The sequence below is a fragment of the Silene latifolia genome, chromosome 3 (assembly GCF_048544455.1).
Source record: "Silene latifolia isolate original U9 population chromosome 3, ASM4854445v1, whole genome shotgun sequence".
Taxonomy (NCBI): Eukaryota; Viridiplantae; Streptophyta; class Magnoliopsida; order Caryophyllales; family Caryophyllaceae; genus Silene; species Silene latifolia.
This window is the reverse complement of record NC_133528.1, coordinates 135,893,060-135,962,557: the sequence shown is the minus strand read 5'-3', so window position 1 is coordinate 135,962,557 and position 69,498 is coordinate 135,893,060. Positions and strand designations below refer to the sequence as shown.

Below are 69,498 nucleotides of genomic sequence, written 5' to 3'. Positions count from 1 at the left end.
CACGCCGAAGGGATGGATGCCTCCGACGCAGATCATCCTTCAAGACGAGCCGCTTTGCCACGTCGGCCTCATGCCGGCCCTCAGCCAGGGTGAGTGGGGTCGGTGTGTGGCCCACCTTTGCTTTTATGCTTCTGTATTTGAGCCTTGGTTTACTTCCTTTGCTTAACTGTTGACTTTGTTTCTTGCAGATCGATTTGGCCGGGATCTCTCCGTCTCCATTCTAAACAAGTTGGGACTTGACCAGGACGGGAGAGTTGTTGAGCTGCATCCTAAGGTCGCGCCACGTGATCGCAGACCGGCCCCTCACAAACTCATGGAGCAGGCGATGAAGGCAATGGATGTGGCGGCGACTCAAGCGGAGATTGGCGGTAACGTGCCGCGCCGGAGACCAAAAACAACGTCTACGGCGGCTACGACGTCAACCCCCACTCGATCTCCAATCCCCGCAGTCCAAAAGGATGAGGTGGTCGTCAATGTTGATGAGGACGTCACCGTTATGGAGGGTCCTCCTCCCTCTGGTAAGAGGAAAGAAACATCGTCTGCTGCTGCTGTTACCGACGAAGGGAAATAAAAGGGGTCAGCCGGCCCTCTGTCCAAGAAGGCTAAGACTGGTATGGATCTAACCCATGGCTCGGATTTAGCAGGTTCTTTATGCATTCCTGATGACAGGCTTTTTGATATGTCAATGAATGTTGACATGGATGCTTTATCTGGGTTTTTTATAGATCAGCCGTCGCCGGCTGTCGTTCTCACTGAACGGCAATTGGAGAAGCAGCCTGTGCAGACGGGCGATAAAAATGTCACCGCCGACTCCTCATCCGAGAAGGTTTCCCCCGTTCAGCTCAGGGCGGATGGCATAAGGTTGGCCAAGAGGCTGGTGAAGTGGGTTGAACTAGCCGGCACTCATATCGTCGAGCAAGAAAATATCATGGCTCAAACTGCCCTACGCTCGAACGACTTAGGCTTGAGCTTGCCGCTGCTAAGAAGGAGGTCGAGAGGACGAAGAGGGACTTCCTGGCCACCATGAAAGACTTCCTCGCTGAGCGAAAGCTTAAGGAGGAGGCCGAGAAGGTGGTCCTGGCCGAGAGAGCCAAGGTTGAGGCTGCGTTGGCGATCTTTGCTAAGCTGCGGGAGGAGAGAAACAAATTTGAGGGCGGCTATCGAGGCCATGGTTGAGCGAGAGGGAAAGATGGAAGTCCCTGCATTCGGCCGAGGCGAAGGAGCACAAGGGCACAAAGGCTATCCTTGCTCGAGAGGGAGAAGGATATTGAGATGCTTTGAAACCGTCATCATCCCCGACATGTGTGCCGTGCACGGGACCAAGTCAAGATGCTACCAGGGATGCGATTAAAGAGCTCCTTCCTGAAGGCACCTTCCCGTGGCAAGATTTTGACAGGCTTCTGGATGAGAAGGTTGCTGCTGCGGAGGCCAAGGCGGCGAAGGCCGCTCAGGAGGCTGCGGAGAAGGCGGCCCGGGATGCTAAGGGGAAGGAGGCCAGAGAGGAGGTTGAGAGGGCAAAGGCAAGTGAAGCTGCCAAGCCGTCCTCTGGGCCGCCCACCGTTGGTGATGCTGCTACTGCTGCCGGTGGCGAGTAGCAACAAGCATAGGGAGACGGGCGGTCATCACCAGTTTCACCCGGTCCTTCGGACAGTTTCAGCTGTTCGGGGGCCAACTATTGAGCCTTTCCTCCCTGCCATCCTTTTGGCGCTTCAAGTCTTAATGTTGTAACCTTTTGTCGTTCTTCTTTTTTGTTAAACTTTGGTAGGTTGTGTTTAGGCTATCCCTATGGGGACGGCCGTCGACTTTGTTTTGCCTCACTTGTAAACATTTTTAATGAAGTTTGTTTATTTGCCTTCGGCTTGGCCGAGGTTTTCATCTCGTCCTCCATTTAGTTGTCTTCTTACGTTTTTAAACATATTGAGCGCTTTTTCGTTTTTACCTTCGGCTTGGCCGAGGCAGTTAGATTGCGTATCTCAACTGTACTTAAACGTTTTTAGCATATTGGTCGTGCCCTCTGCTGCACCTGAACAGGCCGAGGCAGCAGGGTTTACGTTCCCCAATCTGCTTAGCAACATGTTGGAATGTCGGTCGCTTCCTCCTCCACTCCCGGCTTTGGCCGAGGCGGTCAGATTTGCGCTTCCCAACTGCTATTGTAAACATGTTAGCATATCGGTCGTTTCCCCGTCACTCCCGGCTTTCGCGAGTATCAACTGCATTTGTAGTGACTGCCCGGCTTTGGCCGTGGCGTCTACTTTGGTACGACTACGGAGGGGACAAGCATTTCGATGGAAAACTTGGATCACTCTTCATAAGATATAATCACGCGTTGGGGTGCCCACAACGGTCTCGGACACCTCCGCCGCTATACAAAATACTTCCTAAGGTTGTCTGTGTTCCAGTGGCTCATTAGAGGCACACCCTCCATGTCTGTCAGCCGGTATGTCCCCGGCCTCATTTCTTCAACCACCCTGTAGGGTCCTTCCTAGTTGGCCGTCATTTTACCATGGATGTTTCCTTTGTTTGTTGCGGCCGACTTTCTCAGGACTAGATCTCCTACTTTTAAGTCCTTTTTGTGGACCCTACGGTTGTATGCTCTTCTCATTCGGTTTTGATATACTGCCAAGTTGAGCCGTGCCGTGTCTCGACTTTCTTCGACCAGGTCTAGGGAGGCTCTCAGCCCTTCCTCATTTTCGACTGGGTCAAAAGTTTGCGTTCTGAATGTCGGCACCGCTGTTTCAATTGGCAGGACGGCCTCAGACCCATAGACTAGGTGGAATGGACTGTACCCTGTTGCTTCTTTCTCCGTGGTTCGAAGGGACCACAGGACGCCGGGTAGTTCATCAACCCATCTTCCCTTTAGGTCTTCAACCTTCTTATTCAACCCGTTCAGTATTGTTTTATTAGCTGCCTCCGCCTGCCCGTTGCTCTGAGGGTGGCAGACGGAGGAGTATGCAAATTTGATACCGAGCTCTTCCAACTAATTCATCACCATGTCGCTCCAAAACTCTCGGCCGTGGTCAAATACAATGACTTGGGGCAACCCAAAACGAGTTATGATGTTCTCCCAAATCATCTTTCTTACGGTCGCCGTGGTCTTGGCAGGTACCGCGACAGCCTCGACCCATTTGGTGAAGTAGTCAACGGCGACAATCAGGTACTTCCTTCCTCCGGAGGCCGTCGGAAATGGTCCTAATAAATCCATCCCCCACTGTGCAAATGGTAGGGGACTAAGTACTGGTTGCAGGTCTCGGGAAGGTGCGTGTATTACCGGAGCATGCATCTGACAATTCTTGCACTTCTTGGTTTTTGCCCTGGAATCTTTCAGCATGGTAGGCCAGAAGTAGCCGGCTCGGAGAGCTTTGTGGGCTAGAGTTCTCGCCCCCATGTGATGTCCGCAGATGCCTTCGTGAATCTCTGTCAGTATAAGCTCCGCGTCGGCTGGGCCGACACATTTCAAGAGTGGTCTTATTACGGACCTTCTGTACAATTCTCCTTCAAACACTAAGTACCTTGCAGCGATCCTTCTTATCTTCTGAGACAGACCGCGGTCCTCCGGCAACTCTTTTGTCAGCTTGTATTTCATTATCGGAGTCATCCACGTCGTCTCGGCTTCGATGTCGCCCACCATGCCGACGGTCTCAGTGATGCTTTTAGCATTTCGATATCCACCAAAGACGGTTCGACGACATTCTTGATGCTTGAACCGGCAAGTTTTGAGAGAGCGTCGGCTCGGTTGTTCTCGGACACAGGGATGCACTGTTGTATATGGAAAGATTTCAATTTTGAGGTGTCAGCTTTTACCCTCTCCAGGTACCTTACCATCCCATCGTCTCGAGTCTCATACTCTCCTCTGATTTGATTAGTCACTAAGAGTGAGTCTGTTTTCAGCACAATATGCTCCGCCTCGGCAGCTCTAGCTAACCCGACTCCAGTTATCACCGCCTCATATTCGGATTCGTTATTTGAGGCCGAGAAGGTAAACTTCAAGGCGTACTCAAACTCGTCTCCGTTAGGGCTGGTGATAAGGATGCCGGCTCCTGAGCTGTTCGCCGTAGAGGACCCGTCGGTATACACTTCCCACACGCCAGGCTGTGATTCTTCTTGATACGTGCACTCAGCCAGGAAGTCTGCAAGCGCTTGCCCTTTTATCGAAGGCCTCGGCTTGTACTGAATGCCAAAGCCGGAGAGCTCCACTGCCCATTTGATAAGTCTGCCGGATTTTTCGAATTTTTATAACGCTTTCTCCAATGGCTGGTCGGTTAAGACCATCACGGGATGCGCGTCGAAGTAGGGTTTCAGTTTCCTTGCGGCAACGATGACGGCGAGGGCTGCCTTTTCGATTAGTGGGTAATTTCTTTCGGCGGCCAGCAGTGTATGGCTGATAAAGTAAATTGGGTGTTGCTGCTTATTTTCTTCCTTGACGATTACGGCACCGACCGTGGCCGAGGTAACTCGCTAAGTATAGATATAGCGTCTCCCCAAAGATCGGCCGGACGGGGTCGGTAGAGTTAGAAGGTGGGCTTTCGGTTGCACGAAAGCCGTGCTCTGTTCCTCCCCCCAGCTAAAGCTTTTATTCCCTTTCAGCACTTTAAAGAACGGAGTGCTCTTGTCGGCCGACCGAGAGATGAAACGGGCGAGAGCCGCCATCCTTCCGGTCAGCATCATAACCTCTTTTCGATTTCTCAGCTCCGGTAGGTCTAGTATTGCTTACACTTTCTCCGGATTGGCATCAATTCCCCTGGCGCTGACAAGCACGCCGAGGAACTTGTCGGCCCGGACACCGAAGTTGCATTTCTTTGGGTTAAGCTTCATTTTATATTTCCTTAGTGAACAAAATGTTTCGCTCAAATCGGCTAAGTGCTCGCTGTCAGACTTGCTTTTTACAATAGCATCGTCGACGTAAGCCTCGATGTTTCGCCCTTTTTTATCTTGAAACACTTTGTCCACCAACCTAGTGTAAGTTGCGCCAGCGTTCTTCAAACCGAACGGCATCATTTTATACATGTATGTGCCGTTAACGGTGATGAATGCGCACTTAGGCATGTCTTCTTCGGCCATGAATACCTGATGATACTCTGAGAAGGCGTCTAGCAGGCTTAGCATAGTGTAGCCTGCCGTGGCGTCAATTAAACTATCTATTCGAGGCAAGGGATAGCAATCTTTAGGGCACGCTTTATTAAGATTGGTAAAATCAACACACATCCTCCACGCCCCTGACGATTTCCTCACCATTACAACATTTGCTAGCCACTCAGGGTAAGTACAAGGCATGATAAAGCCCGTCGCTAATAATTTGTCTACTTCAGCTTTGATGGCCTCATCCTTCTCGGCCGAGGAGTTCCTCATCTTCGCTGACGGGCGGCGGTGGAGAGTACGTTCAGCTTGTGAACGATCACCTCCCGGCTCACGCGTGGAATCTCGGCGGCTGAGTATGCGAAGACATCTTTGTTCTTCCTCAGTAGGTCTAGGAGATCGGCTCTGAATTTTGGCTCCAGGCCGACACCGACAGTTACGGCACGCCCTGGGTCAATTTCCACTTCCTCGGTCTCGGCTCCTTCGACCATGCCGACGTTAGTGTTCATCGGATCACCTTCCTGCTGCAAGGATGGGCTCTTCCCTTTCTCCGACTTCTTCGCCACTTTGAGGGATTGCATGTTGCACCCCCTGGCAGACACTTAGATATTGACTATTTCATCTCTCTCGTCCTTTGAGACGAGCTTTTGTGCTTCCCCCCGGTCCGAGATGTACATCAATGTCAGGGCCCGGATGGACATCACTGCATCGGCCTCGCTCAAAGTGACTCGGCCTATGAGAACATTGTAGGCAGACGAACCGTCGATAACCACGACCTCAGATAAAACATTTTTAGCCGCATCCGCTTGACCGAACATCACCGGCAGTCTGATTGACCCCAGGGGTACCAGTGTGGCTCCAGAGAAGCTGTATAGCGGATTAGCGGAGGGGCTGAGGTCTCCAATTTTCAGACCGAGATTAAGAAAGCACTCCCTGAACATGATGTTCGTGTAGGCGCCTGTGTCAATCAGGCACCTTTTGACCAAGTGGTTGGCTATATCTAGGTGGACTACGAGCGGGTCGCTGTGCGGGGCGACGACTCCTTCGTAGTCCTTCTTTCCGATGGTTATATCGGGGATAGTGGAAGCGGGGATCGCTGTTTTGGGCACAAAGTTGATGGCTTGGTACAACTCATTTAGGTGCCGTTTGTGCCCATTAGCTGACCCACCGTTCTCGTTTCCCCCGATGACAACCTGGATCACTCCCATCCGTTGGAATATTGATTTTCTATTCGCCCCGTCGGTGCTTGCTCCTGGGCCTCCAGCTACATACTTGCTGAGGCTTCCCTTTCGGATCAGCTCTTCTATGGCGTTCCTCAAATGTCGGCAGTTGTCAGTTTTGTGGCCGGTGTGGCCGTGGTATTCGCAAAACTGGTTTGCGTCACCGTCCCCCCTCGCCTTGGGGGACCTTGCCCACTTATGTCCATCATTCTTGCTTAGGATGAAGACCTCGGCCGGAGATGCGACCAGGGGGGTGAGACTACTGTACCGCTTCTGGTTGTACGGTCCCGAACTCCCCCCGGCGCCCGTCGAGTTCTGTTTCCTATTAAATCTCTCAGGCCGTGACCTATTCCCGTTACGGCGACCTTCATCTATGTTGTCACGGCGGCTCTTCCTCTCTGGGTGCCCAGCTTCACTGTGGCCTACCCAGGTTTTGTGATAGTCCTCCACCTTTACGGCTCGGTCGGCCATCTTTCTGGCGGAGTCTAGGTTGAGGTCCTCGCACTTGATCAGCTCGTTTTTGAACTCGCCTTTCGGGAGGCCTTTCATCAGTGCGAAGGCCGCCAGCTCGGTGTTCAACTCACGGATCTGCTGAACCTTGGCGTCGAATCTTTTCACATAGCTTCGGAGGGACTCGTCCTCCCCCTGTCGGATAGTTAGGAGATCTGATGTTTCCACGGTCCTTCTCTTATTGCAAGCATACTGGGCTAGGAAATTGTCTCTCAGGTCGGCATAACAGTATACCGAGCCATTAGGTAGCCCCTTGTACCAACTCTGAGCCATCCTATGCAGGGTCGTTGGGAAGACTCGGCACCACACCTCATCAGGCTGCTCCCATACCGACATGTACGACTCGAAAGCCTCGGCATGGTCGGTTGGGTCGCTATCCCCTTTGTATGATAAGGGCGGTAGCTTCAGTTTAGTCGGCACAGGGACTTCGAGGACATAGGCACTGAGGGGCTGTCTGACCACGTGTCGAATGACACGCGGCGATCGGCTCCTCACAACCTTAGTCCGGCTTCTCTCCCTCTGGCGGGAAGGGCTTCTTGTTGTCCGACTTTGGTGAGTCAGACTTCTTTCATTCCTTCGGGGGTGGCCTCGTTGTTGCCGTGGCGACGCTGTCCTCCCGCGAGTGGGGGAAGGACTTAGGTCTGCCACTGGCACCACGGGCTCTGCCGGCGTCCTAGCATGCCCAGCTCCTTGTATCGCTCCGGACAAGTTGTTCGGAGTCACTTTATGGGCCCTGGTCACCTGTGGATGCGCTGCCGTCACCGTCGTCGTGACAGGGGTGATCGGCGTACTACCCATCAGGTCCAGGAATAGCTTTAATTTGGCTGCATCGACCACATGTCCCATGACAGTGACTTAGCCGGTAGGCAGCGGTGTTTCTGGCTCTTTCGGCATCCCATACGCCGGTTCAGTGACTCGGCCGGTGGGGGACTGTCCGATCTCAGAATTAGGGAACGTGTCATCCTGGAAGAATGCAGTTCCTTCACTCATAGTTTCTTGTTGCTTTGACATCTTCTTAGCTCTTTGAATGGTTTTGGTTCTTTTTTTTTTTTGTAAGGTAGGTGACTAGATTTTAGTATCTTTCCCCACAGACGGCGCCAATTGTTCCGGGTGTAATTCCGGAGCAGGATTATGACCACTTGAGCTTGTTGAATGACGTCGTTGCTTGTCTCTTCCTTTCACTCTCTCCTGTAAAGATGAACAAACTGAGGGCTCGGCTTGGTACCGAGCGTACTCACTCCGACGCTCAAGTCAGTAAACTTAAAGAGATAAGTTGTGTGTTAACTTGGCCAAGTATATTGTAGAGAGATAAGTGAGTTTATACCAGATTAAGATGATATTCGGATAGTTTTTTTTGGATCCTTTTCTCAATGAGAGAAGTGGAGTATTTATAGACTTTCACCTTTTGTCACGTAGTGGCCAAGTGGCCAAGTGGCTAGCAGGTGGAAAGACTACCTTACCCTCGGCCGAGGGACCCATGCCGGGCCGGCAGGCTTGATTGACTCCATGCCGAGGGGACTGGATGTGAGTACGCAGATATGCCTCTCGGCCGGCTAGTTGCCGAGACCGAGACCCAAGTGACAGGCCGACAGGCTATGTCGGTTAGGCTGTCTAATACGTTGACTTGCTGTCTTTTAGCTTTGACCTTGCTCAATATGTTGACTCGGTCAGCAGGTGCAGAATATGCCCCATCAAAATGAATGATAAAAGAACTGGATGAAATCAAATATTAAAAGGGTGCTAAGATGGTCGGTTCACCGTAGTTTCGGCGGTAGTATACTAGGTAAGTCTGAGAAAATCACGTGAGACGGGAAAAATAAGAAGTCCTATCGGTCCACTCTTAACAGGTAGCATCTTTCGATCTAGCTATGGGTCCCTAATATCACTAGTACTGACTCTCGTCCTGAAGAAGTGATTTAAAAGTCTAAATTAACTTATCTCTCGATCTTATTAATTTAGTCATCTCAATTAAGTAGTCTATCTCCCTCCTCTATCTTTCGATCTTATCGGGTCGGTCAATTCCTAAGCATTCAACTAGTCGCGTGCACTCGATTCGTCAAACATAGCAATTAAATTAATTAAAACGAGGCTGATCTCACGTGAGCCGGTCGATCGACCAGGGTAGGCGATCGATCGACCATGGCGCGACTCAGGTCTTCCTATTTTATGCCGCCTACACTACAGGTCCCCTACATCCGAGCACGAAGGGTTTAGCTACTCATGATCGTGATAAAAACAGCAATAAGATTATCAAACAAAGCTATTGAATGCATAATTTAATTAACTAAACAGTAGTAGATAACATGAAACGATAATTTCGGCTTTGGGAAATTTAAACTAGCAATTCTAATCTATGAATGAAATAAAGAGTAAACTGAAATTATGGAATTAAAATTACCAGTTGAAAGCAGGAAGAAGGATCCAAAGCACGAACGAAAAATAAATTGTATTGGATGATTAAGAATTCTAAACTAAACTCGATATTAAACCCTAGATCTTTTCCTAAAATTCGATGATAATGACTTGATAAACTCATGCCTCTTCTGAAAACATCCGGTTACATTATATAGATAATCTACGTAACTTATTATTCCTAAAACCTAATTACATTGGGCTTTCTAATTCTCGTCCTTTTGACTTGCGTCAGATTAACGGTTTGGTCGATCGACCAATGGTAACGGTCGATCGACTGAGATACGCTGAACAGTAGCTTCTGTAAGTCGCACGCTGGTCTATCGACCAAGGGCACCAGTCTATCGACTGCTTCATCAGGTAGTTGCTCCAAAAGCTTCGTAAATTCGTCTTTCGGGCCTCGATACGCGCACCAAGTTCGCTTCCCAAGTAAATACTTCATGTCAACTAATATGCCAAGTACTCGGGGACGGATTCGGCTTGATTTCCGCTGAATTCTTCACATTTCTGCAATATTATACAAAAACACGAAAGTAGACGGAAATATGGAAAATAGTAGCATAAACTACACAAATGAGCTCTGAAATGCGTATAAAATAGAGTGTAAAACATCATATAAATGACACGCATCAGCTATAATTTTTCTTTGAGGTAATAATTCTCTTTTTTTCTCGCTCACATGACGATTAGAAGGGTACTTGTAAAGTATACATGTAGTAAGGGCCGATGATAGTTTTCCAAACGAAGAAGTCTTGCACTTCTTAGGACTGGCTGAGAAAATAAACAACGAGTAATCATTTGAATTATAAGGTCTTGAGAGCAAATAGAGGTGTTGGTCATGTCATCTACCAATGAATTAGGAGTGACAACCATAAGGTGTGTTTGGATAGCAAAAGTGGAGGTAAGGGGAGGGGAAGGGGAAGGGAAATTGAGAGAATGGAAGGGGAGGGGGAATGGGGTGTGGGTATTTGAATACAATTTCCCTCCAAATCTTGTCTATTGTGAAAAGATTTTGATTAGACTTGAAAGAGGGAAATTGGGTTCCTCTAAATCTCTCCCCCCCTATTTCCCCACCCTCATTTGATATCTAAACAAGGGATTTTTAATCCCTTACTCTCCTTCTCTTTCTTTTCCCTCCAAATTCCTCAATTCAAACACACCCATAGAGTTTCCTTGAAGGATTTGAATTCCGGGAGAGAAATTGTCACAAATAGAGGAGGAACTCGAACTTACGCCACAAATGGAGGACGCACTCAAACTAGTACCATGAATCACATTGATGACGTCTGAAGCAGAAGAAGACGTGTCTTCCTTCACCACCCTCGTCTTAAGTTTCTGATTTTCAGAACGTCTTCTCCTCTTCTTCTTCTTATAATGATCTCCTCCTGTAATTCCACCCTTCTTGGTTACCTCGATATTAAGGATCCGAATTGTTATACTAGTTGACAATTCTCTTTTATGGTAATTAATATCTCACCTTATTACCTTGAAGTACATTTAGTATTATTAGCTATTTTTAGTTTAGTTATGATAATTGATTCTTTATTTTAATGTAAAATAACATTAATCGTGCTTTTAAATTATTCATTTCATGTCTTTTTGGTTCAATAAGAGTTATGTTTTGTCGAGTCATTTTCAGATCAGATGGTTTCGGATCGGGTCATTTCGGGTTGGGCCAGTTCAGGTCAACAATGGTCGGGTCAATTCGGATCACATCCAGGGTTGTAGTTCGGGTCCGCCTTTTCGGTTCGGATTAATCAGATCATTATTGTCCATCTCTTTGATGCCATGCCCAAGTTAATCAAAGTAGATGAGACTTTGACTTATAATTTCTCTTGCTTCTCCTCCTGGAGTATGAGGGAGTAACCCACATTGATTGGTGGTAATGGGTCCATCATTCGAAATTGCCCTTATAGGTGTTGTAGCTCTCATTTAAACTCATGTTTGGTTATCTCATCATAAGTAGCACATTTGCACCCACACTTGCATGATTGTATCCTCCAAATAAATGCTACGTAATTCTTCCCAATCTTTTCTCAATTTGGTTTACTAGGTTAACATAGAGTCAGATCCCTGATCTATGTCATTTATCTGATAGTACACTTCCTCTATCCTGTCAGTACAACACCGTCTCTCCTATCTCGCGTGTTAAAGATTTATCCCATTGTTCATAATCTGCAATAGAATTTAGAGGGACATGCTTGACAATCTTTTCATGGATGAATCTCAATTTGTTCTTAGATGACAAAGCAGTGATATTTCACCTATTCTAAGATCCTCGGCTCATTCAGCGTTAAGAAATGAGTAAATGTTTAGAATTGTCAGATGGGTAAATGTAGTAAGGATTGTTGGTGTCTATGAGAGTGTTTGGATTGTGTCGGTGTTGGATTAAGCGTCCTCGTGGTGACATTAGAGAAGTTAATAGCAGGACACAAAGATATGAACTTTAATATTCTAGATAAAAAAATAAACATAAACAACCGAAAATACACAAATTTTTATTTGTGATGAGCATATCCCTCGTAATTTTATAATCGGTCAAATATTAAATATGTGGGTAGATAAGGGAAAAACAGAATACCTAGAGAATAACATTTTGTTTTGTGTTATCTAGCCACATGAATAATATTTAACGTGTCGCAAACTTGTGACGATACACGGATATACGTCGAAAAGGCTACGGTTACACTCGGTGTATAGAATCTTTTATACACTGCGAGTAGCGTCATGACACGTGGCAACGGTAGGGACATGAGATAGAATCTTTTTCAACTTTTATTTTGTTAGATTTTGGGAGCCAAATTCTAAAACTCAATTTTTTTTTTTTTAAAAAAACTTACTATTAAAATTATTTTTTTACATTTGGTAAATATTATTTTCTAATTCTTTCCTTTTAACTGATATTTTCTTCACCTAATGTTTATCAGTACAACCGTGAAATCACCCTACCACCACCAACCACCCTACCACCATTGCCTCCTCTCTGCCGTGAAACACCAACCAGCCCCAACAACATCTCACGCCGACGAGCCCTTTGGCCATCAATGTAATATTTTTTTCCCGGACATTTATGGGTACCTCTCATCACCAGTCCTTATTCCCTACCACCATGCTGCTCCTCCCCGCCGTCAAACCTACTGACGCCGACCTCCTCTCTCGCCGACAAACACCCTGTCTCACCCCCACCGGCGCACCTAGTTCACGGGCGAAAGAAGTGGGTGCTAAATTCTCCAACCGAACAATCTGACGCCCGTACACCACCACTTCACACCACCGACAATCTCCCCGTCCTCCCCGTACGCAGCCTTGCCGTTCCAACCACCATCATACCGTCATTGTTTTTTTTTTTTTTAAATATATTCAAGGTTATTAGTTTTGATTTAATCGTATCATTGAGTTAATCCTAATTAATATTTTTGTGCCCAATTGATAAATTTTCTTTTAATTAAAAGCAACAACATGGTTTTTTTCCTCACAAAGTAACGTATGATGGTTAGGGTAGAGATTTTTATGATATGGATGAATATTTTTTTAAGATATAATATTATATTTAATTATAGTAAATATAATTATTAATTAAGATATCAAATCAAATTTTTCCTCATATTTTTATAATTTTTCCTTCCAATGATGAAATTTTTTTCCCTCCAAACTTTTCATAATTTTCCCATATAACAACTAATAGATTCCTCCACATGTCGAATTTTTATTGGTGGTGTATAGAAGATTCTATACACCAAGTGTAACCGTAGCATCTTCCGATATACGTGGAGACTAGGTGAAATAGGAACTTCGACATTTTCCCAATAAAGTAAGTGATCACATTTTGTTCAATCCAAAGTTGATAGGTTATCCATCCACGTAACCTTTGACTTAATTTGCCAATGATCGGATAATCATGATAACAAAAGTCCAATTTCAGACACTTTCAGTAATTAAAAATACATACTTTGGTCAACCCTTCCAAAATTAGAGGAATAACAACTTGACATCTTAACCTCCCCAACTATATCTACTACATCTTCATCTTCTCCTACATTGTTCTGATCGAAAAAAAAAAACAGGCAAAAATGTCGAAAAAAACAGGGTCATTTATTGGTTCCATAGATCAAGGTACAACAAGCACACGATTTATTATTTATAATCAAGCTGCCAAACCCATTGGATCTCATCAAGTTGAATTCACCCAGTTTTACCCAGTTGCAGGGTATATATTTTTTTTCTCTTTTGTTGTTGTTTTCTGTTATGCGCGCCATGTGTTTGATGAAATGTCTGTGAGAAAATTTACCTGGGTATTGGTAAATTCTGGGTTTGATTTTGTGGGTTTTTTGTGCTGATTAATTTGCTATCTGGGTTTTTTGTATGGTGGATTGTGCATGATCTGATGGAGATATTTGGAGAGTGTAATTCTATTGTTTGTTAAATTGTATGTGAGAAATTTGATTTGAGTATTGGTAAATTTTAGGTTTGATTTTATGGGTTTTTTGTGCTGATTTATTAACCATGTGGGTTTTTCGAAAGGCGGGTTGAGCATGATCTTAGGGAAGATAATGGAGGGTGTACTACCATCCGTTGTTAAAATGTTGGAAAATTTTGATTGAATATTTGTAAATCCTGTTGTGATTTTGTGGGTTTCTTGTGCTAATTAATTAGCCATGTCGTTTTTTTGAAAGGTGGGTCGAGAGTGTAGTAATACCTTCTGTTTGTTTTAATGTCTGAGAAATTTGATTGGGTATTGGTAAATCCTAGGTGTGATTTTGTGGGATTTTTGTGCAGATTAATTAACCATTTGATTTTTTTTTGTAAAGGTGGGTTGAGCATGATCCAACGGAGATATTGGAGAGTGTAAGGATTTGTATTGCGAAAGCAATCGATAAGGCCACTGCAGGAGGACATAATATTGATAGCGGGTTGAAGGCTATTGGGATCACCAATCAGAGAGAGACAACTGTAGTTTGGAGCAAATCTACAGGACTTCCTCTTTACAAAGCTATTGTTTGGATGGATGCTCGTACCAGTTCCATTTGCAGGTTTTATATAAGATTTATATCATACTTCTTATATGTGGTTGATATGTATATCAGTCTATGATACGGTGACTGTGTTTCTTTTCCCTTTGTAAAAGCTGCATGCATTTTCAGAAAAAAGGGAAACAAAAAACCCATGCTGTGTTTTCGGAAAAGGAAAAAGACTTGGTAAACTGAAAATGTTGATCGTAGATCATAAAATTTGTAATTATGAGGTAGAGTTAATTGACTGAATTTTTGAACCATATATTAAAAGATTAAAATGTGTTCTGTGGTTCTCTAACTCACTTAGTAGTATGAACTAGTATCCAACGTGGGCATGTATCGAACTTCACTGAGTCAAGTAAGGAGTAACATTGATCGTGTTTTGTGGCAATCAGTAGTTGTAACTAAAATTTGATCACTCTTTGGTAAAGGTGTACTCCTTCGTGTCAATGCTCATTTTGCGCTTGAAAATTGCTATCAAAGAATTGTAGATGTTTGTAATGATTTGATTTCTACCTCTCCTACTTCAGAAGTTTTTAATGGGGCGCCTTTCATTTATATCTCTTCATTCCAGTTGGCCTATTTTTACATCTAAACGTCCGAGGATGTTTGCTGTGGTTAATTCTGCTGTAGTATCTGAAATTTTGACGGCTGGAATTCCGTAGCCTTCTACTGTTTGATAAAAAGGAAATTGATTCATTTTTGGTGATTTCTGGTATCTATGGTAGCAAATTAGTTGTGTCGCATTTTAATATGCTAATAAAGATGATAGTTTACCTAAATAGTTTATGCAATGTATTTTCAGTTAAGGAATACTTTTTTGACAATGTTGCTGGTCTCTATCTGCAGGAGACTTGAGAAGGATTTGCCAGGTGGGCGTACTCATTTTGAGCCTTCGTGTGGTTTGCCAATTAGCACTTATTTCAGTGCAACAAAGTTGTTGTGGCTGATGGAGAACGTGGAAGAAGTAAAACAAGCCGTGGAAAAAGGCGATGCTCTTTTTGGAACAGTAGATACGTGGCTGATATGGAATTTGACTGGTGGAATTAAAGGTGGTTTACATGTGACTGATGTGTCAAATGCATCTAGGACTATGTTAATGAATCTAAAGACTCTTGCCTGGGATGAGGAGACGTTGAAGACTCTTAAAATCCCTCCTCAGCTTTTGCCAAAAATTGTAAGCAATTCTGAGGTTATCGGAACTGTTGCTACTGGCTGGCCAGTCCCAGGAATTCCAATCGCGGGGTGTTTGGGTGATCAACACGCTGCAATGGTGGGACAGGCTTGTAGAAAGGGGGAGGCAAAGAGCACATATGGAACTGGTGCCTTCATACTCTTAAATACAGGTCCAGAGGTAGTTCATTCAAAGCATGGACTATTAACTACAATGGCTTTTAAACTTGGGCCTTCGGCACCAACAAACTACGCACTAGAGGGCTCAATAGCTATTGCAGGAGCTTCTGTTCAGTGGCTCAGGGATGGTCTAGGTATTATAAAAAGTTCTAGCGAAATTGAAGGGCTGGCATCACGAGTTGATTCAACTGGTGGTGTGTATTTTGTGCCAGCGTTTAACGGCCTGTTTGCACCCTGGTGGCGTGATGATGCACGTGGCGTTTGTATTGGCATCACAAGGTTTACCAATAAGTCACACATTTGTAGGGCTGTGCTTGAGAGTATGTGTTTCCAGGTGAAGGATGTTCTGGATTCTATGCACAAGGATGCAGGCGAAAAAGGTGAGGTCAGAAATGCCAATGGGGAATTCGTGCTCAGGGTAGATGGTGGTGCTACCGTTAACAATCTTTTAATGCAGATTCAGGTTATTCTATATCTTTTTCACCTAATTTGTGTTATCTCAATTTTCAGTTGTACTCGCAAACATTTCAAAGCCATAATAAAAATTTGGTAGAAACTGAATAGCAGTTTTGTCGAGATATTCTTCAAGAAATCAAATCAGTTGTTTGATTTTGCTAGAAAAAAGTGCAGAAAATGTATGCTTGAATAGCATTTATCTTATGTGGATTAATCATTTCCCTGAAAAAAGTATTCCACCATACCAAACAAACTCTAAATCCTACTTTAGTTTTTGTTCTAATTTATGATTTGAATTTCTTTTGCTATGTCATGTGTTTGGTATCTGCCAGATGATTTTTTTCTCATCAATTTTATCTTCGCTATTGTCAGGCTGATTTGCTAGGAAGCCCAGTGGTGAGACCTGCCGATATTGAGACGACAGCTCTTGGAGCAGCATATGCTGCGGGTTTAGCTGTTGGGGTTTGGACTGAAGATCAGATTTTTGCTACTGAAGAAAAAGCAAAATCTGCACGGATCTTCTGTGCAACATTGGATGAGGACGTGAGGAAGAAGAAAGTGGCATCCTGGTGCAAAGCAGTCACTAAATCTTTTGACTTGGCTGATCTTTCTCTGTGACCTGTGAATCACCTGGTTATCTCTGCACTTTCTAATACTCCCCCTGGTGTTTTTTTGTCCTTCCCAATTGACTTTTTGACGTCAAAATTTTGAACTTCGACCGTAAAATGTTAAAATAAGGTCGAAGTGATATCTTGGAGATTTCGGTAAGTCAAATGGGAAGAACAAAAGAAAAAGCAGAGGGGTAGCTTATATTTAGCAGTATTTTATCCAATAACACAGGCATTGTCATTGCTTGGTCCTTTTATGTAAATTTTAGCGAAAACTGGCATGCACCTGACCCTCTTTACCCCTACCTTAGGTAGAAGCCGGTAATAGGATAATATTTTTTTTTTCCATATTGTCTGCCGTTGCTTCGGTTGGCTCATATCTAAAGCGTTGTTTATATATCAATTCTTTCTATGTTGTATACTCATTTCCGTTTGATTAATATAAAAGTGATCACTATTTTATATTGGATCCAATTCTTGAATTCTGTTTGATTAATATGAAAGTGATCGCTATTTAGCAGTCTTGCATCACCTGCGCCCTGATTTGCTACCTTAGATAATATAGCAGATGATCATTATGCATTATTGCAGGTTTAGTTTTCCAAACTTCTTTCACAGTACTTGTCTGTCACTCATCAGTTTCGGATTTCTTTCTCTCAAGTCCTTCAATCTACCCGTTCCCGATTATTTTTATCATTTGCACATGTTTTTGGATTAATGTCTAGCTATTGGTTTTATCGCGCTATGATGAAAGTATCTTGAAGAAGATTACCACGGAAAAAGGGTTTGATATCTTGAAGGGGAAATATACCAATTACTGTTGTTGTTCAGTGCCCAATTTCTGTAGTTTTTACCACAGAAAAATGGTTTGTTGTCTAGCTTCTGCTTTTGGCTAGACAATAATTATTAGGGTTCATACTTCATACCTACTTTTAAAGTTTTTCAAATAAAAGTTCCTAAAACCATTTTTTTACTAGAACACAATAACAGGTCTTTCACACGACTGTTTAACTTAGAACGGTCTTAAACGAGAATTTGTAAAAACTCTAAACTTGAAGTAACTGTTGAACAGCACTGGAAATTTGACTGTATAATTAGTAGAAACAGTGGTGATGAAATGTCGCAGTAAAACATAATATACAAAACTGTGATGATGTCTTGATTATTACAAAAATGAAACAAGTACATTATCTGAGTTTATTTTCACCCCCTTGCACTTTTACGTCCATGGTAAAAACTACAAAAGAGATCAAAAGCAAAGGTAGGTAAGCAAATATACTCTCCAGTTACTGAATGTAAATGCTAACAACTGAATGTGGATTCTTGATCTATGTTGCTTGGACACATTCACTTTGGCCATGCGTCGTGTGTCCGACACTCCAACCTTCTGATACAAAGCCGAGACTAAAATTCAGTCTAGAAACATCAAACTTTTTCAGCAAATGGCCGCGTCGAGTCTGACACTTGCAGCCAAGTCAAAGTAACATAGGTCTTGATCAAAATGCTCTTCCTTTTGTTGTTCTTTTACTGACCTGTGGTAAATTATTTGATGAACACAATACATGACCTCTTTTCAAGTGCAGACAGGTTGTTGCTGAGTGTATATGTTCCCAACATCATCTCCTATATGCTGTCGGTTTCTCCTCCTTTTTGATACGACAACAAATCCTTCTCCGTCTCCAACTTTGTCAACATGTTTAGTGCCTGATCTCTCATCATCATTTGACCTTACGAATCCATTTGTTTTCTCTTCGTTCCCATGAGAAATCTTGATAATTGCACTGTCATTTGCAATTGCTTCAGAAGCATTCTGCCATTGTCCTGATCGCTTCCCAGTCCTGCCCGACTGGTCTGAATGTTCTGAACTGTTCTTTTGCACTGACTTGACAATGAAGCTAAGTAGAATTTGCCTAGCTAGCTCTGCCTTTTCTGCCTCAGAAGTACTTCTCTTTGACCTATCATGGTCTTTTACCGCTTCATTACCTGCATCATTTACGGTAATGACTGATGTATTTGTGTCAGGCACTAATTTCTGGGGTACAAACTCAGGAGCATCAGGGTTCATGACTTTAGGTACTTGCTTCAAATGCAAGAAATGGTTGGTTTTGTAATACAAAGGTGACCTTGGCCCACACGGCACTCTAGCAGAAATCGGAGGGAACTCGACTGGCTCCAGTAACATGCCTTGGCTCACTCTTACATCGTAAAAGCTGCTTAAAGGCTGGAATATGACCGTGGGTTCAAAAGGTGGGGCCGCTGCTGAGAGCTTCGACCCTTTAATTTCCGATGGCTTTTCCTGATTTTCAGAAGGCGGCATTTCCTCACTTTCAAGGTTGGTATTTTCCACTAAAGGAACTGAACTCTCTGAAACATTATTAGCTTCTTCACTACCATTGGAATTGCATTCCACGTCGTTGCTTTTTCCTTCTTGATGACCTTCAGAAGGCTCAGTAATTTTCATCTGGGTTTCTTCTGCAATACTTCTTGTTTCAACTTTCTGTTGTGTAGGCTTCAGAATAGTTCCTGGTGGAGACATGGCCACTTCTTTGTAAGTAATTGATTTCGAAGCCATATAAGACATCTTTCTCGGTTGAACACTGGGTTCGATATGAAAGGTCTGAGCTCTTGATTTCTTTGGAGGAGAAGAGCTCTTCAAGCTGATATTAAGGGTTAGATTTGACTCCCTAGGGGCGCTTCCTGAAACACGACCGTTTTCTTTTGCAAAGCTAGAACTCTTAACCTTGACCTTGAGATGATTAGGCCGTCTCTTTTGAAAATTTCGGTCATTATTAGCATTTGCAGAACGCACTTTCGTGCTGGCTTCTTGCCAACCCTCATCTGAGCTTGTATCATCAACTACCCCAATCACAACCTGCTCACCAACAGTAACAACACCGTCATTTGATTCTACACGAGTCGATTTTGGTCCATTGCTTTTGGTAGTTGTTTCTTCTAAAACGACACCATTAGACATTTCATGATCTTGATCAGGTGCTGAACCGTTGGCCACATTATCCTGCCTCGGGCTTGGTGAATCTTCGATGACCTGCGATGCCTAGAATAGAACATGAAACTGAGAAAAAGGAATAGTAAATTGAAATATGGAGGAAAAAAAGGAATGAAATGAGTCTGACTCGTTTTGCAGGAATTATGATTTTGGTAGTGTTCGACAAAAAAGTTCATATTAAGAATAGTGTAAACTACTCTTGCTACAGACTGAAGTACGGTAAATAAAAATATAAAATAACAAACGGAAAAAAATAAAACAAAAAAAATCGAGGGGGTACCTTTGGACGCCTATGTTTCTTCTGAGCATCTCCTGCCTTTGGATCCTGATTGGAACTGATGTAGTCAAGGAGATCTGATACACTGAGATAACAGAGTGAGATCAGTCGCTTTCTTCGCTTTTCTGATGTACTTTTTTATTTTTGTTGATTTACTATCTTTCACCTATGTATTCTTAGCAAGCTTCTCCAACAGGTCGTTCAGACACTCTGTAATGGATTATTTGAGAATACACGCTCTACACGAAGTAAGGTTGCATAGGTTCGACCTCATGTGCCCCGCCATAAGCGGAAATTTTTGAGGGACCAGGTAATGTTTTTTTGTTTTTTAAGTATGATGCCGATAACCAATGTCAATACACATTCTTCCCTTAATGTACTTTTATTTTCATTAATGTTAATACAGAATTCTACATTGCTACGTAAAGGATTGTCACGGTTGCAGGTTTTACTCCATGATTATCTTACATAACCATAGTCCATAGCAGTAAGTCGAAAATAAATCCAGTTCAGTAATTCTAAATACGGAGTACAAGTTATGCTAGACATTTGAGTACCTAAGATGCCCTTTACTAGCAATTGATGCATCCGGCTTTGGTGTTCCCGTTCTTGCTAATTCTTGTTGCTCTATCACTTTTGATTCAAAATACTCAAGCCATGCTGCTGCATCCTGCACAAACAACTTCAGGGTATCAGCCTATCTGCGTTCAACACAGGGTCAAGACTGTATAAATCTAGTCCATATTACCCCCGTCATAGGCTTGAGTGTTTGATGCACCGGGGTATTGTTAGGAGCAATAATCGGATAATGGATGTGTGACTATTTACCTGTGTTCTTAGGTCATCTGGCCCGAGCTTGGCCTGAAGAATCCTGAGTGTTGTTTGCTCGTGCTGTACGCTGAGGGAATACGCCTCCATCAGTGACAATGCTATTGCTATGGCATGATAACTTGCAGCAGTCTGTAGAAGAAGACAATGTCACAACACTCGTCTTGATCCAAATCAATACACAACCATAGACAAATGGCAAATATAAAGTCCTATGAAAACAGTGAGAAAGAAGAGGGTATAAAGACCTGAATATGATCTGCTCCTAACAATCTCTTGTTGCATTTCAAAGCTTCATGTAGATAACGTAGAGCAAGGTTTACATTGCCCATTCCCTCTTCCATCATCGCTACATTAATGTAAGTTGCAGCGCTGTTTGGATGCGACAGTCCACAGGTGAAATGAAGGAGAAATAAAGCCCGGTTGACATACCTGTAAAAAAGTACAGTGAAATCAGTTATGTCAGGAAATCAGAAAAGAACATTAAGGATTACCTTTGAAAATAAACTTACTTCAATGCCAGTTCGATCTGCTGGAGACGATAGTAGAACACTGAAAGATCCCCATAACTCTTCATAGTGTCTGGATGATCAGGCCCCAGTTCCCTTTCATTAATATCAAGTGCCTTTTGCTGATATATGGTAGCCTGTAGATCCAAAAATATTGATTTAACCGTATCAGGACACACGGTTATTTGTAGTTATGCATGAGTAAGTAATTGAGTATATGATACCTGATTGAAATCTCCTGTGTGATATAAAACAACAGCAAGAAGACTATAAGCACCAGCAGTCGTTCGATGATAAGGGCCGCAAACAGCTATGATCTTTGCCAAAGCCTTCATATTAATCAAATTTTGATTTAGGAAATTAAAACACATCCTTAGGAAAAAAAAAAAAAAAAAACTATAGATGAGCCAAAACAAAGGAGGTAGAAACACATACTTTTGTTCCATAATTAACAGCATCTTCTAACTTCCCTTTGTCGAGTGCTACCTTAGACGATTCCAGTAGTGTCCGACCGTCTGCAGATGAGCATACTACATGCTGCAGGGGATGAATTAAAGCATTGGGGGAGAATCAGTTAAACAATAATGGAAGTTAAAGGCTCAAAGGGTCATCCAGATCACGGAAACAATCTCTTTGCGTTTTTTCAGTAAAAAAGAGTTGTAAATCCTAAAGGAAGCAGGATTTTACCTTGCAAACAGGTACCATGCTAATAATATCATCCTTCTTAAAAGGGTTAGGGTTATCCAAATCATAGTCTCTTGGAACCAACTCAAAACCGACCTGCAGAAAACATTGCGTCAAAGCTGAGCTTTGAAGAAGGAAGTAACGGCCATAAAGAAGGTAAATCAAACAACGTGTTTTAAAGGTACCTTATGGCAAATTCCTCGTAGAACAGTTAACTTTCTCAAGTGAATAAACTCATCATTGAGCTCCCACCCAAACCTCTTCATGAGAAAGGCCTTAAGCCACCGTGATTTGAGCTCATAGTCTTCACTTTTCGTTGTTGAACAGGACTCAAATAGAATGTTTAACGACGATGATATCACTGCTGGCACTTGTAGTATGTCATCCACAGAAGCAACTGAAGCTTTGACAACATACTTGAATGCCCGAGTGACCATCTCATGGACACAGAGAGATTGTATGTGAGGGAGCTTTTCTGCTAACTCAACCTAGAACACATGGCAAAATGAGGAATGTCGGTAAGATCATCTTAAAGCATTTATGTGAACTCTTTTACTATGAACATGCCGGTCTCTGGAGAATATTTTGAAAAAACTGTATTATGTAATTTATCAGGAACAGCGTAGAAGTCACAGATAAAGGACAAATGGTAAAGAATCCTTACCACACGACCCAAAGAACGCATCTTCAGTCCTCTGAGATGCATGAAGTCCGTCAAAGTACGTCCCTCAACAGGCGAAAGTTCTAGTGATGCAAAATCAGATACCTGTGTACAATAGCATTTGTCTCTGTCAGAATCAGGAAAAATGTGAGCCCAAGTCAAATGACATGAAAAGAGATAATACTTAATAGATACCAGTTTCGGTAGAGCAACTTCTTCATAATAGCTTTGTACCATTGTCTTAAGCTCATCAACAGTCTGTGACAAAAAGAATAATGGCATTAAGAAAAAAAAATCCAAGAAAACATACTCCGGCTATATAATAAGACATTTACGGTCCAATCATAGAGGTTAAGGGACCTTTAGGTGAAGGCCTGTTCCTGTTTCCTTCAAGCGTAAGAAGGCGTCTTCTGAAAGTAGCTTTTCCAACTCTACTACTGTAGCCTCTTCTGTAACTTCAATTTCTTTACTCAATCCATCATTAGGTTCAACACCAGAAACTTCAGAATCATTCTCTTCTTTTGCATCTAAGGATGATTTCTTCCCTCTTTTTTTTAGTGACTTGAATTCCTTTCCCAAACCTTTAACTGATAATTCATCGTTACTCTTTTTCCCAACTTCCTGGGGACTTTTATCATCATTTTCTTTCTTCTGCAAATCCTGTATCCAACAGGAAGCTAGTTCCCATCTGATCGCTGATTTACTGTCAACTGGTTTCTCCTCTTGCAGTTTAGTTAAGCTGTCATTAAGTATTCTGATGACCTGACCTCTTGAATCTTCCAGTCTATCCACATCCATTGGAGATGCACTTTCTCCAGAAAGTTCAGCATTCGGCGCCTTATGTAATAGACGGCGTAAACTGAACACAAATGCAAAATAAACCATGTCACAACTCACAAGTAAGCATTGTCTAAGCAAATTACATTACATTGCTTATGAACTTCGACAAAATTTAAACCTGTAAACGTTGAGGGCATTAGCTCCGCCATCAGGCTGATCTTCAACGTCAATATCATGAAGGTGAAGATTTTTCCTGACATCGCCAACTACTCTGACAGTCGCAGTATGACCACAGTACTTTATAGTAACTGAGCCAAATGAAGACACATCCTGCAAAACAGATCACAACACAATTTCAGACTCAACTCGAATACAGATCTGTTGATGATTACCGGTAAAAAAAAATAAGGAACTGTACAAGTGAACGTACGCGCACTGTCACATTTTCATCAGCAGTCAATCCTTTGAGCAAATTCCTTTGAAGAACATCCCTATCAGTTGTTTCAGGGACATCAGACGAGCTAAACTTTATCAAATTAGCGTCAGCTGGATCCCGTTGAACCACAATGGACAAGTCTCCCATACGGCTTTCATGAGAAACTGAATCTTTTTTTAGGGTGTTTGCTGCTACCAATTGTTGAATGGTTTTTACAGCCTTAAAAATTGACACATCAATGAATAAACTGTGGAGCAAAAACGCCTTCCTGTCACGCACGACTCTTTCTTCCTCGGTCTTGCAAGGCAATTGGGCCAATACTGCAAACTCAGTTGCCCATGGTCGAAGATCATGCTTACCATCTCGTCCATGACCTCCACCATTACCACCCCAGTTCTCATCCTCAGTTGGTAACGGAGGGAAATTTGAAGGGTTCTCGGCTATAGATGGAGGGGTCAGCCAGCAATTTGCGCGGAATCCATATGGAAGATTGCCAAACTGAAATCGGAAGCATTTTTTAACTATCACTATAGGAAAATGAATACTTCGTAAACAAGGAATGATATCCTGCAAGAGTTATTACCTTGTTGTGCTCAATAAAAGCTTTGATTAAGGCGTCATAAGCCTGCACAGTCAAAATACTTATGTAAGACCGCCTCAGACGAATATGTGATTTATTTATGATAATATAAGGAGTAGAAAGAAACAAAGTACGGACATTGGCGAAAGCTTGACTTTGCTGATGAAGAAGATCCACAAGGGAATGACTCTGCAACAACTGCTTACCCAATGTGTAGAATCCTTTCCTTGATGCAACCACTTGTATTATTTTCCCTTTGCATATCTTGACCTACAATTAACTGTCATACTTAGCAAACTACTCCAATACTATTTATATGGTTGCGAGCATAATGTTCCTCATAACGAATAAAAAAGGCCGACAAATGATTAGGATAGAGGAAGGCCCTGTTCTTTTGGACTGAAAATGTCTGAACTGAACTGAACTTAATAGAGCTGAGCTGAACTGAACTTATCTGAACTGAACTTATTAGAACTGAAATTAAGTCCAAAAGAACAGGGCCGAAGTATTAGCGAGTAATGATAAAAGTGTTAAATAAACAACTAGCAGGGATTGCAGTTGCACCTGCAGTTCAAAGTAGTCGCCTTCGCGCTTATCTTCAACCTTTCGTTCACATCTCTTAATTCCTGTATGTCACCATTCATTTCAAATCAAAAAAATGAAATGTGTACGTATTCATTTACAATAGGCGGGTAGCATTCTAACACGGAAAACAAAAAAAGACGGGACGTACCTAAAACGGGTGGAGTAAGGTTGGAAAAAGAAAAGAAATCATAAAAATCAGAAATTCTCGGAGTCGGATGGAGGGCTTCCATGTCATTTTCCCCCGATATTATCGATTTCAAAGGAGGCCCATTTGGTGTACGTGGGCCGGTATTTGTCGTATTATGGGCCTTAGACTTTTTGGACCGTTGATCTCCAGAAGTGGGCCTATGGCCTTTGGGCTTACTGAACCAAGTTGTACATGCTACAATGTCCAACAACCTCCTCACGTGGCCCACCGCTTCAGCTTCATTTTCGTACTCAACTGCCCAAATAAACGCGTATTAATTAATTAACACCTTTTAAATATTTAAGATTTTGTTTAGTTATTACAGTATTTATTTATGATACTTACGTCATCTATACAACTCTCATTTTCTCATTTATTACATCATGAATCATCAATGGGAACTCGAAAGCTTGTCATTCAAAGACTGTGTGGCTCATATATTTTGAATATGAATATATTATATATATGATGATATGATAATGATACCGCAAATTAGCGGCGGTCCTCGCAATATAGAATTTGAAATTTATGTAAAAAAGTTTCGCGATGAACTAAAATTATATGAGAAAATTTGAAAAATTTAACTAAAAATTCAAAAGAAGAAATTTACGAAGAGTTAAGAGAGCAACTGTCCTCACTAGACTATTTTTTAGTTATCTGATATTTCCTCTGTTCCGAACATTTATTTATCTTTTTCATTTATGGATGTCTCATTTATTTATTTACCTTTTTATATTAGGAATATTTTTAATGGATAATTTAATCATTGACATAATCTATTTGTTCACTTATCACTCAATAACACCACCCACAAATAATTTCTTCCTTTTTCTTGGTCTTTGTAGCAAAACAAAAGGTTCGTTGCTTGCATCGAATTTCAGGTAACGCTTATATATGTATTTGTATATTGTACAATTACTATTGACTCAATTTTTAAATGAGTAAAGATTAAGAATTGGATATTCTTGACAATAAAGGGTTTTAAGTCTTTAAAATAAAGGCTAAAATTGGTGTTGTCTTTAGTTATTTCCTCAAGAAACAAAAATGATTCGAAGCAATATTTGGTATCACTTTTTTATGTATAAAAAAAGCAAGAAGACCAACAAGTTTGGACATTAATTCATCAAAGCACTAAAAGGCAAAATACTTGTTGGAAGGACGAATCAATTAATATGCACTATTAACGTAATAACCTAATTATAATATGAAACACGTTTTCAAGTACGGTAGTGAGAACAAGGGCGCATAAAGGTTGCACCCTCTTTTGTTGGTGATTATTTTTATAAAATAAATACTCTACTAATTAGTGTGTGGATTCTCATACATTTGATTTTGACAATACAACTTACTTCTTACAATAATAAATTAATTACGTATAAAAGAGTTTGTGAGGTATGACTATAACTCATTCGTTATCTAAGTAAAAAAAAAAATGAGATATTATAATCGAGTCATGACTGCACCTAATTCGTTATCGAAGTCAGAAAAAATTTAAAATGAGATATTATGAGTCATGACTGCAATTGATTCGTTATCAGAGTCAAAAAAAACTTTAAAACGAGAAGCTATATATGATTGACAGTCAAATGTAAATTACGATCGATCAAATCAATAATAAATACTCAGTACATGATTAATTTATATATTTATATTGTGAGTTTTTCTTTAAACTTATTTTGTAAACATCATAAGAATTACTTATTTTAAAAAAAAAAACAGGTATAAAACTCGTGAAATTAGTAAACACCTATCATCCTTTATCATGGAAATTTGAAGCATTTTCTTCCCAACAATTAAAGCTACACACAATACTATTGACTTGAACTTTTGAAGTACCTAACGAGGAGTACATAACCGCTATCTTTGATATACATCGGATAAACCCAGGTATAGTTCTTTCTTTCTTTGTTTAACCTTCTTGTTAGTGTATTATGTACACTGAACACAATTATGAATAACCAAATGCAAATCTTAGAACCCAATTATATTACGACACATTAATCGTACATATTAGTAAAAATATCACCAACACTTACTATAAACATAAATAATCCCAATTTCCCACATGTGATTTAACATAATTTCAAAGCACTCATATTTAGACTTAGAAATTGTCAAACTAGTGTACCAAAAATCGACTTATTATAACTCTTCCGATAATTTAAGTTAATGTCAACATCAGAATCGTCTTATATAAGACTTACTTAGCAGAAACAGATTAACAAATTTCGCAAATATTCATCAACTTACCCTCAACCATCTTCATTACACATGGTTTCAAAGTAGTAATCTCTAATTTTTCATTCAATCCATTCTCTCTTGCCTGAAACAAACAATCACATTTAAATTAAATTGGAATTTTAATTATTCCATTAATCATAATTTTTTTTAAAAAAAAAATGGAAAAAATAAATAAATAAATATAAATAGAGATTAATAAAAAGAATCAGACTAACCTCGTGTGACAAAGAGTAGTTGGTGATATGACAGGTCTCTACATTTGAGGCAAGTAATCTTCTTACATCTAATATCTTATCAGTTGAAATACCCTTCATATGAATTTACAAATATTAGATATATACTCCATATAAATACATTTACACAACAACATCAAAGCGTTAAATCCCAAAATGATCTGGGGTCGGCTGATATAAATGTCAATAATTTTGAGATGGTTCTATTGTTGTTATTGTCAATAATAAAAATGTGTAAATAATAATAAGAATTATGAATTCATAATATCATACTTTGAGAATAACTTGAGAGTCATATGGTGTGATGACTGTTATGTCAATTACACTTGGCACAACTGCAACAAATTTAACAAACAAACAAAATTAATCAATTAATACGTTTGTTCAATATATGTGAGGAACGGGAGCGAACGGATGGAGTATACATTAAAAATGGATTAAGAAAACATACTTTTTTCTTCCTTCTTCTTCTTCTCTGACTTGGGTTTGTGCCCTTTACTCCTTCCTGATTTTGGTGCCATTTAATTTACAAGATTTTTTTTTTTTTTAAGATTTTTGTATTGGGTTTTATGTTGTTTTTGTGTTTTTGATAAGGAAAAATTTGAAGAAAAAAGGGAGAATTTAGAGGCTAAAAAATGAAGGAAGAAGGAAGAAAAAAGAAGAGATAAAAGGATAGGGGGGAGGGTAGGATTTGGGTTTTAGTAAGGGAGAGATAGAGTTATGTTTAAGAGGATTTGTAACAAATGCTAGCCTCTCCTTCTTGCTTGACTATATTACATGTATATATATGTGATTGTGTGAAATATGTGAATGTGAGTGAGTGAGATACATGTGAATGTGTCATTGTCTTATTGTTTCTTCCCATTTTTATTTAAATTGATATTGTAGAATTCGGTTATGTTGATTTACACTATGTGTATGTATTTGATACAAGAAAAATATGCGGGTTTGAATAGTTGTTAACATAAGACACTTTGATGGAAATAATTGGAATCATCATTATATCATCATCGTTGATCATTGAGTATAATAATTGAGGAGTAATGATCTAGGTCGTTTCATACGTTTATAGTTATTTTATGTTAACTTTATTTTTAAAGTTTTGTCTTAAATTTAGTAGAGAACGAATTCAATTGTTCGTAAGTGTTCCCTCGCAAATTCATATGTGAAGCCAATAATATTTTTTTTCAGTTTTTAAAACGAGTTAGTCAATATGAATTGTTCATATTATAATTAAATGTAAGGTATTATGTTCAACTCATATACTTGTTTTTCCAAGATTATTGGAGTAGTATTTTGAATTGAACTCTTAGATTTTTTATTTTCATTTTAGGTTATTTAACTTTTTTAGAATATTATCAATAAACAATCTCATGTGATTGTTCACTATTCTGTAAATCGAATTGTGGTTAGTAAAAGTTAATACAATTGGTCTCCCTTGTGACGGGTTACCATTTGTGGCGGATATTTTGTGAGTTAAAATGGTAACAAAATGGGTTAGTGGAGAAAGGGGACCACATGAATAGTGTTGCAGAGAGAGAAAAAGTGGGTACTTTGTGAGGTAAAATGGTATCCGTCACTCAGGAGTGACGGATATTGATGGTCACAAATGAGATTTTGTGAAGTTAATATGAAATATCAATTTGATTTCTCTCCAAATATGAGCAATGATACAAAAAAAATAAATAAGAAAAGAAAAAAATCAAACAAAAACTACTACCATATCTAGGAACTCAGAATCTATTATGAGATGGACTGCGCGGGATTTAGCATGTCCCTATAGAAAACTTTGGATAAATAATTTCGCAAAGAATATTAAAATGGGTCAAATTATAAATGGGTCACTAACGGTAAAACAAAAATATATAGTTGTTTTTTTCGGCTTAAAAAAGCTTAATTGAATTGAATTTAATGAAGCTGAACTGAATTGAACTAAAAGTTAATTTGTGAAGAGATGAACTGAACTAAACTAAACTGAATTGAACTGAATAAAGCAGAGAACTGAACTGAAACAAACTGAAATTAAGTTCATAAGAAGATAGCCCAAATAAGAAATAAGGTGTGATTTGACTAAAAGAAACAAGAAGGTATTAGGGGACAGGGGTATCTTAGAATAATGCTATGAATGAATACATTCTGTCGAAATATAGATAACTATTCTCTATTTGTATTGCATTCTGGAATGTTGGATGTAAAATTTTGTGGAGGAAATTCTATTATGTCCCAGCTTCTACTTTATATAATTTTTTAAATTGAAGTTTAAACCGTTGTGAAAATAACCACAGATACTCGTGTAAGATGGTCTCATGATGAAATTATTGTAAGATCAGCCCAGAAAGTCGGAAACTAAGTAATCTTTTTGTTTTAGTGAGAATATCAGTAGATATGGATGAGATTACTTATGAAAAAAACATCATCAATAATTGGAGTATATAAGAGAAATAATTACCAATTGAACAGTAGATCGAACCTTCGTTTCGTTCATGAATTCCACGAGGTTAACAACATTACAAATTTACAATAAAAATTTACAGATTCAATAAATTTTGTGCACAATATCATGAGTTCAACACTTCAACTTTGATCGATAATGAGTCTCTGACTTTTTCACCGGAAAGGGAAAAAGTCGGAAAGCTAGAAAAACCATTCATTGTCTGGCTTCGTAGATACTGCAAGAAGCAGAACACTCGAGGGCCGAGGCAACTGGAAGTTGGAACCATGGTAATATTTTGGCTTGGTTGATTGCTGAGACATTAAGGAACAAACAATCTACTATGAATACAGTGATAAATCAGGCAAAAGCGATCCTATAGTGAAAGTTTTTGCTGAAGATTGTACTTCTTCTATTAGTACAAAAGGGATTTACAATGGAGTGTCCGACACTTCGACTTGTGCCATGTACTTCTGATGTACATCTGATGTAGGAGAATTGTAGTAACATAGCATTGATCTTCAGAAGAATACTCGTAGTGCCTCGACAACTTTTTCCGGCCTGTAGTTAAGAGAGTTTATCAAATAATTCAAATGTCATTATAGACGTTTCTATGAATGCTAAATAGAACAACTTACCAATCCTCCTGTGGCATATGACCAGCTCCTTCTATTAACTTAAGTTTGACAGCTGAAGGATTACTCTTCTTAAATTCTTCTGCTACTGATTGCGGAAGATATTTGTCTGAAATACCCCATGCCACAAGTGTAGGTCTATCCCAGCTGTTATTATTACGACACAACATAGCTACTGAAATTTAATGCTAATGTAGTGAGAGATACATAGATGCTAGATTGCATCATGAATAGTCAATGAAACATTAGAAAGATAAGACAAGGAGTCAAGGACGATGTGTATCATGCGGAATGATTGTAACAGCCTTCCCCGGGTTTCAGTTTGCACAAATCAGTATTCAAATACATAAATCTTCAGACAAATTTCTATTACATGCTCCAACAATATTACCCAAGTCCCTACATACGTAGATGTCTTTCCCACGTTGAGAATGCAAATATGTGATATTAAACAACAATAAGAACAAATTTACCACAGTGCTTCGAGCGCTCCCGCAAATAACAATATGTGGGGGATGTCGTCGGATGTAAGCACTATTACTCGTGTAACACAGGGACTGTTTCCATATGACGGCATCAATTTATTGCAACTTCAAAATTTTAGAAATAAAATAAATAAAAACAGCCATTTTGCTTTATTGCATAATCCAAAACCAAAGCATAATCCCATAACTATAGCTTTAGAAAAAGCAATGATCTTTCTAAACACTTACTTGTAATGCCCTTTTGTCAGAAAATGCTCCTCAAGCTTATGATTCATTATTCTGAACTTGTGTTAATCAGACTCTTCTACGAGGTGTCGTGTCAGACACAGCAATTTTGGGCAAACTTTTCACTTTTTTGGTCTAAATTGAAGCATCGAAGTGTCGTGTCGGTGTCGGGCCGACACGTGTCGGACACGCGAAACGGCACCCAAATGAAGTGTCGGAGTAACATATTAACTTTTAACAATGTGGGAAAATATGTTTTGGATATGGCAATAGTTCTACCTTCACATAGTGATCACGATGTCGTGTTGCACCCTTGATTTGATATCGTCGTATTGGTAGCAGAATCTTAGTATCTAGGTCTCCTAAGAAGTATGTAACATGCCAAAATGCCAAATATGTGTATCCATGCATTAATTAGAGCGAATAACACAGTTAGAAGAAATCTCTCAGCTAAATTATGAACTTATTTTTACCTTCCGGATGCAAAACCAGTAGCAATTTGGGTCGATACCTCTTTGAAGTTAATTCTTCTTGCAGCCTCCAGCAAGGCTGAAATGCCAACATCCCAAAAAATTTAGTAACAGTGAAGCACAAACAGCCAAAGTCAAGAAACTTAGCAAACTGTGCTTGTATGAAAATTCTCTCTCATGAACCAGGCACATAACTGGAATTTTAACATAAACGGCATGAAAATCATATCAAATTAAAGCAGAAAACAAACCAAATCCAGGTCCACTGCTTGACAGATATGGCAACCGATATACATCAGCCTTTTCCAGCTTCAACACGTAGCTGTATGTAACAATAAATATAATCGAAGACATAAGATGTGATGCAAACAGAAGGCAAACATCTGTAGAGTGGCAAATTGTGGGGTTAGGGGAGGTCAGATGTACACAGCCTCACCCTTGTGTTAGCAACACAGAGGCTGTTTCCGAATTTATCTTCATTATCAGTATTTAAAGTAATTTTCTTTGTATACCAATAAAGTAAGTTGTATTCATCGGGTTGAAAGGAAACATTTTGAACAGTTACACGCTCGTAACTGTTGAGACCGAATTTACCCCAGCTGTGAATATAATAGTTCTTCATTGATAGGAACAAGTGGCTGAGTCCAAGACTGAATTATTATCAGTGAACTAAACATTCATGGAGAAATGATCTGGGTACATACGCGCTACCGGCTTCAATAAAGCGTTCAGCCATGACAGCATTCTGGCTTGTAAATTCACCCAAGAGAGGTATTCTGCAAAAGAAATACTTGGAAGGTCATTGCAAAGCTTATAAGATTGGAAGAACATAGAATAGAAACCCTGCAAGGGAGAAGCCTTATGGCAGTATGCACATAAATAACTAATTTCTTTTGCGTTGAAGATAAAAGCATCATGAAGCATATAACATTAGGAGCAGATCTCAACCTTAGTTGTTGGAATAGTCCGGGCACTGGAGATGAAGCTGTCAATGGACTGTTCATTATAACAAGTTTTGATATCCTGCTCGGGTTTTTTAATGCCCAGGTCAATCCATAGGAACCCACTAGATAACCCTACAGTTAGAATAGAAAGTAATGAAGTGCATAAACTCAAAACAACAGTTCTAGCATCTTTTACTTCCTCGGCACAAAGACAAGATGAAGTACAATATAACATTTGCCCAATATGCCTTAAAAGGGTACAGGTACAAGGGGGTCAGATTTCTGGATGACCCATAATGAAAATTGCATCACAAGCAATATCCATTGGCTGTCTGCCACGTCGTAGTAAAAATAAGCTCAGCCACTTTAGTGAGGCATTTTGCTATATTCCATCATACTCCAAAGTCAAAGAATAACAAGACTTAACTCTGCTGGAAACGAAACTAAAAAGAAGGCAAAAGGGGGAAAAATCTCATACAAAGTGACATACTAGACTAACTGGAGTAAAGAACACTGCTCACACCTGGACTACCAGAAGAAAAGGCGCTTTTACTCCAAGTACGTCTAGTAATTTATCAAGCTCGTCATGAAACTCCTTTTCTGTCACATCAGGTTTCTTAGTGCATCAGGTTTAGTATCTGCAGAAGTATATAATTGTTAATTCATAAAGAGAACCTTGAGAAGAACACAAACCTGTGTAGTCAAAACCAAATTTTGGGTACGGCTTATCACTGAACCCAAAGCCTATCCAATCAGGTGCAATGCAATGATATCCGGAATCTGACATCTATTAAGAGTACCATAATGAAGTTTGGACACAAGATCACGAGAATAAGCCGTTCCAATCAACCTATCTAAACTCGACTTTTGATTGAATTTTCTTAGGTGATGAAAATGAGAATGAGAAATACATGGAAGATCTAAAGACGACCCGATTCTATTAAGGTTAAGTTGTTAATTTGGAAACTAGTGCTGATTTCCACTACTAGTTCATGGGCTCTAGCTTCCAGTTTTTCATTGGCAGATTTTAATTAGTGTGCTAACACAGTAGCGGTATGCCAGAGCAATACTTACAATCAATGTTAGTAAGCATACAAGAAAACGGGTTAAAACATAGAACCACGTTGGTGCCTGACATTCTTTTTGTAAAAAGTCGCATCACTAACCTGTGACATAACATTTCTATAGCTATAGGATTGAGTTGGTGCTCCATGCAGGAAAACAATGGTTCCACGTCTACTATCTGGTGAACCTGCACCAAACACATAAATTGAAAAAAAGTGAATTACACCAAGGAAAGATGTTCTCCCCAACCAATTAAACTTGATTGTCTGCATTGATTACAATGATTTCTGAGGTGGTTTCAAACATCACCATTTTTCTGAAAAATCTTAAAAGTACAGTTGTTAAAAGTGTGTTCAAATATTCATTAACTGAAAATAGGACACCAAAAATTTTCCACTAATTTGCTAGAGTCAAGAGAAGTCTTAATCCGAACATTAGGTAAATCTCCTCCCAATCCTGGCCAAAAGTACTTCCTCTATCACAATAATATTCGGTAAGCCCTATTTGACTTATTGGCAGGATTTTGAACAAAGAAGCTCAATCAATGACTGACAAGCTGACATTGAGTGAGTACCAAGTACTGTACATCTTTATTCGGGGAATTAACATTCATCTAAAAGATCTGCATAGTGTACATGTTTTGTAAGCATTAGTCGAAAGAAAGAAGACGATTCTTACCTGTTTCTCTAACAAACCACACCAAGTCCCCAGATTTAATATAGCGGCCAAATTCCTTTCCCTTGTCTTCTATCCTCTGCAAACAAAACCAGCAAATTAGAAAGTATGCTCATAACTACTCCCCTTGTTCGCGTGAATTCACTACACTTCTATTATGACAATTCATATAGAAGACTAATGTACTACTCCCTCCATTCCACTTTTATCGCCCCCTTTCCATTCTCGAATGATTGAAAGAAAAGTGTTTTGGATTAAAATGACATCTCTACCGCTTGAAATAAAGAAAATGGGAACTAGCAACCCGGAATACTAGAGGTTCACTGAATTTCCTAACTAAAACTTAGGAATTGGGACGATTAATTTAGGATATATAAGAGAATGAAAAGGGGACATTAAAATGGAATCAAGAGCAGCTAAAGAAACGAAGTTTACCTAACGTTAGATGAATCAATATCAGTATGAAATTTACGAAAAAAATCAGTCTGGAGTGAAAATGCACTCAATTGAATTGTCTAACTTCTCAATTCAACCTTCGAGAAATCACCGATCAAAATTATACACCTTTAATCACAGTCTACAACAGTCAAATCGTGCTTAATTTCAAAAATTAGGTCAAATTAACAGTAAAAAACAATCAATTGGTAAACTGTAAGACGTTTTTACACAAAGAATTAGGAAATAGTACTAACATAAAGCATTTGGCCGACATTGCCGTCTTCAGCAGGAGATTCAGGCAGCTGAATTGCACTCCGACTAGACGGATTATCCGTAACAAATCCAAAAGGATTAAACCCGGGCGTAGCATCATCGTCACCATCACTGCCAGTATCGCCGGCGAAGATTCTAGTAGACGGCGATTTTCTAGGGTTACGATAATGGCGGGAGGAATTAGTGAAGTGAGAAATATTTGGGGAAAAATTGAATGGAGTAAAAAGAGAGAAAGAAGTAGTAGCCATTAATTAATTAGGGTTTGGTGAAGAAAGAGAGAGAAAGAGAAAGAAAGAAAGGGCGGGGATTTGATTTGGCCGTTATTAACGACCACTAGTCTCTTAACGGCTTTACTTCATAGGGGCCCCACCCACATAGCATCACAATATGGGATGAGAATGAGAGGATGTGGTTCGTGGTCCATAGTTTTTCGGTTACTCCCCAACTTTTTTTACATAATTTATTTTCGCAATAAATTCTTTATTTATTTTTAAAAAAAATATAGTTGGTCTTGCTTGTGATGGGCACTATCCGTCACAAACTCAAGACGAATAGTACCTTTCTCACAATAAGGCAAGTGGGGGCAAATGAAGCACCCCATAAATAGTGTCACTTATTTTATTTTGAGTGTTGTATTTATCTATTTACCTTTACCTTTTATACAGATGTAATTTCCGTGCATTTTATGCACGGTTTTGTTAGATGACAATATTAGAGACTATAACGATTAATTTACTTGCTTTATTTGTAATTGAATGATAAAATCTATATGATTATTAGAATTAAGTTACTTTATTTTAAAATTTAGTTTGGAACTAATATCCCTAAACATTTTATTAGTAAAAATAGAATTTTAAAAAGAGGATTAGAGTGAGATCAATTATTGTGAGTGTGGGTCATTTATTAGAAGGTGAATACTGAATACATAGGCGGGAAACTTAAGTGGAAAAGTTTAGAGTTGTGTTATTCTTTTAGTATATAGGGGATTAACAATGTCACTAAAACAAGGAGTTTAAAAATACTACGATGGCGTCGTTGCTTTATCTTTATTTCGTCTATAATTCAGCAATCCCAAAGTTTCTTTTTTATCCCAAAGTTTAAAAATAAAACAATAAGGAAAAAAGACTTTTTTTGTACTTTTCAAACTTTTTAAAAAAAAATTATGAAAAAGGTTTGTGACACCTATTCATCTCGTACTACCCCTTCGATACAGAATCTAATCTAATGAGAATATAAAATAGGGAAAAAATTCTCATATCGAATTCAAATACCTAGCGACAAACAAGAAATAATTTTTCTCGAAATATGGACAAATGGCAGTTTAACTCCGAAAGAAGCACTTTATGAAGCCTCCCGGAATTTAATTGATTTATTGATTCCTTTTCTACATTCGGAAGAAGAAAATTTACATTTAGCGGGCAATTCAAAAAGGGTTTTTTTACCACTTTTGACCTTTCACGATAGATTGACTAAACTCCAAAAAAAATATATTGTATTTTATCTTTCAATTCATTATTATGCACTTCTCACTTTCTCAGTTCTCATTAAATAACAATTAACAACCACTACAAATGGTTCACTCTCATCACATTGCTTTTTCTGTCAAAAGTAAAGGTAAACAATAACCGGGACCAAGTGAGTGTTATTTAGCCTCTACTTTTCAGTTTTGACTACCACTTATAAGGGTGTGCAAAATCCGGTTCAGATCAAAACCGGAATTAAAAATTCCGGTCCGGTCCCCGGGCAAACATTTTTTAAGGTTTCGATTTTCAGTCTGATCCGGTCTTGGACCTAAAAGACCGGAATTATTACTATTCGATTTTCTTAAAATTTTATTTTAAAAAAAAAACAATTATAGGCCTATTTAATCCGGTCCGTTGCGGTCCGAATTTTTGGACCGGAATTTGAAAAAATGGGTTTGTAAAAATAATTCCGGGCCGGGCCAACGGTCCATAATTTTTTGGGATTCCGGTTCCGTTCCAGCACACCCCTAGAACTCCGCTTATATTTATGTATTCCGAGTGTTTCTTTAGTTGAAAATATAGTTACAATTTACGATATTAAATGAATCATATAGACCGAAAAATGTTCTCTTTCACTCAAAGAGATTTTGTTCTTTAATGGTTGAAAATTAATTAATTGTCAAAATATGATCGAACTTTTCTTGATTTTCGAATACTTAAAACTGAATCGTTTAGTAATTTCAAATACTTTTGAAAATTAATTAATTGGCAGTTCTAGAATCCTACTTTGGTGTGCTAAATAGATAGTGCAGAACTGCAGATGGCTCACATTGCTCAGTACCATTACATATTGTGATGTTGTAAGTTGTAACTAGCAAGGTTGTTGACGGTAGTGCCTTCGACCAGGGTTCGAAACTAGTTGTCCCCTGGAATCTTCACTCATTTTAAAAAAAAAAAAAAATAAAATAAAAAAAAAAAAATAAAAAAATAAAAATTGCACTGCTTGCTGCTCGCCTTCTCTGATCTCATCAGATTGCATTCACGGCCATCAACTTAAGATCAGTTTATATCTAATTGCAGTACATCTCCATTTTCTTTTGGAAGAAACGGAAATCGCAAAGCAAAAGCAGAGGACACCACCCATATTTCTGACAACAAAATTGATTGAATTTCTTCATAACGCAACTACAAAAGAATACTAGTACTTCTTATTTTTAAGCTGTATGTCTCGCCAAAAGAGACAAACTTTCTATCCGAATCACTGTAATATTACGTACTATTTTCAAAGAAAAAAAAACTGTAGCCTAGAGTACATAAAAAAGAAGCTAGATACCTTTACCATCTGCAAAATCTAAGATATTATCCAACCACCAACAGTTATTCTTCTTTCTTTACAGCTAATGGTGTAATCGTAATACCTACCATGTCGGAACCCTGATCTGTTCCGAACTGCAACCAGTCTTTCGCACAGACCATGGCCTCTAAAGTTCCAGGCCGTAAAGAACACTGGTGACTATCCAACTTTCTGGTTTGTGTATCAAACACGGAATCCCGATGCACGGTACTAAATGGTATCGACAGTAAGTCGGCTGCCATCTTAGAAAGAGTTGGGTATTGGATTCTCTTGAATTTCCACCAATCAATGACGTCAAGTTCATCTCTCGGCAAAAGATCCTCTTCCAAATACTGATTAAGTTCGGACGTTTCACTGTTACTAGAAAAATCAGAAATATACACATCGAAATCTGAGATCCCGACATCTGAAGGTGGACCTACTTCATCTTCAAGGGATTCGGCTTTAATAAACTCGTCATATCCTTGTTCCGTGTGAATCCATGGCAAAGGTAAAGTCTGAGCAACATATTCAAGGTATAAATCATGTATACTTTCATCAATAGTCCTTGCCCATATGTCACCATCGTCCTCACCGTACAGCTTACTTAATGTGAACTTCACAAGTTTCAACTTGTATCGTGGGTCCATGACTACCGCCATTGCCAAAACCACACGACAATCCCTCCAATATATGTCGAACTTTTCATACAAAGGTCTGACTAAGTCACTAATACTGTGATTCTCACTGAATGCTCCATGCATCAACTCAAATTGAATCTTATAAATTTCATGGAAAAAGGTATGGGCGGCAGGGTAGGTTTCAGCCGTTAGGGTATTAGCAGCATCAAAGAAAAGCTTCAGATAGGCACAAAGCGTGTCTATACGCTTCCAGTCATTCGCCACGGGGGCAATGTTGTAATTAGCATCGGAAGTATCCAGGCAACTAAATACTTCCTTTAACCCACAAGCTGTTGATAGCATACGATAAGTAGAGTCCCATTTCGCTTGGTTATCAAGGACCAAGTTCTCTTTACAAGGAACTTGAAGTTTCTCCCTGAGCTTATTAAATTTCCCTTCTCGAGACTCGGAAGATTTTACATACTTCACACTGTCACGAACTTTACCAACGACTTCACTCATTGTTGATAGGGCTTCCTGTGCAAGACGGCTAATAACACGAGCATAGCAATGATGCATTAAAAATTGGCCATTAAGCGTGAGAGGATTATTTATCGAAAGCAGGCTTCTAATGTTTCCCACAGCAGCTTCATTTGCAAAAGATTGATCAAGAGTAAGTGCAAACAGTTTGCTATCGAGTTTCCACTCTGACAGACAAGTAGCAATAGCATGATTAAAAGCAACATCCGATTCCGGAAAAGGCACCACGAGGAAGTTGAGGACACGGCGTTGCAACTTCCAATCAGCGTCAATAAAATGACCACTCAACATGGCATAACCCACAGTTTGGTCTGTTGACCAAATATCCAGAGTAAGGCTGACCCTGCTGGGGATTTCAGCAAGCATATTAGCGAGCGAACGTTTCTCTCTCCTATAAACGATCACAATCTCACTCTGAATCGAGTTAAAGCTAGCCATAGTAAACTGGGGGTGAAGACTCCGAGCAAAGTCAATGAAACCCGGCTGTTCAACCATATTTGTTGGGTACTCATGCTGTATGATCATTCTGGCTAGCTCATTAACACAATGTTCCTGATCTAATGCAGCTGTCACTGATCCCGGGGTTGCGCGGCATCGTTTTCGTGGTGGTGCTGTAATTGCAGCATTTTGAGAGCTAGGCGTGGAAGGAAAAAGTCGGCCTGTCCCCTGGTCAACCTGTTTGGAAGCGCAGGCACCACTAATAATGTGTCGCCTGAGGTGACTAGTTCCTGATTGCTTTTTCCCATTTATGTACACAAATGACCTATTGCACTTATTACAGCAAGCTCGGGTACAATCTTCACTTATGGGTTGAGTAGTGAAGTATTGCCAAACTTCAGACTTCTTTCTCCTGCGTTTATTCGACTTTTCTTCAAGAGTCACTATATTATTTTGTTCTACAATATTGCCATCCGTTAGCATGAGGGCTTCTTCAATTATACCATTCATCTACATTATTCAAATAGAACTTCCCATCAGTAACATTCAAACACCTACATTTACTACTGCAAGCAATAGCGGATCCATGCAGTAGTATTACGCTAATAGGGGTTCATAGACATCAGAAAATAATTTTTTGCTCATTCTCGCCAACTTTTGGTATACAGAGTTTATCATACACAGTATAATTTGAGCATAATGATTTCAAAAATATAAACAAGACAGCAACAACATCGAGCATTAATCCCAAAATGAAGATTTGGGGTCGGCTGACATGAATCATCCTTAGAACCGTACATGACTAATCGCGCACTATTACCAACAAAATCCCAAAACCCATATATTCTAAGGCTTATGTAGCCTGACACAATGAAATGTTAAAAAACAAGCACCTAATGTAAAAATCAATTATATTAGCGCGTCAACAACTATTTAAACACACAGAAACTGGAGCAAATGTCCATGAAATACAAATGTGGCAACAAAACACACAGAAACTTGTAAAACTTATCCACAGCATTACTCAAACACCGCGAAAACTAGACAACGCTGCGACCGAATTCCTCTCCCTATGCATATAATCAACGGCATTGTAACAAATTAAAGAATTAAACAATACTATACTGTCATAGTCTCATAGATACTCACAAGAAGGACATGAATACAAATTTTGGCATGAACATATCACAAACTGACAGTTTAAATTCAAAAACCAAAAATATTAAAAATATTTACAAACAGTTTCCAAATTTCACCAGAAACTGCCACGAAAAAACATCAGTAAAACCGCAAAAAAAAAATCAAAACTAAACAAATTAACCAAAACAAACACAACCCATGTCATAAAACAATAACAAATCAAAAACCCAGAAATATAAACCCAAAACAATATATCATTAACAAGAACAACAAAAAACAAAAGATATAAACCCTAGAAATAATAAAAACAATAATATAAATAAAAGAGTAAATAAACAAGAAGAAAGTAAATGAATGCAGTATGAATTTAGGAGAAAAAATAGAGATAAGATGAGAAAATTACAGTGAAAAGAAGAGGGAAAAGTGAATAAGAAGAAGATGAAGATTGATGGGCTTTAGGCTTAAACCCTAAAATTGGACCGAGCGGCGATAGAGGGGTTTTGGTTGTTAGGGCTTTACGACTTTTTCTTGGGGGTCCATTTATTTGGTTTTCTTTGTGTATATATACTGCGGTTTTTTTCAACTCATGGAGGTTATTTTGCCGTTTTTTGATAATTTTGTGATAAAAGTTTTGTGATATTTATTGATTTAATCACTTTCCAAATTTATGCTAAAGTAATATAATAATATAGATGTTATGCTATATATTGTTGATAACCTTTAAGAAAGTGAACCGGTGATATGGTATTATTATTATGATTATGTGATGGTACGGTTTCTCACGAAGCTGTTGAGAGACAGCTCTTTCGTATCTCTTTATGTGTTTTTCGTGATGTTTTTATCATTGATCGTGTCCCAAATTAACTTTTTAATTATGTATCTAATTTCATAATAAGCATACCAGTTTTTTTTGTAACTATGATTTTTACCTATTGTATTACATGTATGACCACTTTCACTTCAAATTGTGAAATAATCTGACAATAAATATATTGAAACCGGCTTGCAATATGAGTTTAGGTTAATATATGCAACAAGAATAATTTTGTTGATATCGGGGGGGAGAGTTTTTCGGATATTGGGGTGGCAATGTGTACGGCGGTGGGCAAGGGAGAGAGCGCCGAAAACGGTGGTTGAGGTGTTGCCGATGTTGGATGTAGTGGAGGGTATGGGTCATCTTGGCTGTTTGTGGTGGTGGTGGCGGGCGGTGGAGAATAGTTTGGGTGGTGTAGTTGGGTGGTGTTGGAGTTAATTCTATCCCTTTTGATAAAACAACCAAACATGTTAAATTTAGGGTAATTCTATTCCGTTGCCTTTTTAAATTCCATTCCTTTACCCTTACATGAATCAAACACCTCCTTATTGTAATGCCTTTGTGACTCATTTAACCGGTAAAGAATGCGTATAAACCCACTCAATCCAACCCTAAATTGAGTCGAGGTAATTCGGGTTTAAGAGAGTTCAGGGATATTGAGCCGAGTCTTCGTATTTGTGTTATTGTAACGTAAACCTAAAGGTTGTTTTCAACGTGCTCGTGATGAGATCCAAATTATGTGGGAGTATATTCGACACAAAATTCTCTAGACTAACCTTATTTTCTAAATTCAGCTAAATGTCATACCATACAGAAAGAAATATACGAATACATATTTCTATTTTTGGAGCTATATTTGAGAATATAGATTCAACGTGCTTAAATTTTTGAAAAAAAAAACTGTACTCCACATTTGAACAGGCTAGAAGTAATTAGCAAAACAAGTCCATAGGTTTGCAATAGTTAGGGGAGAATAGAACAAATAAAGCAAGGTAACCTATAACTGTACTTTTGGAGCTAAACTCGCCACATCGGCAAACAAGATCAGCAGTCAGCAGCAACGTAGCCAGACTAGACCTGGGCAAAGCAAACCTGACTCGAGTGACCCAGTAATGATAACTGGTTACTTGTCCGCGCCTCCAAACATACCCATCATGTCCTTAGCCGAACCCATGTTACCCATTTGTTTCATTAAGTTTTGTAAGCCACCCATGCCTCCAATTTGCTTCATCATTTGGGGTGGCAAGATCTTTTGCATGTGTTGTGCATTCATATTTCTAGATAATGCACTCATATCTCCCTTCTTAGGGATCTTAAGTCCCTTCATCTTGCTCCATATCTTGGCAAGTCGTTTGAACTCTTCTAACATGTCCCCAACTTCTCTAACATGACGGCCTGAACCACGGGCAATACGCATGATTCGTGACTCGTTCATAAGCTTTGGATTCGAACTGTCCAACTCTGCAACAAAATAATCAAAAAAAGTAAGAGTGGATTCTAGTTTAAAAATACTCGAGGTAACAAAGAAGACCAGCCTCTAATCTCTATACTTGTTAATAAGTCCTAGTAGAAATTGATCAGATTATCAGTTAATCTCACAGTTTTAATATAAAATGAATCTAAATTCTTACACGAGACCGTCTTTATATTTGACTAACCATTTATCCACAAATAAAACAAAGATGGAAAAAAAATGGTGCATATGGCGCAACTTCTCTCTTAAATTTTAGAGAGAGGAAAAGCTATCCAAAAGCCCTCAAATCGTTGGAAAAAAAAAAGATGAGTCTCTTTCTTTCCCAGTTTTTTCTTCTTCTACCTTAGAACTTATTTTTTTAGTCTTTTTTCTTGTTTTATTTTTTACCTTCTCTAAGATCTGATTGTTTTTACTCTCCACTTTTAGCCCGGAGAGTTATTTACAATCAATATATCTTCAGCATGAAGGTTAAAAATAAATGAGGGTTAAACTCTGATTTGATTTTAGCAAACTCGATCAGAATTTATGTTGGAATTATTTAGTTTTTTGGTTTCTTCAACTTCAGCGTTTGTTTGGAATACAGATCTGAATCCTTAAGCCTCCGGTATTGAACTATTGACGATTACCGAAAGGTTGTGATGTTTTTATTAGTTATGGAAATATTTGAGAATGGAGAGTTTTAATTTGTACACTTTGCTCCCCTTTTTTATGATTTGGGTAATCTGAAAGTTTTTTACTTTTGATTACCGCTCTCATCCGCGAGGATGTGATGGGTCGATTAAGGTTGACCTAGTTTCGTTTCCTTATCTCAAAAAAAAAAAACCATTTATTCACAAATTGAGGAATAAATACGTAAAGTGTTGGTCTCACACTGGGATGGTCACAACATGACTTAAGGAAAAAGGAAAGCCAAACTGTGACAAGTTAACTGACCTTCATTTGTCATTGAGTCCATTATCGTCATATATCGCTTAATCTTTGACTGGCTTTCCTTCTCCTGACCTTTGGGCATTAGCTCAGCACTGAAACCAGGCAACATTGAAAATACCTACAGCAGAAACGGGGTACTTGGTTTCATTTAATACGAAAATAAGTTTCAAGTTGAATCAAACCAAAAGCAGTACTAAATAAGAAAGAAAAACAAAGACAGCAACCACTACATCACTCAGACAACACGTTTGTCTGAACATCTATAAATATCAAAAACTGAGTCACATCCAAAAACTCTAAAAAAAAGAGCTAGTAGTTGACACAAATTTAAATAGCAGACCTCAGTAGGAGTTTCAACAAAGGAAACTAATGTTGCCCTATCCCAAACATTACACAGGCACACATTTTCAGAAGTTAAGATCATTGATCAGTAAAATGATGTACACATCAAGCTAAAAAAGAATATATAGCCCACCTGACCGATAGGGCCCATCTTAAGTATATTCTGAAATTGCTCATACATGATTCTGAGAGTAAAATGCCCCTCAGACAGCTTTTGTAAAAGTTCAGGTTGCTGGTCCATGGGAACAACTTCTTGGATCTTGTCCATAAACCCGGACCAATCACCCATACCTATCAAAGAAAGAGAGATATACTGTTAACATCAAGGAAATAAATATATCAAATTGTTAAACAAAGTGCAAAATAGAAGGTTAGATTTATATACCCAAAAGGCGGCTAACAAATGGCTTGACATCAAAAACTTCAAATTCATCCATATGTTCTCCTGTTCCTATGAATATCACAGGACTCTTGGTTGCGGCCACGCTGCATTTAAACATAACAGCAATTCAACGACGCTGGAGGTCAAATAAAATGGCAAACCAAACATGAAACCTATATGCTGGATTCTAGCAAGAGTATCCTGAAAATTTGAAAGCTTGCTTTCAAGTGCAGACGGCATATAAGAGCAGGGATACTGAACCCATGTACTTCTAACAGAGTTTTTCAAAAGTTGCCCAATATTGAAATGTTGGTGAATCGATTTGAACGGACGAAAAGAGAAGTAATACATCCAACTTCCTCCTGCCATCATTTGAGTGACTAGTTGAACTGTTGAAGAATTGATTACTTTCTACGTTTGTTGTTACTCTTCCTAATACTATATTTAGTCTTATCCTTCATTTAGACTGGATAGCCTCCAAATTAGTAGGAGGCAACGTAATCAATGATCGTAAAAATTGAAAAAAGACAAAAACAAAAAAAAAAAAAAACAAAAAAACAGGTTGACTTAAAATGGACACTTACGCACTAAGAACACCTCCTCCCTTTGCATGACCATCCATTTTTGTAATAATAACAGCACCAACAGCGACACTTTGCTTAAATGCTTGAGCTTGCTCAAATGCAGACTGACCAATGCTACTATCCATGACGAATATGACAAGATCTGGTTTCTGCAATAACAATAATTCGACACAACTAATCAACTAGTTCTCATTCAACACAACACAGCACAGTATAGACAACAGCAAGCAAGGCCAAAGAATAAAGTAGTTATCGCGATTACCGTTGCCTCAGCAACTTGTCGCATTTCTTCAAACAGAGCTGCTTCTTGCTTGTGACGTCCACTTGTATCAATAATGACAAGATCATAATTTTCTTTTTTAAACTTTTCTAGACCTTCGACAGCAATCGTCACGGGGTCTGAATCCATATAACTGTTGACAAAAAGTAGGTTATAACCAGAGGAGATATACTTCAAACCCATCTATCAAGCTATAAATACATGGAAAGTGGAAGTGTGTTGCTTCTAGTCAAACTACCTTTTTATACTTTTTACAAAATGTGATCTGTTGATTTATGAGCATTACGTGTAATAAGCTATAGAAGTGTAAGCAAGTAGTAAAAGCATTACGTGTATTGAAAGGCCGCCTCTATAAATTCCCCATCTCCATAACAAGCTATAGAAGTGTAAGTAAGGAGTAAAAGCATATGATGGTTTAAAGGTACCTTCCATAAAATGGAATTTTTGCTTTGGTCGCATTCTGCTTCAACTGATCAAAAGCACCAGCTCTAAAAGTATCAGCACAAATAAGAGCTGGTTTCCAACCCTTTTTCTGATGATAATGTGCATACTTTGTACAAGTTGTTGTCTTTCCAGAACCTGGTATAATAATATGTAGCAAAATAATAAAGGGAGATCAATTCACACGAAAGTCAGAAGGAGGCAAGTGAGAGCCTGAATGTAGAACAAGGACAAACTCAAAATACTCCAATGGTTAAGGTTTTGATTACCTTGTAAACCAACAAACATAACAACGCTTGTTTTCCCCTTCTTTGGGACAAAAGATGGCTTCCCAGCATCCAAAATCTTACACAGCTCACTGAAGACAGCCTAGGAAAAAAAAACCGTTCATTGCCCAACTAAATTTAAGTGGCACCTACGAGTTAAAAGATCTACAATGTGCCAACAATTTTATTCAACTCTACCTGAGACACACATTGCCCAACTAAATTTCCCTTCTAAATTGTATGGAGTAATGTTTATGGAAATCTGAACTACCTAGTTTACTAAGCCAACCACCACCAACCATGTGCATATTCATGAGTAACCACAGTTGCATAGTTTGGGATTCGCTCAGCAGATCCTTAAATGGAAGCATCCCTACTAATATATAATTCATTTGTGAACTACATTCCTGGAATATATTTGAACCCATCAATGATCTTAGAACCCTACTCTGTTCGTTGTGTTAAATCAAACTCCAAACCACAACACCGCGCCAAACCACTAATATTCAGCTTTACAAACCAAAGCCCAGAAATCAGCATCAACCTAATCAAAACCTCCCATAAACACTTCAAATTGGCTCCTTGTCGTACGTCCACACGACACCTGGACAAGATTTTATGTCCAACACTATGAAACGCATCCACCTCCGAGTAACATAGACCATATAAATCATGTTAATACTCTCCATAACAAAGTAATCATATCAAAACTTGGGTATAATCCGTGAAAGTCTCTCGCCTATGACTACAACATATCAATATTAATAACAACAACGATAACAATAACAAAATTACTTAAATGCCTCGAAAACACCCGGCTATGGCTAAACAAATCACAGGAAACTCCAGCAGTAAATATAATAACACCAGAATTAAAGATCAAAACCGAAACCGAAAACAAAACGAAAAACCCTAATTTGAAAAATCAAAATGTAAACCTGCTGAATAATACGGCGTTTATTATGACCAGCAGCAAGATCATCAAGATTAACGATCTTCTTAATATTAGTAGTCATATCGCGAACAAGCTTGAATTGAACATCGGATTGTAACAAGGCGCGAGTGATCTCATTAAGGCATTCATTCAAAACTTTCTCATCGATTATTGTAGCATTGCTCATCTGCTGGAGAGCACGCGTGATGCTCCCCCCTAATTCTGCTAACACCATTTTTGATTATTTTTTGTTGATGAACCCTAGATTTTTGGGGATTAAAATTGAATTAGGGAATTAGGGATTGCGATGATGATGGGTGAAGGATTGATTGTTATGTTAGGAGGAAGATTGAGATTAAGCCATTCGCCGAGAAGATATGGATTTTGATTACCTATGAGGGCAAAATTGGAAAGTTTTATTAACTTTGACGACGATATTAATTGGGCCACAAATTGGGCCCAGTTCATACAGTTTCTAATACATAGGCTCCTTGCTTACTTACCCTCGTCATCATCTCTTCTGCCTCCCTAGCTCTCCCTCCAACCGTTTCTACACCTCCTCCCGCCGCCGCCGCCGCCGACTCGTAGCTCCCTCACCGCATACGCCACCGTAAGTCCGCCGCTAGAAACCCTGAAATGGCGGTGGAGCCACTCGGAGAGAGAGTAAGCCAGTTGATTAAAGACGTCATATTTGAACACACTCCTTCATTCACTCACCTCGTTAATACTACCGTCTCCTCCATTAAAGCCATCATCAACAATATTCCTGAAGACTTTCAGGTTTCTCTCCACCTTAAACCCTAAACCCTAAACCCTAACCCTAGTTACTGATTTTTCAACTTAATTGATTTGATTGTGTGTGTTGCAGGTGACGGCGGATATTGCACCGGGATTCGTAAGAGATGTTGGAGCTGATAAGGTTGAATTTAGGTTTAAGAGGCCTGAATCCATCCAACTCGCTGGAAGTTATTCTCTTGCTTGCATTGTTCGCCCCGATATTAATGTTGATCTCTTATTGCGTTTGCCTAAGGTTTTACCTTCTTTTCTCTCTACTTTTTCCGCTTTTTTGTTTCTTGGATGATTACTTGTTAATTCACCTGTGTATTTAGGAGAAATAGGAACATACACCTGTGTACCTCATACCTCAGCTTATGTTTTATTTTTTTTCTAAGCTTTATAAAGTTTATAAGTTACATTTTAATTTTTTGCCGTCAAAATTCAAATTTTAACTGAGCTTATATTTATATGTAATGTTTTTGAGTTATATTGTAATTTTTTGAGCTTAATGTTTAAGTGAATTAACTCAAAAACTTTATAGTAAAACTCAAAAACTTTAAAACAAAAATCGAAAATTTTATTATAATGCTCAAAAACTACAAAACTGGTGGTAGTACATCGGATGTATAATCCACTTACTGGTGTGTTTAGTTGTTTTAGTTATTATTGTGCAATTTGATGTACCTTTATTTGGATTAATCAATCTTAGAAAGGAAATTTCGATCATAAAGATTTTATATAGACTAAAGAGCAATAGTGGCATTTTGATCATTTGCTTAGGACAAGCAGTTTTTGAATTTGTTCTGTGGACGGAATTGTAGTAGGAACTGAGAAATAAGTGCTTTTTATTATTAACTTAAATAGATGAAGTTATAGTAAATTGTAGCTCTACTTATGAAGCAGATGATAAATGAGGTTTGTCATTTCTCAGTTGGCTCACGGCTACCAACCATCATACTCCGTGTAATATGATATGCCGAAAAGCTACTAATTGTAATAATTTCTTTGATCGCTTGGTTTCCTTTATTTTTGCTTATGTCTGACTTTTTTAAGTAAACTTATAGCCTCCTTCAGTCTTCACTCTCAGTTATTTTTTGCTGTATTGCCATGACTGAAAAGAAACTTCTTCTTTGTAGGAATGTTTTCTTGTTAAAGACAATTTAAATCACCGGTATCATGCCAAAAGATTCCTTTATCTCTGCATCGTTAAGAAGTACCTGGAGTCTTCTTCCCTACCTTGCAAGGTTGAATGGTCTTCTCCACAATGTGAAGCTCGCAAGCCTATACTAGTCATCTATTCAGGTGTGGCTTTATGTAATACAAGCTCTTTAGTCTATTGTTTGGCTGTTGAATTTGTTTTAACAAAAATTAAATTGTGTGATGTTTTGTTATTTGTTAATTGAGTTGCGTCCTCATACACCAGTTGCTTTGTTCCAGATGATGCCAGTGTACCCGGGTTTTCAATTAGAATAATTCCTACGGCCTCTTCGTTGTTTAAAACTGAGAAGCTGATTGCAAATCGGAATAATGTGCGTGCTCTGAATCAAGGTATATTGACTTTGTCCCCCTTATTAGTATCGGAAGTACTGAATACCCTATTGTTTTGTTTCTAATGAACTTATTGGCTCTTCTCCAGAAGAAGGTGTTTTTGTTCCGACCCCAAAGTATAACAGTAGCATTTTAGAGGACATTTTTATTGAGGAAGTTTCTGAACTTACTAAAGGAATTTTTCATGGTTGGGAAGAACTCGGCAAAGCTCTGGCTTTGATGAAGGTCTGGAAACAGGACAACTATCTGTGTTGGTTATTTTGTCTATTATAGTATTATCCAAATACTTATGAGGTGGTAATTTTCTCTCTCTCTATTGCTATAGGTGTGGGCACGCCAGAGAAGTTCAATATACAGCCACGATTGCTTGAATGGCCATCTAATCACCGTCATAATGTCATATCTTGCTCAGAAAGGGACTGGGAGATCATTCAACAAATCAATGAGTGCTATGCAAATTTTTCGTGTTACCTTAGACTTCATTGGTATGCTAAATCTGGTTACTTTTAAGGTTTTACTAAAACAATAGGAAACAGTACTTGTGTTCTGTGTGTTGATTTTCTGTATCTTTTTCCATGGATATTTCTGGACTTGTCTTTTGCCTCCTCGTTGTGTCTTTGTACGTGTTATATCGGTGCGTGGAGGGTGGAAACTCGTGGATTTTTTCAATTTCGGTGTCATTTGGGTTGATCTAATCACACTTCACTACTTCGGTGCTGTAAGGTTTCACTCACTCTACTTTCGTGTGCACGAGGTTTGGGTACTTCGCACTTGCGTGACGTTGGATTTGAAATTTGTCTGTTTTGGTGACCTTAGGTATAACATAGTCAAATTTTATATTGATGACACTTTTTACATAGTAAAGTGCAAAAATAACCAGTAAAGCTAATATTAATGTGCAATTTCACTCATTTTTTTGGCAAAAAATAGCGATGGAGTACTTTATTTTGCTGAAAGTATTTGTAGTAGGACATACATTTTGTTGATGTTACCCTCTATTTCATAAAAATGCAAAATAGCTCAAATTTCATGTCACTGAGGTCAAATAAGTGAAACTTCAGGGGACCCAAGTAAAATTAGTTCAAACTCTAGGGCACCATAGTGGAAATGATCTGTAAATCAAATAGATCAGGAGAAACCTTCAAGGGGTTAAAAACAAGCTTTTCTCATTTTTGGGCATCTTGGCCTCTTGCCCCCCTCCGAGTTTTGTTGTTTTTACTTTGGGCTCCAAGAATAAGGAATTGATGAAAATGGCTTAATTACCTTTCTACCCTCACGTTACTCAGTTATCTCTAAACACGCTCTCATCCACCAACCACATGAACTATCCACCACACCCACCTCAACCCCAACCTAGTCCTCCACCACGCCGCCAACCTAAACCTAACCCACCACCACCACCACCCCACTCACTCCCAATCTATCATCACCAACACCCTTACCATGGAACCACCATCATCCATCCCAGAAACACCCTCTCTCACCTTGAAAATCTCCCACACAAAAGTTGAAACGACCACCACCTCGCTGGAAATTGCCTCTATGAAACAACCACCCAAACCATGAAAACTACCCCACCCCTGAAAACCCTAGATCGAGGTTTTTTTTGTGGGTTGGAGATTTCGGATTTGTAACCGTGGGCGTGGGGCAATTTTCAATGGGGTAGTGGAGGTTTTCTGGGGTAGGGGAGCTAATTTCGAGGAGTGAGGATGTTGGCTGGCTGGGGTCATGAGATTGAGTTATGGTACTGAGTTTGGTAGTTTGCAATGTAGGTTGTGTGATTGAGAATGTTGGTATATGATGACATATAATCATGGTATTTTGGTCCTATTGTATGTTAATAACTTACCGATAAGGAAATAGTGAATAACGGTGACTCAACCAAAAAAGGAAATAGGGATGAAAACCCTAATTCAGAAGGAGTGTAATTTAAACCCTCTGAGGTTATTTTTGGCTGGATGTTGTCACTATTCCAATGTGTCTTGCACTCTTACTTAATGTAGTTTAAGAAGGTGGGAATCGAAAGGGAAATGTAGGACTAATAGTGTAATGAAATAAAATGTTTGATGCAGTAAAAACTTTTTTCTAGTTACATCAATGTAAACATAATTACATGGTTAGATGTATCCACCTACACTCCTTTACATGTCTCTCCTAATTTATTTTCTACTAAAAGCAGTTCGCGCTGTCCACTATAATACAAGTGCGATGTGATTCGTAGAAGCAAACATAACTGCAAACATAACACTAATATGTCTGATAGTTGGTCAGATTGCTTTGACCTTGTGAGCTTATCTGTATTTCCCTGAAATTTAGTAGATAAACATGTAGTGGGTTTTTGTTTTTTCTCATTACTTAATACGTTGAACAAGTTTTTCAGACTTGCAATCTTGTTTTCTAGGATCCCTTGACACTGTCTCCTAAGTAGTGATTCCTTCGAAATTTCTCTCTTCTGAAACTGTTTTGTATATGAAGCATGTATTAAATTTATAATGTACTACCTTGGTTACAGCCAACTCGAAGACATGGGAGACAGGCTTAGTATTTCAGTCCAAAGAAGACCTTGCAGTCTCAGCGGAGGTAATATTCTTTTGATGCTAGAACTTGTTTTGTGCTTAATGATACTCCCTGTGTCCACGTGAATAGTTCAATTATTCCATCTTAGTCTATCCTTAAACCCATCTTAGTCCATCCTTAACAATAGTCTATGTTCCCCTCTAGATATGTTTAATGGGGTGGGACGTTTGTCTTGTTCTCCCTATCACACTTCCCTGTGTGTATATTAAAAGTTGAACCTAGAACAAATGTAAAACTATTCACATTTATGTTCTCTCCTATGAGTATTTTATTTCATAGTCCATCCTTGCATGTGCATGTTCCTTGAAAAAAATGCAAGATAGAAGCTCCAGTGTAGATTGTAGTCATCCCTCCAAAATATCACAAGTATTGCTGTAGTATAGTGTGAGTTTTTTAGTTGTTTTGATAATTTGATCTATATCACACTCGCAATATATATATTAAAGCTGTCATTGTAATCATCAATTTTTAATTTTTAACCTTCGTAGTATATGTATGATATATCCCTGGACAACCTGTAGACTCCATAAACAATTTGTTCATTCCTAATTACTGTGTCCATTTGATAAGAAATCTCAAGGTTGATATTAAGTTTGTACATCCTAGGTCATTGATTTTTTAAATTTCGAGAAGGTTTGATGCATCCAGATGGCATTATGGTATGCTTTGCTAATAATTTATGTTTCACTTGTAGGCATTTTTTTAATGTTTATTTTCTTTTGAGATCCTAGGAGCTGAAGGACAGAATAAAATGTCTGCGATTATTTCCAGTACTTATATGTGATCGTTCTGCAAGTTTGAATTTTGCATTCCGGATGTCAAAGAGCAGTTTTCTTGAGGTATTTTTCGCAGATCCTAGCTTCACATATTTTCCGTTTGTGGAACTTAAATCTTATTTTGTTTCACTGTATACTTATTTTATTTCACTGTATACTTATTTTTTCACTGTATACTTATTTAATTTGAAGCTCCAAAGTGAAGCTGCATTGACTCTCAATTGCATAGGGAAATGTAGAGACTTTGGATTTGAAGAGGTTTTTCTGACCAAGTGCGATTTTGCTGTCAAGTATGACTATTGCATAAGGTAAAGTTTGTATTATTGAATTTGGTCATACTAGGTCCACACCTATAAGGAGAGGAGAGTGTCCAATTCCTAAGCCGAAAGAAGTGGCTGGGCTGCATTTGAAACTCAATTGTCAACGAGAGAGATAACTATTTTGTTTATAAAGTGACCAACTCTCTACCCTCAAACCTATTATATTGATTTAATGATCTTCTTACCATAGAAAATAGAACTCTTCACAAGACCTGTTACCCACCATTTTCCCAAATTGATCCAGTCATAGTTCTCACCAAACATTACTTCTTTCAAGCAGATGGATTTAGCTGTTTGATTTATTTTGTCCAGGGATATCGAGTGTTGATCATCTATTCTTTTGATTGTGATGCATGTTTGTGTAGAGGATGGGTTTTAATGGCTTTTGGATGTTCAAATTCAGTAGTTTGTTAAAGAGTTTGCAGTCCTTAAGAGATCATTACATTTATGTTGGGGTCTTTTAAAAATTTATTACTCTCTTAGTCCCAGATTTATTGACACAACTTGACTTTGTTGGCCACCTAAACTTTTACTATTTTGTCCATATATATATGGAATTAATATGTGGAATTTATGCTCATTTAACAAAACAACTATTTTCATTTTCTCATTTAAAAACAGTTGTAACTATTGTATATTGTGAGAAAATCTTGGTCAAAGTTAGCCTTTGACCACCAAAGTTAAATGGAGACAATAAAATTGTTTTGAAGTGGGGTATCTTTAATGTCTTTTGTGATGGTTCAACTTCAAAGTGAACTTGCTCCTTTACCATGTATAAAGTGAACTCCTGAATTGCATTTTCTTGTTCTTTAATGTGTTTTTGAGGATGGCTCGTTAAATATCCGCATTAATAATTATTAACTCTTAAAAGAAAAAAAAATCTTGTACTTGATGTCTAGGTTGCACGGACACTTCTCTTAAACAGCCGTCCCGTGTCTGACACCGACACTCCTCGGACACACGCCTAAACGTGTCGGACACCTATAAAGCCGTGTCTAACTTCCTACTTTTATTTGGGCACGTGTCCGACGCGTGTCCATGGTATTTGGGCGCGTGTCCGACGCGTGTCCTTGGTATTTTGACATTATTTGGGGTGAATGATGTTCTTTAGACGAAAAATGAGATGTTGAAAGAGATTGATTAGAATATAGGTTTGGTTGAAAATGAAAATGAGTTATAATCAAGGCCAAATTTTACCTTTACATATTTAAATTTAATATCAAATACTTTTACAAAAATAAAATCAAAGGCTTATAACTAAAATATATACTGTATATTTTATTAAACGTGTCCCGTGTCCTAAATTCAATGGGATGCCGTGTCCGTGCCGTGTCCGTATCCGTGTCCGTGTCCGTTTTGGTGTTACCTAGCTTGATGTCTACAACTCACTTCACTCTAAGATGACTTTGTAGGTTGAATTTGAAGGGAGCTAGTGGCATTCATCAATCAAGCTATTGTGTAGACGATGAATGTTGGAGATTGTATGAGGAGAAAGTGCGTTCACTGTTATACCAGGGTCTGAGTGATAGAGCAAACTTTGTCCGTGTCATTTGGAGAAATTGGCCCACTACGTATCATTTTGAGGATGTAAGGAGGTTAATCATTACTCTGTCTATTCCATTTATATTGTCCCCATATGATAGTGGTGAATCAGTGTCTTATATTGATATTCTCTCATAATATATAACTGCATGTTTTTAAAGTGATTAAATGAGAGTAATATATTTGGCAAATCAATCGTGACAGTTTTTGTACAAATGAGAGTATATCCACATATGTTTGCAGTAGTTGATGGTCAAAGTTGACATTAATTAATTGCTGAAGTGGGGACAATAAAAAATGAGATGGATGTAGTTATTTTCTAATCCATAATCTAGGTTTTTACTTAATTCCTAACTTCTCCTAAGTGAACATATTTGTTTTTGAATATCAGGGTTTTTCTTCTCTTGATAAAGAACCATTGCTAATTGGTATAACTCTTAGCTCTGTTGAAAAGGCTTTTAGACAAATTGACATTGGCCCTAGTCCAGAGGACAAAGTGGAGGTAATTTTCACATGTCTGAGCATTCAAAGGTCTGTATTTGTTTCTGCTGCTTTAAGCTCTCTTATATTTTTTTTTCCAATATAGGCCGCAAAATTTAGGAAGTTTTGGGGAGAGAAGTGTGAGCTTCGAAGATTTAAGGATGGTACCATTGCCGAGGCTGCTTGTAAGTAGTGACTGGTTATATTGTCAGGTTTTTTTCAGTTGAGTTTGAAATTGCCATGTTATTCTAACCTATTAGGTTGATGCCACTTAACAGGCTTCGAATGTCTGCCGGTGGAGAGGCATCTCATTGTAAAAAAAATCATTGAACATATATTGTCACGCCATCTTTCTTTACTGGAGGATAGAATAACTGTTAGTGCAGACCAGCTTGACTTTTCTCTATGTAGCGGCAGTGCAGGTAAACTGAATTCCACATCAATAGCATAGACATTCTTTTTTGCTTGCCTGTTTTTTTTATGGCTATATGGTGCTTTTTTCCTTTCCAGATCCAGTATCATTAACAGGAGACCTGATTAAGGCATATGAAACTTTAGCAAAGCACTTGCGCCTTTTGGATGAGATTCCCTTGAGGGTATCTAGTGTTCAGCCCTTAGATCCAGGTTGCATTTCTTACTGAGCTAGTGTTCATTTGGGCCTGCTTCACTGCTTGACTACTCCCTTGATAAAAGTAGATAAATAGGATGTATTTCGATATCATAGTTGAGATATTACACGTTTTTTGTTCTAGCTTGATTTTCTTGTATTTTTGGTCCATCATATCATACCATATTTCTTTTATTCTTGTAAAGCTTTATTCTCAAGCTTGCAAGCACTCTCTGATGACTAAAAATGTTAGTTGTCAAGCTGTTGGTTGGATTTTCATTTGATATCTTTGGTGATCACGAGTGATTACAGCTTTCAGGTTTACGTCTGTTTTCCCCCCTGAGCCTCATGGTTTGGCTGGATCAAGATCTCATAACGTTTCTGCAACCTGTGTCCAACCAGTGGACATTTTGATACAGGTGGACATCTCTAACATTTGGTCTTAGTCCATAGATAAGTGTTCTTATTTTGGGGATTTATGGACTTGTAACAATTCTGCAGTTTTGTCTTATTCCTTAAAATCTTAAATAGGTGTTTTAATTGTTTTGTGTTTTTGTTTTCTGCCTGATTATTTTATAAATGTTGATTGTTAGTTGGAAGGGTCAGGAAATTGGCCAATGGATGAAGTAGCAACTGAAAAGACCAAAGCTGCCTTTCTTTTGAAAATTGCAGAAAGGTAATACTGTCTGAACATGTTGTGGTCATATACTGCTCCTCGACATGTTGTGGTCATATACTGCTCCTCGACTTTTTTGAAAAGACCCTAAACATATTCAGCGACTCTGTTTTTGCCTTTTTCGTAGTCTTCAAAGTAAACATGGCGTAACTTGTGTTGCCACTGAAGACAATGTGGACGTATTGCTTTTGGGATATGCTTTTCGGCTTAAAATTTTGCACGAGAGAGGGCTGAGTTTGGTGAAAAGGCAGGGTAATTGCTAAATTCTTAGTACTACTTGTTTTCATCATCTTGGAAAATCACTGATAATAAATCAATTTTTGTTAAAGGTAACCAATTTAAGCGGGTGTCTTCGATAGACAAGCAGCTTTTTGTAAGGAGTCAACATTCAAGCATGATCAATGGTTTACAAGGACGTTTTCCCATATATGGTGCAGTTGTAAGGTATGCAAGTCCACTCAACAAAGTCTAAGTTTGTGATTTTATAAGCAAAAAATTTTATGTTGTTCTGTTTGGTGAAGGCTTGCAAAACGGTGGGCTGCTTCGCACCTATTTTCTGCTTGTCTGGGATGTGAGGTTACTGAGCTCTTGGCCGCTCATTTATTTCTAAATCCCTTGCCGTTTCGTGCTCCTAATTCAAGAGTCACAGGCTTTTTGAGGTATTATTTCTCAAATATGCGTTGAAGTCAATGTTATCAAGACTACTAGACTAGGCCTTCTCAGCTGTCTCGCCTTTTATTCTTTCCTTTTGACATTTTCTTATGAGATTCTGTAAATTTCTCCAGATTTATTGGTTGAAAAAAAAGCTGGAAAAAAATGTTGAATTGGTTATAAAACTTTACGTGTTAGATAGCCTTTACATCATTGAAGGAAGCTCTATGCCTCTATCTTTTGACCTGTGGAAGATTACTGTATAATTGGAGTTGATTCATGACCTACTTATATCTTTTTTTTCCTGGTGTATGGAAGAATCGTTAGGTAATTGTATTGGTTGTACAGCATAGCAGCACTATAGGATTCCTCATGTAGCTTGACTTGGTACTCCTGGTCTTTCTCACCGCGAATAGTTTAGAATTGCTTTTGGATCCATCTTTTAGGTAAACAATACAACTGGTGTATGAGCCTATTTAAAAAGAAAAGAATATGTAAGCTTTTGGCTGGGATGGACCAAAATGGAATTATGCAAACTATTTTTGTGGGGATAGGTCCCACAGAGGGAGAACATAAATTTGTGAAATACATCACTCCGTAAGTGTTAGCTGCTCTCAAATCATTTTGGGACTAAGGCTTTGTCATTGTTGTTGTACCGCTCGTCTAGTGTATTTTTATGTCGATGAACCTATAAGAGAAACGTATGAGAATCAAGTTTTCTTATCATAGAAAATCATTTTCTTCGCACTCTCGTTCTCATGGGGCATACTTTGAGAAAAACTTTCTGATTGCATCCATGTTTTTTGTCAGGTTTTTGAGATTGTTGTCGGAGTATGATTGGAACTTCTCTCCATTGGTTGTTGACATAAACAATGACTTGACTACAGATGATCTGACCGAAATCAATGTACGTGTTGAAGAATTCGCAGTTGGTTAATTATGATGATTACTTATTCTGACAAACCTTAAATGAATTCTTTACCAAAAAAAACCTTAAATGAATTACGATGTAATGATTACAGGAGAACTTTATGTCGAGCAGAAAGGCTCAGGAAGCCAATCCTTTTGAAGTTAGCCCTGCAATATACATGGCAACAACTTATGATAAGTCATCTGAAGCATGGACAGACTCTTCACCAAATACCATGGTGAGCGTTTCAGTGGATATGCTTGCTGAAGCATGGTGAAACATTATCTAAATTTCTGACTTCACCTATTCAGCCAGGCTGCTTCCTTTCACTGAAGTTTACTTATTTTATGGCATCTTTGTTTGGCCTTTAGAAGCTTTGAAGATTCTTCATTCCATTTCAGTCTGAGATAACTTTTAATGATTGTCCCTCGACAGTAGAAACCATAGGGACAGAGTAGTGGCTGTGGTTTAAGTTTGGTAGTTACCGAAAGTCTGGCTGAATGTTTTAATTGTTTGTAACATAAAATAGAGTACCGTTATTTTCTCGAGAGACGATCTTATAGTAATATAATGTGAGACCAATCCATTTAACTAAAATCGCTGCATGTGTACCCATTAACCCACTCCCACTAAAAAAATAGTCTTACAATAAACTACCCCCGTGATATGGTCAGTCTCCTGATAATCGTATTATGGCGCCATCTATATGTGAAATTGTCAAATATATATGCTTTGCAAACATGTTGGGCCTCTACTGTTACGTGTTTGTTTTACCATACTCCCGTGTTTGATTTGATGAAGGAGCTTAAAAGGTTGGTTGCTTATGCCCGAAGTAGCGCAAATCTGTTGACAAGACTTGTAGGGCAGGATCAGTGCGATTCCAATGGATGGGAGGTGAGGAAAGAAGCGATTCTTTTAATATGATTTGTTAATGATCTTCCCAAGGTAGTTGGAGTTATCATGTTCACCTTTTATGACAGTGTCTTTTCCGGACTCCTTTGAACAACTATGATGCTGTAGTTCTTCTGCACAGAAATAGACTGGCATATCCCCAGCATCTCCTTTTCCCATCAGAGGTGAATGAAGGTATGTAGGGATTATATGAGTTCCAATATTTTTTATTTGAATTGCGGTTAATCTTGATTCCTCTACGAAATACTAAAAAATGCAAGTATTTTATTAGGGACTTTTGTGGCCCGCGGGAATGCTAGCAAGGAGTTCTCTCCCATATTTAGACCTAAGGATATGAAGGGAAGGTTGGATATACTCAAAACTAAGTTGATGGTAGACTTTGATCCACTGAAATGTTATGTTGTCGATCTCCAGGTATGCAATCTGTAACATTACTAATTACGTTAATCTTTTACTCTCTGTACTTTTTTAATATATGATGGTTTCAATTTCCTAGAACCAAAAAGTACTTCGGAGGAAAATTTACTCCCTTTGTCTAAATCAATAGTTTTTTACTTTTCTGTGAGGGAAAAATGAAGATAACGTAAATCGTTGACTGGGACGAAGGGAGTTTAAAACTTGCATTATTAGATCCGTACCCAATAATATTTTGACAGGACTAAATATAAAGTTAGTTGCTCTAAAGTTAGATTGACATAAAGAGGGAGTAATTACGGTTTACATTTTACTTCCCAAAATGTGTACAGGGAGGGTTTCCTGACACACTCAAGCTGTGGTACGATGCTCTGGGTGGCGATGCTATTGGCATAACATGGACTAAATCCACATCAAAGGTGTGTGTTGACATATGTTAGTGTAGTGAGATTTATAAAACCTTCAATTTTTTTTTTCATTTTTTCATTTATATTGTGTCTGTTTTCAGAAACGTGATCGCGAGGAAGATAGTATAGATGGTGTCGAGGTGCTAAAGGCGGTTGGTGAAGCCGGTAAAGGATTTGTTCGGAGTGTTCATCTTCTCAAGGCTCCTAGGCTTGGCAAATAAGGGGAAGCCTTTGACGCTGAATGTGCTGGTGTTTTCGATTGCTGCATTTTGTTTTCCCCAAACTTAGGGATACAATGTTCACAATTTTGTACTGTAGGATGTTGTACTGTAGGAGTAGATGCAGGCATTAGTTTAGCTGGCTGTATCGGCTACAAGACGGAATTTATGTCTTCATTTTGTACGGAAAATCACATAGTAAAGCAATTGAGTGTAACTTTCCTCAGTCAGTTTTTGGTGCTAACTTGTTTGGAATTTTGTAGGGTTTCAGAAGAACCATTTCGTAAAAAGAAATTAGATCAAACAACAATCTTGTAGTACTCCTAGTAGATAAATAAGGATTCAAAAAGTCGAATATGTTGTGAATTTGTGATATAATATTGCTTTTAGTCCAGGGAAATTTTGGAGCTGTAGTTAAAAAGTAAATTACTTTAAAAATGATTTTAGTACTATTAGATATTTTTGAATATTTTGAAGTAAATAAAACAGAGTGGTGAAAATCGACAATAAAAAATACTCCGTATTAAATTGAAAAACATCAATAGGTGTTAAACAGAATTAAATTAAAAAAACTCCGAAGCGATCCTGATGATATCCGTAGAGTAGTTTCCAGTACCTGGCTGGCCTCCAAAAACAATTTCATCAACAGACACTCAATCGATCTTGCTTCAATTTTGCAGAGATTCACATTGAGATTTCCAGCAAAGATAGTAATCGGCACCTAAGTTATACGCAGGGTATTTCTTGAGAAAGAGTGATGTGGCGAGTAAACTCCCGAGTCATTGTCAGGGTAACAGTGGTTAAAATAGCTTATTACCTTGTTGCCTTAAAATGGCCAACAATAATGCTTGTATACAAGTCGTGAATCCTGCTGCACAAAACAGAATCCTACTACAATATTATTTTTTTGGCAAAACAGAGCTGTCTGTCTTACTACAATGCCAAACATAAACATTGATCAGAGACTGAAATATGTATATATTTTATAGTTGGAGATAAACCGCAACGAAATTAACCAAAGCCACAATTGGCCATTTCGTGTGCCCCTACTCAATACCCTAACTTGGAGCTTTTTACGATTTTGCATAAAGGATATTCATTGAACCAACCGTGTAGGGAATGATTTCTAAAAAAAAATCGAATCAAATGAGTTGGGAAATGTATTCACCATTTTAGAATTTCATACCACTTTCTAGGTTCGGTCATCACTGAGTCATCACTTCTACTACAAGGGGTTGTAATAGACTTAAAATTAATCATTATTCATCTTCATGTTGAATTATAGTTTAACCAAATATCAAAATAGATTTGTTTCTTTCAAATCAATCAATCAATCAATACATATCTATCTATCTATATTAATAAATGAAGCTTTTTTCGAGCGATTACATAGTCTCCAACGTTATTTAAAGACTAAAAAAATATTTAAAATTAATTAAATGAGTTTTGGAATAGGGATAAAATATAAGATAATATGTTATATGTATATAGTATATCAAAAGTAATCACGGTTGAAGATGTATATTTGTGTTTCTCTCATACACCAAATACAAGAGAGTTATTGGACTTCAAACAACTAACATACATATAAATACGTTTTATGCAAGGAGCTTAGAAGTTGGCTTTATATCTCTTTTGGTTTTTCGGATTTTGTACCTTGCATGTTAATTTTTAGTTTTAATTTTAATTTTGATTAGAATCCTATGTTTGTACATTGTTCTAACTGCTTTGTTAAATTAGCATTACTTTCTACCCATGTTTGGACATTGTTTACATTTTACTTATTGATTCATAATTAATTGTTTTCAATTTGTTTATTTGTAGGTCAATATTGTCTTCATTAGGGGGTGTAAGCATTCGATCAGTATGATCACACGGGTATATGTAAATTTGGAGATATAAAACACAATATCAAGCAAGATGTCTACATAACATTCAAACGTCATGACCAAAGGAGGGAAGAAACCTTGATGAGACGGTACGAGTATGTATTTTTTGGTCGATTTACACATTTGTTATGTTACGTGTAGTAGTGCTTTGAACATTTACAAGCACGAGTGTAGACTAATTAATAGGCCCTGGGCTCCTATAGGTAAAGGCATAAAGATATTAACAACAACGTTCTTGAGAGCCATTCGTTGTATTTAGCGATCAATTTTGTCATGCCGTTATTTTGTGGTTTTGATCAATTTTATTAAACGAATCCGAATTGAGAAAATTATATGGTAGTGCAAATGCATGGTCATCACGAAAGACGAGAAGAAACCTTCATCATTAGATATTATGTGAGATTTTCTAAATGAGATTCGGCTAAGATAGAATAATTTACATTCATTTAGATTCATTACTACATCTATTATTATTTGTATGATTAACAGGACTACGGAAGTGTACTCTATATGTGATATATATAATTGCATGTTACCTAGACTTCTCAACATTACCAAGTGTTGGCATAAATAATGCCAAACGTTTCTGCCGGTACGCACTTACTTGTTGGTGAGAAAAAGTTTTTGTGTATCTTAAAATACATGTTTTCTACCTGCTCACATATATGAGTAAATAATCAAATTATAAAGAATGGTTAAATAATTAACTATAATAGCCATTATGCATAGATGCCGTATTGAAAGGTTATTGCTGAGAATACAAATCGAATCTCGCCTTTTCTATAATGACTGCATCAATACGAATTGAATCTCATATTTCTAGGGTTAGTTTTAGTATTTTTCGACAAATAAAATTGATCTTTATGGCAACAAAGTTATTTAAATGATTATCAATTAATTAATAAATCTTTTAACATTATTTATTTTTATGATTTTTTTCATTGAGAATGCAAATTTAAAGATATGATCTATAGGTTGATTTTTTTTATATACGATCATTAGGATCAAGTTACCCATTAAAAGTATTTCTAAAATAGAAAGGTAAATAACTAATTGAGACACTCAAAAATAAAATAGGTAAACAATTGACCGGAACAGATTGAGTAGTAAAGACATAACTCGACCCTTCAATGGTTCTGCCTATGAGGTTTTTGATGTACGTCCAAAAAATCACATAAGATCTTCCATAAGGAAAATTAGGTTGACACATTGATAAACTAATGCTTCATAGTATAAGAGCAGATGGTACAAAATAATGTCTTAGCTTGTATGCATGGAACTGTCCAACGTAATTGTTTCTAATATATCATTATACACAAAAAAGCTTATTTATGATTTCTTATTTGCCCCTAAATTTTAGGGTTGTACGCGTGCACATTATGCGTGAAGATTATAGATCTCGCGATGACTAATAACATCTAAGCTTCCTTTTACCATAATTGCGTATATTAATTTCTATTTGCAAATAATGACATTAGAGAGTTAAATTATCGATAATAATCCTATTTATTTTAATTTTTAAGCTTGTGATAAAATGTCCTTTGAATTTGCCTTTTAGGGCTAACACAACAATGGACACGGCATAGTATGAATATTTTTAGTAAAAATGTACGAAGTATGTTCTTTTAAAAAAAAATAGATTATATACAATTATTAGTATTGTTCAGTTACTACATTATCAATAGCATACTACAAATAGGCCCGTGCATCGCACGGGCATTAAATTTATTAACTTATATAATTGGCTAAATTTCTTATACCATTTGTTGTGTATAAAAGCTTAAGTATTCCAACACCCCTTTTAAAATGTGTTTGATACTAATAATAGACTTATAGTACTTATAAGTTATAATGACCATGTAAAGTTAGTCTTAACTATTCGAGAGCTTTTAGTGAATTGTAAATGTATTCGGATGACCCTGTTCTTTTCAGCTTAATTTCACTTCTTATTAAGCTCACTTCAGTTCAGTTAAACTCAGCTAATTTCTACTCTATTCATCTGAGCAAATTTCAATTCAATTTAGCTCACTTTAGCTCATTTCAGCCAAAAAGAACAAAAGAACATAGCCTTTGTAGATGGGAGTTGACAATTGTATTGGTTATTTATAACTTAACGTTTAACGGTGGTTTAAGAGACAGAATATTACAAGTGGCCCGGGCATCGCCCGGGCATTAAAGCTAGTATATATATAAAGCAGGAACTTTTCGAGCGATATTAGAGAGTCCAACTTTTTTAGAAATCCTAACAAGAGTCTTTTTTAGAAATCCTAACAAGAGTAGATTTCGGAAAAAAAATAATTATCATAATCAAAGTAGATTTCTTTGTATTTAAAGCAAATTTTAATAAAAGTATCCTAACATAATTCGTAGATCAAATATATTTTAATAAAATTTTCCTAATATAAGTAGATTAAAATGATCAAATAGATAATAGAAATTCATAATAGTTCAAGTTATCGCATTTATTTTTCCCCCACTTATGGTCTCATACATTTTTAGTTTGTATTCTCGCATCAAAATTCAAGAAGCTGGCGGATAAAAGATGAATTTATTTATTAAATTATTATGTTAAGATGATGTAGTGTAATCTTACGTAATTACATGAAGTATAAATTACGATTTCATCAAAATGTAATCACTAAATAATCATTTGAGTGTGTATAGAAATCATAAACATAAATGCCTCCATATACATTCAAGTTATCATAATGCCTCCATGTTACTATTTTTGTTTAACTAATTTACTTTCTATAAGAACTAGTATAGACCCCGTGCTACAGCACGGTAATTTTTAGATGTAATTGCTAGATATGTTTGCATTTAAAGTATTAGATTCAACTCATTTTCAGTTTCTTGGGGATCATATTGATAAAATTTTACTATTAAAATAAATAAAATAGGAAAGTCGACACTTTTAATCCGAATAAATTAATGAATTTTACTTGAATTACTTTGTCAACTTTATTCAAAAAATAAATATTATATTATTATATTCATTAAAGACATAAATCTCGTGAGATTTATATCATCAGATCAAATATGTACTAACAAATGAAGGATGATAATTATGGAGATGATTGCATAATAATTTTAGTGCGTAATTATGGAGATTGTCTAATAATACCCTAGATTATCATGATATAGTGGGATGTACGTTTAACTACAATTTAGTGGGCTGTTATCCATTCTCATTCCCATTCCCAATGATTTAATAACCAAATAAATAGGCCCATATGAGGATTATGCAATTTAGGCGGAAAAACTATTAAGAGTTTTATTTTCTTAGTAGTAAGGGGGATTGATATGTTGTAAAGATTGCATAATATATTAGGGGTAAATGATATGATGTTATTTTTTCGGATTTTATCTCTGATCAATTGATATGAGATATTGTATATTGGGGGTAATTTATTGTGATTCGAGATATTGTGACTTCAGATTTTCGAAATAATATTGTTAGCATTGCATTATTTGTGGGGCAAATCCCCCTACTACTAAGAGAATAAAAATTCTCTTAGTTTTCCCTCCAAAAAGCATCTAGCTAAATAAGGTAATAAATAAAATTTTCTTTCATTACATTATTATCTTTTCAATAAATATATTCTTACAAATAATCTCTCATTTTTTAAATAAATTCATAATTATGATTTTTTCATTAAAATAAAATAAAATAAAATTGATATTAAATAAGTATAAGTTGCTAAATTTTTCAGTAATGTAATAATTATTACTGTAGAGAATAACTTGACACATTCTTACTATTCGCTTCGTGACAAAAAACATTCACTAAAAAAATTCACAACTTAAATAAATTTTTTTATTAGTTTTTCATTTCAATTTTTTGTTTCATATCAAAATACAATGGAGTGAACTGGTAAATATTAATGAGGTGCAAATTTAAAAAATATAAATCCTCCTATATACTAAGAGATTACAACTTCTCTAAAGTTTTCCCTCCAAAGTGCTCAAACTTATATTTGGAAATAAATTAGATTCTCATTTATTAAGCTAATTTTCCATTTAAAATAATCTATACATAACAACTGTATTCCTATTATTGATTTTGTGACGAAAAAAGATTTTTTTTTAAAAATAATTTGACGTAGTTAAAATATTTTCATAAAAAACACAATTCATGAAATTATTCAATTTTTTGATTTATTTTAATATTAGTTATTTTTTATAAAAATTCGTGAGATATAAATCTAAAATCTATAACTAATGCACTAAAAATTAAAACGCCTATATTTACCGCGCATTTGCGCGAGATCTACACTAGTTATAATTTGTTTCCATATAGGATTGTATAATTAGAAAATTCAAATCATAATTTATTTTCATGTATAAGATTACAAGAATTATCACGTTAGAATTTTAGTAATGATGCCTGCAAAATCAATTAGTTTAAGTCGATGACCCAACTTAGAACGTGCTTTGTACTGTTTACAATCCATAAGACAGGCCCATCAAAGTGGAAAAACACTTAGGCGGGAAAATACTAAGAGAATTTTATTCTCTTAGTAGTAGGGGGGATGTGGAGATCATGGTGGAATGAAACCGAGAAAAACTGAAGTAGAATTTGGTGGTTTAAACAACTCAAAGCTTTTGTGTAACGATGGAACAACTCATAGTGTTATTCATATGATGAATTGATGATCGGTTTTAGACTCACGCATTACTAGTATCACTTAATTTCATCTACTAAAAAAATTCATATATACTACCAGCATATATATCCAAGTAATCTAACCATTACGAAATAGTAGGTTCTATACACTCAAAATATACTATGTAACTAATTATATGATATATTAATGTCAATACACATTATTCATATACTATATCTCAGATTTCATTATAAAAATTAATCAAACCTAAAAAACGAGCTTAAAAGATAACGAAAATTCGAACCGATCAATTAACCGATTAAATAAAAACTGTTTTTAAAACTAACCGAAAGATATCTTTTTTTGATAATATGGTATAAAAGGACATAGTTAAGTACTCCATATTTAATATTATAAATTGAAGTATTAAAAAAAACAGGTAGCTTATTTCTCACATGCTTCGCTTATTTTGGTAAATAATTTATCCACCAAATACTTACAACAAAAAAGATAAATGAAATTTTGGTCAGATAAATTTAAGCTAATTTTTTTTCGAAACAGAGCCAAAATATGAGATTTTAATTTCATGATCTCTTGACCTTCTTAATATCAAATTAATTTCTTTTTGATAATTTTTTTGGCCAATGTTTACTTACTTTTGAACTTATTGTTAGGAGTTAATTTCATGTTCCATTAGCAAGGAGACATTATAACACAAAGTACGTATATATCATAATCATGATATATTAATGGTCAGCTTTATGTAGTTTCAAGAACGTCATCCGAGAGATTAAGGTTCTACATCGATGATAGAGACCAAATGTATCAAGACCACAAGGACATTGTTTACAAAGAAGTTTTCATAATTTACCAAATTAAGATGTATTATTATATATTTTGCATGGATTTTTCAAGGATAAGTAGTCAAAGACTATTTCGGTAAAAAATAGATGATGCTAAGAAAATAAGAACGGTAACTCTATAATCCAACTATATCTCTGAATGTTAGTATACAACTGATATAGTTAAATATCAAATGCCACAACGCTTACGTTGCGTTTTTTGTTATAGGAACTGATGACTAATCTGTCATCATCTAAATCAACCCCCGAATTTTTGTTTGCTTCCATTTTTAGCATAGTTTTACTTTTTGTTAAATTTAATAGTTTTCTATTACCCGACCATAGTAACGTAAAATAACGTTTTCAGCGGTGCCATAAAATATATACTACTAACTGACATTATTATACTAACTTGGTAACCCAACTATTTTAAAAAATGAGATAAACTACTAACTGATGTTGTCATAGATAATACGACTAGGTGCCTGTGCATTCTATGTAATATAATCAGAGATATTGCGAGATGTGTATAAGGAGAAAATACTCTTAATTGTAAATAGTCAAAGGTAAAATTATGATGTAAGAGATCTAACATTTTCTCTCAACGCAATAAATATATATAATTATGATACCTGCTGTTTTTTGTAACATCATTCAGTTTTACGTAGTTCTAAAATAATTTGCAAAACTCATACAGATATAACTTTGTTATTAAGGGTTTATATTGGTGAGCTCCACCATGTTTATAGAGAAAGCGTTTTGTATTTAATTAAAACTAGTTGTGCCTGTAACAATGAAAAAGCTAGCGACATACTATAACTATGTCACTTGATGTTACACTAATTGATGGCAAAACTTTTATGCTAAAAGCACCAATTAATAATTCATCGGTTATCATCTATACCAATCACGCATTTTTTTTTCATCAATGACAACATAGTAGGACATTTTTATCAACTTAAGAATGTAATTTCACAGATAATCCTAATGGGAGCCCCGTGCTTCGCACGGGTTTATATAAAGCAGGAACTCTTCGAGCGATATTAGAGAGTCCAACTTTTTTAGAAATCCTAACAAGAGTAGATTTCGGAAAAAAATTGATAAATAAAATAAAAAATTCAATAAATTGAAATCCAAACAATAGTAGATTTCGGAAAAAAATTAATAAATAAAATAAAAAAATTAATAAATAAAATTATCCTAAGAAAAGTAGATTTCTTAATATTGAAAACAAATTTTATTAAAACTATCCTAATATAAGTAGATCAAATATATCTTAATAAAATTATCCTAATATAAGTAGATTAAAATGATCAAATAAATAATGGACATTCATAATAGTTCAAGTTATCATTTTTATTTTTGCCCCACTTATGGTATCATACATTTGTAGTTGGTATTCTAGCATTAAAATAAATTTAAGGAGCTGGTGGATAAATAATGAATTTATTTGATTAAAGTGTTATGTTAATATGATGTAATGTAATCTTACGTAGTTACACGGAGTATAAACTACGATTCCATCAAAATATAGTCACTAAATAATCATTGAAGTGTGTATATAAATCGTAAATATCTCCATATACATTCAAATGATCAATGCATATAAAACAATACACCGATCTATATTTGTTACTATTTTTGTTTCATCAATTTACTCTCTATAAGAATGTAGAGATAATTAGGTGGAGAAACGAAAGAATTAAATTAGAATTTGACAGATTGGACAACTCAAGGCTTTTTGTAACAATGGAGCAACTCATAGTATTATTCATATGATGAATTACTGGTCATTTCTAAACTCAGGCATTAGCCTAGATTTCGAATAAGATTAAGTTTGAAAGAGTTTTAATAATTTATACTACAAATTATTAAAGGCCTCAAGAGTAGGGGTGGGCATAATCCGGTCAGGACTGGAATCGAGTGGACCGAGACAAGAACTAAATCCAGGACCGGTATTTTCTGGTCCGGACCGGTTTGGACCGGAATGCCCGGAATTATTGTTATTTTCATTTTTTTTTCTTAAAATTGTATTTTTATTCCGGTCCAACCGGTCCGATCCGGTCCAATG

General features: G+C 37.4%; 6 protein-coding genes and 1 long non-coding RNA gene across 10 annotated transcripts; 3 read left to right on the top strand and 4 right to left on the bottom strand.

Moving 5' to 3' along the window:
- Positions 1 to 13,028: 13,028 nt before the first annotated feature.
- Positions 13,029 to 17,113, top strand: LOC141648106 (glycerol kinase-like). The gene is made up of 4 exons (XM_074456573.1): positions 13,029 to 13,422; positions 14,024 to 14,245; positions 15,077 to 16,043; positions 16,409 to 17,113. Exons 1-4 carry the CDS (start codon positions 13,286 to 13,288, stop codon positions 16,652 to 16,654), a joined length of 1,572 nt encoding a protein of 523 aa, XP_074312674.1. The 5' UTR covers positions 13,029 to 13,285; the 3' UTR covers positions 16,655 to 17,113.
- Positions 17,114 to 17,782: 669 nt separating this feature from the next.
- LOC141648105 (protein REDUCED CHLOROPLAST COVERAGE 3-like) lies at positions 17,783 to 28,761 on the bottom strand. 2 transcript variants are annotated; one of them, XM_074456572.1, is made up of 23 exons: positions 28,104 to 28,761; positions 27,926 to 27,987; positions 27,635 to 27,727; positions 27,429 to 27,501; positions 25,140 to 25,433; positions 24,971 to 25,032; positions 24,545 to 24,676; positions 24,410 to 24,451; positions 23,821 to 24,324; positions 23,569 to 23,720; positions 22,971 to 23,469; positions 22,806 to 22,868; positions 22,614 to 22,715; positions 22,135 to 22,437; positions 21,953 to 22,045; positions 21,701 to 21,802; positions 21,490 to 21,594; positions 21,269 to 21,402; positions 21,005 to 21,188; positions 20,757 to 20,888; positions 20,486 to 20,598; positions 19,932 to 20,013; positions 17,783 to 19,699 (listed from the first exon to the last, which is right to left on the bottom strand). In XM_074456572.1, exons 1-23 carry the CDS (start codon positions 28,171 to 28,173, stop codon positions 18,218 to 18,220), a joined length of 4,878 nt encoding a protein of 1,625 aa, XP_074312673.1. In that variant the 5' UTR covers positions 28,174 to 28,761; the 3' UTR covers positions 17,783 to 18,217. The 2 variants fall into 2 exon arrangements, with proteins under 2 accessions (XP_074312673.1, XP_074312672.1); XM_074456571.1 differs by having other exon boundaries at positions 20,486 to 20,610; positions 28,104 to 28,494.
- LOC141648107 (uncharacterized) lies at positions 22,361 to 22,707 on the top strand. The gene is made up of 2 exons (XR_012545933.1): positions 22,361 to 22,467; positions 22,565 to 22,707. It is a non-coding gene; the product is annotated as an uncharacterized LOC141648107 (long non-coding RNA).
- A 1,336-nt stretch (positions 28,762 to 30,097) lies between the features above and the next one.
- Positions 30,098 to 35,624, bottom strand: LOC141648104 (uncharacterized). Of its 2 annotated transcripts, XM_074456569.1 has the most exons (12): positions 35,275 to 35,624; positions 34,586 to 34,661; positions 34,009 to 34,094; positions 33,536 to 33,629; positions 33,366 to 33,442; positions 32,847 to 32,974; positions 32,603 to 32,674; positions 32,150 to 32,220; positions 31,902 to 31,977; positions 30,722 to 30,865; positions 30,519 to 30,644; positions 30,098 to 30,397 (listed from the first exon to the last, which is right to left on the bottom strand). In XM_074456569.1, the coding sequence occupies exons 1-11, from the start codon at positions 35,539 to 35,541 to the stop codon at positions 30,605 to 30,607; spliced, it is 1,131 nt and encodes a 376-aa protein (XP_074312670.1). In that variant the 5' UTR covers positions 35,542 to 35,624; the 3' UTR covers positions 30,098 to 30,397; positions 30,519 to 30,604. The 2 variants fall into 2 exon arrangements, with proteins under 2 accessions (XP_074312670.1, XP_074312671.1); XM_074456570.1 differs by lacking the exons at positions 30,098 to 30,397; positions 30,519 to 30,644; positions 30,722 to 30,865 and adding an exon at positions 31,693 to 31,790.
- A 2,277-nt stretch (positions 35,625 to 37,901) lies between these two features.
- LOC141648103 (zinc finger BED domain-containing protein DAYSLEEPER-like) lies at positions 37,902 to 41,359 on the bottom strand. Its single transcript, XM_074456568.1, has 2 exons — positions 41,231 to 41,359; positions 37,902 to 40,197 (listed from the first exon to the last, which is right to left on the bottom strand). Exon 2 carries the CDS (start codon positions 40,195 to 40,197, stop codon positions 38,134 to 38,136), a length of 2,064 nt encoding a protein of 687 aa, XP_074312669.1. The 5' UTR covers positions 41,231 to 41,359; the 3' UTR covers positions 37,902 to 38,133.
- A 1,103-nt stretch (positions 41,360 to 42,462) lies between these two features.
- Positions 42,463 to 47,749, bottom strand: LOC141648102 (signal recognition particle subunit SRP54 2). Its single transcript, XM_074456567.1, has 9 exons — positions 47,279 to 47,749; positions 46,344 to 46,443; positions 46,059 to 46,212; positions 45,616 to 45,766; positions 45,354 to 45,502; positions 44,773 to 44,873; positions 44,521 to 44,678; positions 44,049 to 44,163; positions 42,463 to 43,102 (listed from the first exon to the last, which is right to left on the bottom strand). Exons 1-9 carry the CDS (start codon positions 47,507 to 47,509, stop codon positions 42,765 to 42,767), a joined length of 1,497 nt encoding a protein of 498 aa, XP_074312668.1. The 5' UTR covers positions 47,510 to 47,749; the 3' UTR covers positions 42,463 to 42,764.
- Positions 47,750 to 47,781: 32 nt separating this feature from the next.
- LOC141648101 (uncharacterized) lies at positions 47,782 to 60,319 on the top strand. 2 transcript variants are annotated; one of them, XM_074456566.1, is made up of 26 exons: positions 47,782 to 48,054; positions 48,143 to 48,304; positions 49,188 to 49,353; positions 49,489 to 49,599; positions 49,691 to 49,824; positions 49,925 to 50,084; positions 52,112 to 52,179; positions 52,908 to 53,015; positions 53,145 to 53,260; positions 54,685 to 54,859; positions 55,206 to 55,316; positions 55,401 to 55,479; positions 55,573 to 55,716; positions 55,805 to 55,918; positions 56,214 to 56,320; positions 56,495 to 56,577; positions 56,705 to 56,829; positions 56,907 to 57,021; positions 57,099 to 57,236; positions 58,039 to 58,135; positions 58,251 to 58,376; positions 58,940 to 59,032; positions 59,119 to 59,224; positions 59,322 to 59,464; positions 59,797 to 59,883; positions 59,973 to 60,319. In XM_074456566.1, the coding sequence occupies exons 1-26, from the start codon at positions 47,911 to 47,913 to the stop codon at positions 60,090 to 60,092; spliced, it is 3,132 nt and encodes a 1,043-aa protein (XP_074312667.1). In that variant the 5' UTR covers positions 47,782 to 47,910; the 3' UTR covers positions 60,093 to 60,319. The 2 variants fall into 2 exon arrangements, with proteins under 2 accessions (XP_074312667.1, XP_074312666.1); XM_074456565.1 differs by having other exon boundaries at positions 47,844 to 48,054; positions 49,688 to 49,824.
- The last annotated feature ends 9,179 nt before the right edge of the window (positions 60,320 to 69,498 follow it).

What these genes read in the sequence shown, in the direction of transcription:
- LOC141648106 (XM_074456573.1), top strand. Translation starts at nt 13,286, where the DNA reads ATGTCGAAAAAAACAGGGTCATTTATTGGTTCCATAGATCAAGGTACA. An exon ending in CAGTTTTACCCAGTTGCAGG is followed by an intron (nt 13,423 to 14,023) that starts GTATATATTTTT and finishes TTTTTTGTAAAG; the next exon opens with GTGGGTTGAGCATGATCCAA. An exon ending in ATCTTTTAATGCAGATTCAG is followed by an intron (nt 16,044 to 16,408) that starts GTTATTCTATAT and finishes CGCTATTGTCAG; the next exon opens with GCTGATTTGCTAGGAAGCCC.
- LOC141648105 (XM_074456571.1), bottom strand. Translation starts at nt 28,173, where the DNA reads ATGGCACCAAAATCAGGAAGGAGTAAAGGGCACAAACCCAAGTCAGAG. An exon ending in ATGAAAATGTGACAGTGCGC is followed by an intron (nt 23,721 to 23,820) that starts GTACGTTCACTT and finishes TCTGTTTTGCAG; the next exon opens with GATGTGTCTTCATTTGGCTC. An exon ending in AATGCCCTCAACGTTTACAG is followed by an intron (nt 23,470 to 23,568) that starts GTTTAAATTTTG and finishes ATTTGTGTTCAG; the next exon opens with TTTACGCCGTCTATTACATA.
- LOC141648104 (XM_074456569.1), bottom strand. Translation starts at nt 35,541, where the DNA reads ATGGCTACTACTTCTTTCTCTCTTTTTACTCCATTCAATTTTTCCCCA. An exon ending in ATTTGGTTTTGACTACACAG is followed by an intron (nt 33,443 to 33,535) that starts GTTTGTGTTCTT and finishes CTGATGTGACAG; the next exon opens with AAAAGGAGTTTCATGACGAG. An exon ending in AAGCAGTGGACCTGGATTTG is followed by an intron (nt 31,978 to 32,149) that starts GTTTGTTTTCTG and finishes TTGGCATTTCAG; the next exon opens with CCTTGCTGGAGGCTGCAAGA.
- LOC141648103 (XM_074456568.1), bottom strand. Translation starts at nt 40,197, where the DNA reads ATGAATGGTATAATTGAAGAAGCCCTCATGCTAACGGATGGCAATATT.
- LOC141648102 (XM_074456567.1), bottom strand. Translation starts at nt 47,509, where the DNA reads ATGGTGTTAGCAGAATTAGGGGGGAGCATCACGCGTGCTCTCCAGCAG. An exon ending in GGAGGAGGTGTTCTTAGTGC is followed by an intron (nt 44,874 to 45,353) that starts GTAAGTGTCCAT and finishes GTTTAAATGCAG; the next exon opens with CGTGGCCGCAACCAAGAGTC. An exon ending in ATTTGTTAGCCGCCTTTTGG is followed by an intron (nt 44,679 to 44,772) that starts GTATATAAATCT and finishes TTTCTTTGATAG; the next exon opens with GTATGGGTGATTGGTCCGGG.
- LOC141648101 (XM_074456565.1), top strand. Translation starts at nt 47,911, where the DNA reads ATGGCGGTGGAGCCACTCGGAGAGAGAGTAAGCCAGTTGATTAAAGAC. An exon ending in TGTTACCTTAGACTTCATTG is followed by an intron (nt 50,085 to 52,111) that starts GTATGCTAAATC and finishes CCTTGGTTACAG; the next exon opens with CCAACTCGAAGACATGGGAG. An exon ending in GTTATGTTGTCGATCTCCAG is followed by an intron (nt 59,465 to 59,796) that starts GTATGCAATCTG and finishes AAATGTGTACAG; the next exon opens with GGAGGGTTTCCTGACACACT.